The 71,349-nt window shown below is 37.6% G+C and overlaps 12 protein-coding genes across 12 annotated transcripts; 7 read left to right on the top strand and 5 right to left on the bottom strand.

The window, feature by feature from the left end:
• Positions 1 to 2,799: 2,799 nt before the first annotated feature.
• Positions 2,800 to 4,044, top strand: LOC136781819 (uncharacterized). Its single transcript, XM_066740821.1, has one exon. The coding sequence runs from the start codon at positions 2,800 to 2,802 to the stop codon at positions 4,042 to 4,044; it is 1,245 nt and encodes a 414-aa protein (XP_066596918.1).
• On the top strand, positions 4,041 to 5,817 carry LOC136781818 (uncharacterized). The gene is made up of 2 exons (XM_066740820.1): positions 4,041 to 4,052; positions 4,876 to 5,817. Exons 1-2 carry the CDS (start codon positions 4,041 to 4,043, stop codon positions 5,815 to 5,817), a joined length of 954 nt encoding a protein of 317 aa, XP_066596917.1.
• Positions 5,818 to 21,397: 15,580 nt separating this feature from the next.
• LOC136781817 (uncharacterized) lies at positions 21,398 to 22,684 on the bottom strand. The gene has a single exon (XM_066740817.1). The coding sequence runs from the start codon at positions 22,682 to 22,684 to the stop codon at positions 21,398 to 21,400; it is 1,287 nt and encodes a 428-aa protein (XP_066596914.1).
• Positions 22,685 to 23,020: 336 nt separating this feature from the next.
• LOC136781816 (uncharacterized) lies at positions 23,021 to 25,066 on the bottom strand. The gene has a single exon (XM_066740816.1). It carries the CDS (start codon positions 25,064 to 25,066, stop codon positions 23,021 to 23,023), a length of 2,046 nt encoding a protein of 681 aa, XP_066596913.1.
• A 186-nt stretch (positions 25,067 to 25,252) lies between these two features.
• Positions 25,253 to 26,506, bottom strand: LOC136781815 (uncharacterized). Its single transcript, XM_066740815.1, has one exon. It carries the CDS (start codon positions 26,504 to 26,506, stop codon positions 25,253 to 25,255), a length of 1,254 nt encoding a protein of 417 aa, XP_066596912.1.
• A 3,432-nt stretch (positions 26,507 to 29,938) lies between these two features.
• Positions 29,939 to 30,751, top strand: LOC136781814 (uncharacterized). The gene has a single exon (XM_066740814.1). The coding sequence runs from the start codon at positions 29,939 to 29,941 to the stop codon at positions 30,749 to 30,751; it is 813 nt and encodes a 270-aa protein (XP_066596911.1).
• A 36-nt stretch (positions 30,752 to 30,787) lies between these two features.
• On the top strand, positions 30,788 to 35,248 carry LOC136781813 (uncharacterized). The gene has a single exon (XM_066740813.1). The coding sequence runs from the start codon at positions 30,788 to 30,790 to the stop codon at positions 35,246 to 35,248; it is 4,461 nt and encodes a 1,486-aa protein (XP_066596910.1).
• A 1,168-nt stretch (positions 35,249 to 36,416) lies between these two features.
• On the top strand, positions 36,417 to 38,260 carry LOC136781812 (uncharacterized). Its single transcript, XM_066740812.1, has 3 exons — positions 36,417 to 36,488; positions 36,560 to 36,725; positions 36,921 to 38,260. The coding sequence occupies exons 1-3, from the start codon at positions 36,417 to 36,419 to the stop codon at positions 38,258 to 38,260; spliced, it is 1,578 nt and encodes a 525-aa protein (XP_066596909.1).
• Positions 38,261 to 39,718: 1,458 nt separating this feature from the next.
• LOC136781811 (myosin heavy chain, clone 203-like) lies at positions 39,719 to 41,823 on the bottom strand. The gene is made up of 3 exons (XM_066740810.1): positions 41,554 to 41,823; positions 40,939 to 41,469; positions 39,719 to 40,849 (listed from the first exon to the last, which is right to left on the bottom strand). Exons 1-3 carry the CDS (start codon positions 41,821 to 41,823, stop codon positions 39,719 to 39,721), a joined length of 1,932 nt encoding a protein of 643 aa, XP_066596907.1.
• A 31-nt stretch (positions 41,824 to 41,854) lies between these two features.
• On the bottom strand, positions 41,855 to 43,012 carry LOC136781810 (uncharacterized). The gene is made up of 2 exons (XM_066740809.1): positions 42,959 to 43,012; positions 41,855 to 42,823 (listed from the first exon to the last, which is right to left on the bottom strand). Exons 1-2 carry the CDS (start codon positions 43,010 to 43,012, stop codon positions 41,855 to 41,857), a joined length of 1,023 nt encoding a protein of 340 aa, XP_066596906.1.
• A 3,015-nt stretch (positions 43,013 to 46,027) lies between these two features.
• LOC136781808 (uncharacterized) lies at positions 46,028 to 47,248 on the top strand. Its single transcript, XM_066740808.1, has one exon. It carries the CDS (start codon positions 46,028 to 46,030, stop codon positions 47,246 to 47,248), a length of 1,221 nt encoding a protein of 406 aa, XP_066596905.1.
• Positions 47,249 to 55,725: 8,477 nt separating this feature from the next.
• Positions 55,726 to 56,400, top strand: LOC136781807 (uncharacterized). The gene has a single exon (XM_066740807.1). The coding sequence runs from the start codon at positions 55,726 to 55,728 to the stop codon at positions 56,398 to 56,400; it is 675 nt and encodes a 224-aa protein (XP_066596904.1).
• Positions 56,401 to 71,349: the final 14,949 nt, after the last annotated feature.

Here is a 71,349-nt window from a genome sequence, read left to right as displayed (position 1 = left end):
TGCATCAAGAGATACGGTAGTGTCTTGACGGCAAGGCTACATTTGGGGTAAAGCGGGTTCAGCGGGGTCAGTAACATGTTGCAGAGATTCAAGGTTATGCGAGCGAAAAAATAACCCCAAAGAGAATCTGTTTTACCATCTAGGAAACTGCTTTTACCGACTGGGACCTGATGTCAGACGAGCGGGGGTGTGACGTCAAAAGGCTGCAAGTATCCTCCCGCACCCCCGCAACCCTCTCGCCTCTACCTGCTGCGAGCTCACGTGGAGCCTCCGATTTCCCCCACCACCACCGCTTAGCACTTCTTGGCTCCCCCCACTACCTCGCAACCAGGCTCATCCGAGTGGACAGGAGTGGGGGGGGGGGCTAGAATCGGCATAGTATGTCTACTGGTGTACATCTGGATACAAATCCAATTCTGAAAGAGTTCACTTTTTTGTTGTGCCTAAGGATCGGGATATAGTGAATTTATGGCAAAAAGCTATACGAAGAAAAGATTTCATCATACGGTCAGGACAGTTTCTTTGTGAAAAACATTTTTCAAATAATGATATATTGTGGAAACGTGAACTTTTAGATGCTAATGGACAACTGCTTGGAGTTGTAAGTATTGAATTGAAAAGTTTGATTTTCATTCCAACTTTTCAGAAGATATTAAATTTTATTTTAATTACATAAATTATATAAATTTTCAGTCACAATACAAACAACCAAGGTTGCGTAAAGGAGCAATACCCTCGCAGTTCCCATAGACAGAAGCTTCAGAAGTACGATTAATTGACCAAACATCTGAAGATATATCTTTCGCAGCAGGACCTCATGTTGAAGCTGTTCCAGTATCAAAGTTTTGTTTTTCGGATTTAATAATTTGCAAAACATTAAAATTACCACCCAATTGGACTAGAAATAGTGTTATTTTTGACAATGTGAAGATTGAGACCTTCGTTAGACTAAAATGTATAAAAACTGAAAGCAATTATATAACAATCAATTTAAAGGAGCTTATTGTGCAAGAGAACTTAAAAGTAAAAGTTAATGTGTTGTGCAAACCTTTGAATGAAAGTGTTTTAGATAATTATAATAGCTCTGTAAATAGCATTGAGGAAATAGAAGTTAAGTTGAATAATTTGGACTCAACAAAAGTTTGTTCTGGATTATCTGTTGTTAATTCTACACGTGATGTAAATAATTCCACCATCAGCTATATAGATATTGCTGGCACAACATGTCACATAAACTGTTTCTTGCTCCTTGTGAAAACTACTAGTGCCTGTTTCTTCCGTAGAAGATTATAAAGTACTTTGAGGAAGAGGAATTGTAGATTAATGAAGGGAATAAAAATTGAAAGGATGCGCTTAATGCTATCCCCAGAAAAAATGCTGAAAGTGAAAGAGCTAAAAAGAAAAAGGGATTTAGCTCTTAAAGCCCAAAAATATAGTAAAGCTCGTATTCCTAAATTAAAAAATAATTTGAAAGAAAATCAGAAACACGTGGCTAAAATGAATAGCCAAACATTGGAAGATCTACTAAAAAAATCAAATATTGTAAAAAATGAATTCATCGTTATCAAAGAAATTCTAGCACATGCGAAAGTAAAAAGTAAGAATGGTCAAAAATATTCAGAAGAATGGATGCTCTTGCGCATGCTAATGCATATGCGCTCTCCAATGACATATGACTTCATTAGAAGTACTAAAATATTACCTTTACCATGTGTTCGCACCATTCAAAGGTAAAAACATGATTGAATAAAATATTTAATTTTTAGTATAAAGTATAAATGGTAATAATAAATATTTTTTCAGATATTTGTCAATAATTAATACTAAATGTGGTTTTGATTTAAACTTTTTTGAGTTATTTAAAAAACATTTTCAACAAAAAAATGATATGGAACGCGTTGGAGTTATTTTATTTGATGAAATTGCAACAAGAGAGAGTATTTCAGTAGGCTCAGTCAATTTAACTTATAAAGGCCTGATTGATTTTGGTGATGATGGATGGAAATCAAAAAATATAATGGATAAAGCCAATCATGGACTAGTTTTAATGTTCCAATCACTTTACTTAAAGTTCACGCAGCCTTTCGCAGTTTTTGCTTCAAGAGGCCCAGTTACAGGGACAAATTTAGCTATCATAATCATGAAAGCAATAACATTGTTGGAAAAAGCTGACGCTCGTGTACATGGAATCATAAGTGATGCTGGCTCATCAAACAGAAAGCTTTGGAAGGAGCTAGGTGTTTCTAGACAAATCGGCAATCTAAAAAACTATTTCGAACACCCTACAGAACTGTCAAGTAGCATAAGTTTCCCAGCAGCCAAGGTCTACTATAAACGCCTAATTGATTCGAAATCTCATTCAAAATTGTATCCATTTGCCGCCACGACTGGTGTACAACAGTCAGACCCCACGGTCACACCCGAAAGGGTTTGGCAATCCCCGGACGCGGGGAGGGGCGATAACCAATAGAAAAAAGGGGGACCAATGCTGCTGGACGACCAACTGATCGTAGTCAGTACATCGATATCAGTCGAGCACATCACAATAAAGTCTTAATTGAAATTACCAAAAAAGATTTCGTTTTTTCTTTATTTTGGAATAACCCAATCCAACAGGAATTGGTGCCTCCTGTGAGGTCAAAGTGAACCAAAATTAAGAAAAATTTAACAAGAAAGGACCATTCATTCTGGGAGAAGCATAATCATCAGAGTCCTTCAGGAGGAGAGGAAGCCAGAAAAGAGGGTAACTACAAGTCAGCAAGGCAGTAAGTCCATATACGGATTATTAAACTATATAAAATGGCTGCAAGAATTCAGCTAATCAAACAAAAAAGGGAAACACTAAAATCCCAAATAGAACATCTAGAAAGGATACTCAATGAGGGGAAAACGGATCGTTCTTCGCTTAGACTGCGAATGAGACGTTTAGAAGAATTGTTTCACATATTCGAGGACGCGAACGATGAGCTATTAGTCTTAAATCCATCAGAATCACACCATGCCGAGTATGCGATCATACAAGATAAGTATTACAAATTAGCAGCTAGGGTTGACAATCTGCTGATTTCAGCGAATGTTCTCAATTTTACGGAGACTTCAAGCGACCCTAGTATAAGTAGTCGGCAATCGAATACTGAGAATAACGGTAGAGGTAGACATATTAAACTACCGGAAGTAAAACTTCCAACGTTCGATGGGAAATATGAAAGCTGGTTGTCGTTTAAAAACTTATTTCATAGCATGATTGATACACGAGATGATTTAACAGATACGGATAAACTTCATTATTTGAAGGCCGCGTTGATTGGGGACGCTGCGAAAAAAGTCGGTATATTCACAATATCAGACATAAATTACGCGAAAGCATGGGAACTGTTAGAACGTTCTTATGAGGTAAAACGATTATTAGTATCGCGTCATATCTCTTTGATGTTTGAGCTACCGCAAATCGAAGAAGAATCCACAAGCGGGTTCTCGAAATTAGCTGACGAGATGCAGCAACATGTGGCATCATTGAGCGCATTGGGTGTTAGCGTGACAGCTGAAACAGCGATACACATATTAGAATCTAGATTACCGACGACCACTCTGAAAGAGTGGGAAAATTCATTAGAGAGGGAAGAATTACCTACATTAGACAAGATGTATGAATTCCTTTACAGACTAGCAGTTTGTGCATCGCGCCGTGATAGAATTAGATCAGCGGAACTAGACACGACAAGCGGTAATATTCCAACAAAAAAGAAGCGTTTGCAATATCCCAATAAATCCTTCATGACTAATACAACGCGTAATTGTACAGTATGCAGCAAAGAGGTTCATCCTTTGTACAAGTGCGGTATATTCAGGGAAATTACGATTCCGGATCGCATCGAAGCGGTAAAAAAGGCCCATTTGTGCTTTAATTGTTTACGATCCCACAGGGGAAAGCCATGCCGTTCGTCAGGTTGTACAATATGCCAAAAACGACACAATACACTAATTCACCGCAGTGAAATCGAAACAGTTAAGACTAAACCTGACGAGACAAAGAATCAAGCATGACTAGTCAGGTCAGATTTCAAATCCCATTTCGGCCATAGTGTAGTGAATGCAATACAGTCACCTCTGTTGCCTACTGCGTTAATCCATGTAAACACAGGCCAGGCGAAAACACGTTGCCGCGCGTTACTTGATACAGGCGCGACCGTCAATTTCCTTTCCGAATCTTTAGCTAAGAATCTGAATGTACCTATAGAACCGTATTCAATATATATCAATGCAATTGATGATATGTATACAGCTGCTAAGGGAATAACACAAGTAAAAATTCAGTCCATGCATAACAATTATACGAAAACGATCACGTGTCTAATTGTTCCTACAATTTCAAACTTAATACGCAGCGAACCTATTCCTCGTAATTTAATCAAAATTCCGAAAAACATAAATTTGGCCGATCCTGAATTTCATATACCGCGGAAAATTGATATCCTAATAGGCTCGGGCATCACCTTATCCTTATTAATGATAGGACAAATAAATTTAACGTCAAACAGCAATGACTTGTATTTACAAAAGACAAGACTAGGATGGGTAATAGCGGGATGTCCGCCACTTATCAATCAAGCGGTACAATATAATTATTTAACGAGTCTAGAAAACGTGTTGACGCAATTTTGGAACGTGGAAGAAGTTTCACCAAAAAATAGCAATTCTTAAGAAGAAGCAGATTGTGAGGCACATTTCCTAAAAACGGTGTCGCGAGACTATGAAGGTAGATACATTGTTCGCCTACCTTTTCGAGAAAAGGGCAATTTAGGAGAGTCACGGTTGAATGCGGTCAGGCGATTACTGACCTTAAAAAGGAAATTGAGTACTAATACGGAATTAAAGGAACAGTATGACAAAATATTAACTGAATATATAGAACTAGGGCACCTGTCCCCCGCGAGAGAAACAACGGAGGAAACATATTATTTACCGCATCATGCCGTATTCAAAGAAGAAAGCAATACTACGAAAATCCGAATCGTATTTGATGCGTCAGCAAAGAAAGATAAAGGAATCGCGCTAAATGATACTCTTATGGTAGGGCCTACTATTCAAGATCGGTTGGTATCACACTTAATAAGGTTCAGGACTTATCGATATGTACTGACAGCCGACATAGCAAAAATGTACCGACAGGTCTGGATGCATGAGGACGATAAACGATACCAACGCATTTTATGGCGTCAAGGCGGTCAAATAAGGGACTTCAATTTAAATACTCTCGTTTTTGGAATCTCGTCTTCACCGTTTCTAGCCACTAGGACGCTACAAAAATCGGCAGACGACGAGTCACAGAATTATGCTAGAGCCGCAAAAATTCTAAAAACACGTTTCTATATGGATGATTTAATAACGGGCGCAGATTCCATAAATGACGCTAAAACCATAAGAGATGAGATAATAGTGCTTCTCGCAAAGGGCGGTTTTATTATAAGGCTATGGGCGTCGAATAATTATGAAATAATTAAGGAGCTTGACCGATCATCAATTCACACAAACTTTACGATAGAAATTAATCGAACGCTAAAGACGTTAGGCATAAAATGGTGCGCGAAAGAAGATAAGATTATTTATGAACCTGCGCAAATTCGTGTTGTCGAAAGATTAACTAAGAGAAATGTTTTGTCTGAAATCGCTAAAGTATATGACCCTTTAGGACTGTTAGGACCGGTAATATTTTACATCAAAAGATTGATGCAAGATGTATGGTGCTCGGGAATACATTGGGATGAGTCCGTGACCCAAGAAGTGTATTCTAAATGGATAGAGTTTGCTAGACAGTAGTAAGGCTAGACAGGACCTGGATGAAGTGTAGGTGAGGGGAGGTGAAGAGTGGTGAGGGGGTTATTCCAAATAAGGATCGAGCCATATATGGGCATGTCCAAAAAAAAAGTTCCGAACCAAATATGGTTATGTCCAAATATGGTTCGTGTCCGTTTTTGGGTGGGTGGGTGGTGGGGTCCCCTGGCCCTGCCCCTAAGGCCCCGCCCCCCCCACCGCCACCCTTTGTTTCAAAATCCCGTGCGTTTTTCCCGCCGCCGCCGCCGAGGGGTGGGGGTAAAGGGTGTAAGAGGATGCGTACCTGGATGCGCGCCACCGACAAGGCCCCGACCCCGTCGGCAAGGCAGTGAGTATCTTTATCAGCATGAAAAAAGTATTAATATTTTAAACTTGTGTGTGTGTGTCGAGATAGAGAGACGAGGAGGTATTCGCTACCATAAGCGCGCGTTAATAGCTCCTGCCTGTCTCATACAAATGTTTTTCGTAACCTTAAAACCCCTCTCTCCAGTGAGATGGAGGAGGAGGAGGAGGAGGAGGAAATTGAGGGTACCTCAATTATTCTTCAATTGGTTAAAAGAAATCTAATTTCAATACTTCAATTGTTCTCTATATGTATATAAAACAATTAATGTGTAAATTAATTCTCTACTAAACATATTAAAATATTTTCTTAATTAGCATTTTGTAACAGTATGGTATATAAAAGAGAGTGAGTCATATTTAAGAATATTACTGTGATTCAAGTGTGTCTATCGTCAACGGTAACGAAGTTGGTTGATTGTTTGAGAAAACTTCATTTCCCTCTCTCTCTCTCTCTCTCTTTATAGAATATTTTTTGTATTATCAATAACATATACATATACACAATGGTTGATTGCTTAAAAATGTTGACTTCCTACGAGAGAGAGATTCGTGAAAAATATTACTCTTTAATGGAAAATACATCATCATCGATTGAAGATTACATAAATTTTATTAAAAAGTGTAATAAAGCGATAAAAAGTATAAAATCATATATGAATATGAAAATTGGTGTGGGAAGAAAAATAAGTGCAGAGGCAAAACTTAATAGAATAATTGGTTTAATGAGAATTATTGAAAGAAAAAAAAAGAGTTGTTTAATGACAAAAAATGAGAAAATTGGTGGTGGTGGTGGTGGTGGTGAAAAGAAAATAAATAAAACGAATGAAAGAAGATATATATGGCAAGAAGTACAATCAAATTTCAAAAATAGACTTCAAACTGGTGTTATAATAAATGTGTCACATATTGAACCAATTAACTTTATGTTGGATGTAAAAGATAGTGTTCTCCAGTTTATACAAAAAGCAATTTTTAAATTTAAATTTATCAAGGTGATGTTGATTTTTAGTGGATTATTTGTGTCAAAAAATAATGAGGAAGTAAAATATTTCAATACAAATTATAAGATATTATGCGAATCTGAAAATATCATGAATTAGTATGAAATTGAAATGTCTAACATAAAAATTCAATTAGAAGAATTTCAGGAAAGAGATTCTGGTTGGGCTCTTTCGAAAATAATAAATATTGTTATTCAAATTATTAAATATCATCCACTGACAGCATCATCGTATATCAAATTACCTCAATGGATTCAAAATAAACATGCTGTTATTAATGTTAAAAATCGAGGCAAAGATTGTTTTGCATGAGCAATAATGACAGGATTATTTCCAGCAAAAAAAAATTGTAATTTATTATCATCTTATCCTCATTATAAAAATTATTTGAATTTTGAAGGTTTAGAATTTCCAATATCCATTTGTTTGCGTATTATTACTATTTAGGCGTACATTTGAAGTTCAGATCAAGCCCGCGTTCACGGCCTATAATTTGTACGATACATGTATATTACTCGAAAGTAGGGCCCAGGGACAGGAATTACTCCGCGGGAGGAAAGAGAGCGCCGGGCGACCTGATCAGCATTCATTCGCCAAATCGAGACCGAGTAGTACGATAGTCCTGGGACGTTTTGGGTGATTCTCCTCACTGACCGGAGGACGGTACTATTTTCGAAGGTTTTACTGGTATAGCAGGAGGACTGTCGGATTGACGGTCTGTGTGAGAGTTCGTGGGCGAATTGTCCGGGAGTGCCTAGCGCTGGCCAGCGATTTATGGATCATAGATAATATTCTATACTGCGTAAGTCTTGTACTCTTAATATTATCCATCGAGAGCTTTTTCCCCTCCATAAGACGAGGGTTTTTTTATGCCGGATAATTTATGTGAGATCCAAATAAATTAGTGTGCATGTACGGATCAAATCAAGTGTTACTTTCTTTACCCACCTTCCCACAGGATTAAACAGTATCAGCAGAGTATCATACAACCAACCACGATTAATTAACCCATTAACGTTGTGACCATGTACTATATTAAGATAGTACATGTTCACTAAAAAGATATATATATATATATCTATCTATAGAACATTGAGACATATTATGGTCATATTATCAAGGGCATAATATCATGTCCTATACGCTTGGCCTACCTATCATCCGAAATATAGTATAAAGTTCGATGATTGATAGGTCATAAAGTAGAGTAACGATCGTGGCCCATAAGTCGTATGTTAAATGGGTCTAACGAACTACGGCCTTCCGCGGCTCCCGAATATTCAAGTTGAATTTTCGGAAGAAGTTAGACCTTGGATCTGATTGGTAGTACCAATAGCTTAATCGTCTCCGCCAATTAGATTTAGAGTTACGAAGAGTTGGGGATAAGGGACCAACAGCTCGTTGCTGGTGTCTCCCGATTTTTGCGACACTCGTTATTTAGTTCTGAAAAGGATCAGACGTATTTTCGGCAACTCGTTATCTAGTCCTGAAGGAGATCAGTCGCGATCTTAGCAACTCGGAAATTGAAGACTCGCATCGTAGCAAGTGAAAAGTGTGGAAGCTACTCGACTCCGCTCTGCTCAGCTCTGCCCTGCCCTGCTCTGCTCTGCTTCGACCTGCTCTGCTCACCTCTGCTCTACGCTGCTCGACGCTGCTCTGTCCTGCTCTGCTCTGCTCTGCTCCGATCTGCTCTGCCCTGCTCTGCTCTGCTCGACGCTGCTCTGCGCTGCCCTGCTCTGCTCTGCTCTGCTCCGATCTGCTCTGCTCAGATCTGCTCTGCCCTGCTCTGCTCTGCTCTGCTCCGATCTGCTCTGCTCCGATCTGCTCTGCTCAGCTCTGCTCGACGCCGCTCTGCTCTGCTCTGCTCTGCTTTATCCTGCTCAGCCGTCGTTCTCCAGCTCCAACGGAAAAGGTTAGCGGGAGTCCCAGCTCCTAGAAATCCTTATATCACGAGTAAACTTCGGAAAACGCGCTTAATAGCCGTGAAATCGTCAAAAACCACGAATTACGAGTTAAACATACTCCCAAAGTGCGTGGATTGGGAATTAGGGACATAAATGAGAAATTGGAACAATAGTCTAATATCGAGAAACTTTGAGATTCGCTAGTAATTCAAGGACACCGTCGTCTTTGGGTTTTCGGATATGAAATGTACATAATTTTTATCTATAACTTACGTTAAGTCCTTTTATCGATTACCGTGTATATAATGTCGTATTAAAGTATTGTATTTTCCGAGAAATTGGTTATGCGCTTACAGTATAGTTGATGGGTCGAATTCGGGTATAAAGAGTGACCGGGATATTCGTTCAGTTTCGAATTTCAGTTACGTTTCGTACAGTTCGTCGCGTTTAACCAGGGGTGCATCCCGAGGTCAAATTCTCCCCGAAAGGAGCTACCTCGTTCGATCACCTCGTGGTAATACAGTTCGTTTTCTCGTCAGAAGGAACCCCGGAGGTGAATTCTCCCAGAAAGAGCTACTCCGTTCGGTTCTCTTCGCGAGAGCATAGTTTCGTTTAGTTAAAAGGTCGCAGGAGAAACACCTGCCTTGGGTAGGCCTTTATTTGAATAGTTAGTTATTTAGTGAAGAAATTCGTTGGATTGATCCCGAGCACTCCGGAAAACCGTTTTCTACGCCATTTCTAGTTATAGTTTTGTAGAATACGAATAACGATCTATGCGCTATGAAGTCTGACAAATACAGCAATGTCTTTTTGGAAATATAGACACTTTATTATCGAATATAGTATGTAGTGATTTGACCCGAACTGCCAAATCCTTTTGCATTTTACGTTTCAGGAACTCACCCACTCTCCGCTTCCGCAATCCTACTCTTATATTCACTGAGCTAGTTGGCATTTTAGTTTGACGAATACAGTATTTTGCAGTCACTACAGTACAGTGGTTCTTTCGGGAACCTGGCGCCCAACTTACGTTACAGATTTTGATTTAGTTACAGCTTACGAATATCTTAGGGTATGCCAAAATTTTTGTAGTGTAGCAAATTTTGGCGCCCAACGTGGGGCCCACAGAAGCAGAATTTGTTGAAATAGCCTTTCACAAATTCCACTTCGAATTATCGGGAGTAAAGTCTTATTTGCCGCGAATAATAGCACCCGCATAGGGCAAATATAAGCTAGAATTTGGTGAAATAGCCTTTCGCAAATTCGGCTTAAAATTATTTTAATTCGGGTCATATTATTTTTCATATCCGTTTCCTTTCGAACTCCTATTGCCTCCAATCCAAATCCTTTGTTTGGCAATTCGGAGTTATACAGTAGTTAGGCTTTCGAATCTCACGATTAATATTCAAATAATCGAAGTTAATCGAAATTAACGTCTTCTCATATAGGATTATCGTAACGAGCATTAATGATTTATGCTCATATTATTTCATGTGTCTATAGCCTTTCCGTATCTGTTATAAGATACGGATAATTCTAGTCGAATATTCCGGTCTTATTTCGAGCCGAAATAATCATCTTTAATTTCTAATACGGAAGATTTCGACATAGGAAATCTACGTGTAGAAAAACTATTGAGGGGGAAACTAGGGGGACACCGCGAGTGCCCAGTCGCGCGGAACTAAGCCGATTAGCTCACGCTTCACTGACATCCCATTGTCTCGACATAGGACTTACAATATTCGACTATTATATGTATATATATATATTCGCCAAGCGAATTTAATTTTATTTCGATATCTTTACGAAATTACTTTAGCATTTTTCCCTTTGTTTTTCGCGACTTTCAGGGGAGCTTGGATAACGGACACTTACGGAATATTGCGCCTGCTAACTAATAAATTAATTATTAATTATTAGTTATTAATTATTGATTATTGAATTATTTAATCGCGAATTACAATTAGTAATTTCATATTCAAGTTTATTTTGTTTTGGTTTGGGAAGGTTTGACTTCCGTACATTAGTCAGAGCTGCACTTCCGTAATCCTCCGAATATAAATAAAATCGCGAACATTGTCGTTTCGATTCCCAATTAGGATCTTATTTATTTCCGTATACCTTGCCTTTTCTTTTCAGGAATTACTAATGGTTTAAACTGTATTTTTCCCATTTATATGTATATTCCTTTTCGGTAACGCGTAATCGGGTATCCTTTTGTTGCTTTTCCTTCGGTCTTATTCGGGAAATAGACATTTTCTATTAATTCTTTTCCGGTTTTCGCGCTCATTTTAGTGATGGCTACCGCGACTTACGGTAATTTAGATTGGATCGAGGGATTGACAGAGGATGAGGCTCGAAAGATCCTCAATCAATATCGCTTGGACGATAAGGGCATATTACCCACCCTTCGTCAAAGGCTTCGGAAACATTTTTCGCGGGAAAAGAGTTCGGCATTACCGCGTACCCCTCCGGGTACCCAGTCACACCAGACTACACGTGCAGTCATGGATACTTCACAGCTTTTGGGGAAAGCTGCTAGTATCATACAACCCTTAGAATTAATTGACGATATGCCGCATCCAACCCGGGTTACGCGACCAGCTACTCCTACGCCAATTTCACAGGAGATTTATACCTCCATTCGTGCCGGGACACGTAGGAAAGAATATCAGGCACCTATCGAGTCTAGGGATGTCCGAGATCGGTCGCTCTCACCCCCACGAGGTTCGTCGACTCCCACTCGTGCAGATTTCGACGAGTTTAAACGGGACGTGCACGACATGATCGGTCAGCTGCGAGATGTGGTTTTGCAGATGCGTACTACATCCGCAGTCCCGACTGCTCCTGCTCCAAGGGAAGAGTACTTCCCAGAAGAGGAAGAGCCGAGGGAAACATACCGTCGCCCTAATAGAGGTCACTTTCAGACACCGCGTTTTCCTCGATCTCTCGCAAATCGGGACTATGCCGCGCAATTCAACCAACTACATTCTACCTTAAAGAGAATGAACGTTTCGTTTAGCGGCAAATCCGGTGAAGATGTAGAGGCTTTCTTAGCGCGTATTGCGGAAACTCGCATTATTTTCGATCTTCCAGATGCGGAACTATTAAAGTACCTCCCTTTGCTTTTATCGGACATGGCTCTCCACTGGTTTCGTAGTCACCAGCGAGATTGGGAGAATTGGGTACATTTTGAGCGTGCCTTTCGTTCGCGTTTCGGAGCTCGCTCATTCCAAGTATCTCTGCGCGTAGAAATAGCCCAACGTACGCAGGCAGAAGATGAACCCGTGGATCATTATCTCACGTGCATCCGCGTACTATTAGAAAGAGTCTCGCCGCCCATGTCGGAAGAAGAGTGGATCATTTGGGCTCACACTAATATGCTTCCGCGAATCCAAGCGCTTATCGATATTAATAACGTAGTATCTTTCGATGCGTTAGAATCCCGCGCTATACAGATTGAGAGTAGTTTAGCCCGGCAAAATAGGTATCGAGCTCCCCCATTACCAGAACACTCTCTTTTTCCGGATTTAGCCTTCGGACGACCTACTCGTCGTACACGTACCGCAATGACAGCCGAAGAACAACCTGTCCTGGCTATCCAGGAGAAGACTAAGAAAGAGAAACCTTCGCGAGACCCTCCACCAGTTCCGACCATCATACCGCCGGCTCCAGCCACTACGACTAACCCTTTCGTCATGGAACCTTCGGAAGCCCAAACTTCTTTCACCGTAGATTCCCTCTGTTGGAATTGTCAGGAGAAAGGTCATCGTTATTCGGCCTGTCCGAAAACTCGGACTCGTTATTTCTGTCATAAGTGTGGTCGGGATGGATTTACCGTGCGTAATTGTCCGAAGTGTACGGGAAACGGCCAAGGGACACGTTAAATACCGGATCGTGTCCGAAGATAGATATATCAAACGTACAGCTTCCAGCGGTGCAATTAAATTCATGTCGACTTTCGCGAGAATTCTCGTCCGGTATTGAGAAAATATATTCGCTTTCTACCGCCCTTTTGTATATAGAAATTCAGGTTCAGGGCCACACCATTTTAGCTCTAGTTGATAGTGGCGCATCTCGTTCTTTTATTGGGAAGTCGGGCCTCTTGAAAATTACGACGGCCAATGTATCCGTATCTACCGTTTCGCCCATTTCGATAGTGACCGCGGATGGCCATCGGGAAAACTTATCGCAGTGTTATAGTCTCTCATATCAAATAGAAGGTCGAAGTCAAGTTATTCCTACCTTCTTCTTTCCGTCCCTCGCCGTACCCTTCATTTTCCAGATCGATGCCTTACAAATTTTTGGTATTATTATTAATTATGGAAACCGCACATGGAGTTATCGTGACGAACCGAATCGACAGTATAACTTCGTGGATGCTCGGGACAACGTGCCCTATTGCAACGCACTTCGAGTCCTTAATGATTGCGAATCGGTGCGTTTAAAAACGTTCTTGGATGAACAAATTCCGATATTAAAACAGGCCCCGGGATTAACGAGTCTGACCGAACATCGTATCATCGTAGAAACTCCGACAGCGATCAAACAACGATATTATCCCGTTTCGCCGGTTACTCAGCAGGCTATAAACCAGGAAGTAGATCGACTGTTGCAGGAAGATATCATTTAACCTTCGAATAGCGATTGGTCATCGCCCATAGTTATGGTACGAAAATCGAATGGTTCCTATAGGTTTTGTCTAGATTTTCGTAAAGTCAACGAGGTGTCGCGAAAAGATGCTTATCCCTTACCGTTCATGAACGCTATTTTGGATAAATTACGATCAGCCAATTATATTTCCGCCCTCGATCTTAGTCAAGCATACTTTCAAGTGCCAATGGAAGAGTCCAGTAAACCCATCACCGCGTTTACGGTACCAGGTCGGGGACTGTTCCAATTCAAACGGATGCCATTCGGGCTAACAGGCGCTCCAGCGACTTTCCAGCGGTTATTAGATAAAATCATTACACCGGATATGGAACCTCACGCTTTCGCTTACTTAGATGACATTATTATCGTCACGAAGACTTTTTCGGAACATCTCGAATGGTTAGATAGAATCTTTAAGCGAATTACTGCTGCCGGACTCTTGATCAACCCGGATAAGAGCGAATTCTGTAAAACTAGCGTCACCTATCTAGGTTTTATTGTCGATCATCGTGGTCTTAGTACCGACCCTGAGAAAATTCGGCCGATTATAGACTACCCCGCACCGCGTAATATTAGAGAACTACGTCGTTTTCTCGGTATGGCCTCGTGGTACCGCCGCTTCGTTCCCGATTTCGCAACGATTGTCGCTCCGTTAAACCAGTTGCTCAAGAAGAGTCAGGTTTGGGTTTGGGCTACCCCACAATCCAACGCGTTTGATACCCTAAAACGCAAACTAACTTCGACACCCACGTTAGCTTGTCCTGACTTCAATCGAACCTTTTGCCTTCAAACCGATGCGAGTAACGTCGGACTCGGAGCCTTGCTCACGCAAACTCATGAGCAAGGAGAATGCGTTATCGCGTACGCAAGTCGTACTCTCACCCCAGCCGAAGGGAAGTATACCACCACCGAATTAGAGTGTCTTGCTGTTCTATGGTCAATTAAAAAATTTCGCGGTTATTTAGAGGGATACAAATTCATGGTTATGACCGATCACAATAGTTTACGTTGGCTTAACAACTTAAAAGATCCATCCGGTCGTTTAGGCAGATGGGCTTTAGAATTAATGCAATACGACTTCGAGATCGTATATCGGAAAGGCTCCCAAAATTTCGTACCGGATGCCCTTTCACGCATACCCAGCTCCGGTGAGCACGAGCTTTGTTCTCTCGCCGTTTCTATGAACTACCCCACAACGGGATGGGCCGATACTACCGACTCGTGGTATACAACTCGTCGTGACACTCTTAAAGCCACTCCCTTTAAATTCCCGGACTGGAAGATTGAGAAGGATCTCTTGTATTATCGACGTAGTTCCAGTCGATACCATGAGGAACTGGAAGACCTCGAACCGTGGAAGCTAGTCGTACCGAGTGAGTTTCGCGAAGATCTTTTGCATGAATTTCATGAAACCCCCATGTCAGGTCATCTAGGTGTCGATAACACCTACCACCGAATTAATCGATGTTTTTATTGGGTTGGGATGTATCGAACCGTCCTGGATTTCGTCCGTAAATGCGATATCTGCCAGCGTACCAAAGTGTCCCAACAACCACCAGTGGGATTAATGGGACGTAGATTCGTGGAACAGCCTTGGGAAATAGTCGCGGTCGATGTCATGGGCCCACTACCGAAAAGCTTACATCAGAATGTCTATATCGTTGCTTTCCAAGACCTTTTTACGAAATGGATTGAATGTCGGGCCGTACGTACCGTAAATGGTGCGAAAGTTAAAGAACTCCTTCTTGATCTGGTGATCACCCGTTGGGGAACCCCTCGAGTGCTCCTGTCAGACAATGGAACCGAGTTCGTAAACAAACTACTCGAGCACGCGTGTCGGGAATACAAAATTCACCATTCGACCACTCCCGTGTATCATCCCCAGGCCAACCCTGTCGAACGTATTAACCGGGTCGTCAAAACCATGATCACAGCGTTCGTCGGTAAAAACCAACGTGAATGGGACGCACACTTATCAGAGTTCAACTTCGCCTACAATACCGCCCACCACTCCGTTATCGAGTGTAGTCCGGCTTTCCTAAATTTCGGTCGGGATTTCAAGCCTCTTCCTCGAGAACTCGAGAGGGTCAACGATACGCCTCTCGCCGCTGACTCCTCTACTGTAAATCCGTGGAGAGAACGTATGAAACGGATGAGAGATCTTCACGAGTGGGTCACTTCCAAATTAGAGTCCGCATATCAACAACAGGCCGAAAAATACAATTTACGACGACGAGAACGGCCTCTGAAAATTAACGACTTAGTCCTCTTTCGGCACCGACCTCTTTCGTCCTCCGCTAATTTCTTCTCAGCCAAACTCGCTCACCGTTATCAAGGACCGTATCGCGTAATTCACTTCCGTTCTCCTACAGTTATCGAAATCGAACATGTAGAAGCTAAAACGCGTATCAAAACGCACGTCAACGATGTAAAATTATATGTCCAGTAATGTCGTCCGCAGTTCCCGTTGTGCTCGTCTCTTCCCATCCTCTGTAGATCGGGACTCACCGCTATTATTTTTTTTTTTAGCCACTGTAGGGTGTCTCGTCCCGACTTTCGACTCCCCCGCCGCGATGTGGTCGCCGAGACCAAGGGAGAGGTTCTCTCCTATATTAAGGAGATGCTGGACGTCTGGCCAGAGCTGGAGGCGGAGGTCCTCTCCTTCATTTATCGTGACCCCCCGCCCCCCGTGCAACGGGGATGCTTCAATTGTGGCTCTCCTAGCCACAATTTCTCCCGCTGCCCTCGGCCTAGGACAAAGGCCTTCTGTTTCCGGTGTGGACGGCGGGGATACTCCACGCGGACCTGCCCGCGATGCAGTCCTCGATACCAGCGCCCAGCCCCATTGGAGGTCGACCTTTCGGGTGAACCAGGGCCTTTCCAGCGCCGATAAGGCCTCCCCTCTCTCTACCTATACGCCCCTGTATATATTATGCCCTGAGGGCCTTCGATAAATATATCTGTGTTTTATATATCTTTGGCATTCCATTTTATTTTTGACGCTGACAGACACACCGACCTCTCGGAACATCACCAACCTCGGACTCATGCATCGGGAACTAATATCATTTTCTTCCCTACCGTAGCTACCGTTTACAGGTTTACCAGGGTCACGGGAATCCTAACTTGGGAATACGGTGATTTCGAGACATTAGTTCTTCTTTTGGAGCTTCCTCCTTTCCTTTTTCGCGAGTATTCGAGATTCGATAGCGTAATTGCGTGAAATAGTATTTGCGACCAGTATATTGTGTTGGTTACGTGTAGATTCTCGTATAGTTCCTTGTACATACTTTCTCTTCTTTAGGTTACGTCTTCTTACGATTCTGAGTTTCGGTGAACTCTGTATCGTATTACTTTAGTTTGCTTTTGTACAGATTTCGATTCGTATCGTGTATATCGCTACAGTTAGTATAGATTAAGATTACGTTTTGTATGAAGTATATTCTTTATCGTGTATACCTTTTCGATTCCGTACAGTACCGTGTAGATAATTTCGTCTAGTATAGAACCTTACAGTGCGTATCACGCTTATTTTGTACAGATATTTTGCAGTACCGTGTATACCGTTTAGTATTAAGCTACCGTTATATTATCGTGTAAATAGCCCATCTCTAATATAGCGTTTCTTTTCGTTTTTGAAAATGCCGACTTACGACTACTACAGATTCACGTAGCACTTGGGACGAGGAGCTACCGATTCCGTATGACGTTTACGTCGAATCCAGTTACGTCCTCGCGTATCGTCGTTTAGTGAGGTGAGGGGTGTTCGACCTCGATTCGGTCTCTTTTTCGTGGGAGGATAGAGTTGTGACCATGTACTATTTTAAGATAGTACATGTTCACTAAAAAGATATATATATATATCTATCTATAGAACATTGAGACATATTATGGTCATATTATCAAGGCCATAATATCATGTCCTATACGCTTGGCCTACCTATCATCCGAAATATAGTATAAAGTTCGATGATTGATAGGTCATAAAGTAGAGTAACGATCGTGGCCCATAAGTCGTATGTTAAATGGGTCTAACCAACTACGGCCTTCCGCGGCTCCCGAATATTCAAGTTGAATTTTCGGAAGAAGTTAGACCTTGGATCTGATTGGTAGTACCAATAGCTTAATCGGCTCCGCCAATTAGATTTAGAGTTACGAAGAGTTGGGGATAAGGGACCAACAGCTCGTTGCTGGTGTCTCCCGATTTTTGCGACACTCGTTATTTAGTTCTGAAAAGGATCAGACGTATTTTCGGCAACTCGTTATCTAGTCCTGAAGGAGATCAGTCGCGATCTTAGCAACTCGGAAATTGAAGACTCGCATCGTAGCAAGTGAAAAGTGTGGAAGCTACTCGACTCCGCTCTGCTCAGCTCTGCCCTGCCCTGCTCTGCTCTGCTTCGACCTGCTCTGCTCATCTCGGCTCTACGCTGCTCGACGCTGCTCTGTCCTGCTCTGCTCTGCTCTGCTCCGATCTGCTCTGCCCTGCTCTGCTCTGCTCGACGCTGCTCTGCGCTGCCCTGCTCTGCTCTGCTCTGCTCCGATCTGCTCTGCCCTGCTCTGCTCTGCTCGACGCTGCTCTGCGCTGTCCTGCTCTGCTCTGCCCTGCTCTGCTCTACGCTGCTCGACGCTGCTCTGTCCTGCTCTGCTCTGCTCTGCTCCGATCTGCTCTGCCCTGCTCTGCTCTGCTCGACGCTGCTCTGCGCTGCCCTGCTCTGCTCTGCTCGACGCTGCTCTGCGCTGTCCTGCTCTGCTCTGCCCTGCTCTGCTCTGCTCTGCTCCGATCTGCTCTGCTCCGATCTGCTCTGCCCTGCTCTGCTCTGCTCGACGCTGCTCTGCGCTGCCCTGCTCTGCTCTGCTCGACGCTGCTCTGCGCTGTCCTGCTCTGCTCTGCCCTGCTCTGCTCTGCTCTGCTCCGATCTGCTCTGCTCCGATCTGCTCTGCTCAGCTCTGCTCGACGCCGCTCCGCTCTGCTCTGCTCTGCTTTATCCTGCCTAGCCGTCGTTCTCCAGCTCCAACGGAAAAGGTTAGCGGGAGTCCCAGCTCCTAGAAATCCTTATTTCACGAGTAAACTTCGGAAAACGCGCTTAATAGCCGTGAAATCGTCAAAAACCACGAATTACGAGTTAAACATACTCCCAAAGTGCGTGGATTGGGAATTAGGGACATAAATGAGAAATTGGAACAATAGTCTAATATCGAGAAACTTTGAGATTCGCTAGTAATTCAAGGACACCGTCGTCTTTGGGTTTTCGGATATGAAATGTACATAATTTTTATCTATAACTTACGTTAAGTCCTTTTATCGATTACCGTGTATATAATGTCGTATTAAAGTATTGTATTTTCCGAGAAATTGGTTATGCGCTTACAGTATAGTTGATGGGTCGTATTCGGGTATAAAGAGTGACCGGGATATTCGTTCAGTTTCGAATTTCAGTTACGTTTCGTACAGTTCGTCGCGTTTAACCAGGGGTGCATCCCGAGGTCGAATTCTCCCCGAAAGGAGCTACCTCGTTCGATCACCTCGTGGTAATACAGTTCGTTTTCTCGTCAGAAGGAACCCCGGAGGTGAATTCTCCCAGAAAGAGCTACTCCGTTCGGTTCTCTTCGCGAGAGTATAGTTTCGTTTAGTTAAAAGGTCGCAGGAGAAATACCTGCCTTGGGTAGGCCTTTATTTGATTAGTTAGTTGTTTAGTGAAGAAATTCGTTGGATTGATCCCGAGCACTCCGGAAAACCGTTTTCTACGCCATTTCGAGTTATAGTTTTGTAGAATACGAATAACGATCTATGCGCTATGAAGTCTGACAAATACAGCAATGTCTTTTTGGAAATATAGACACTTTATTATCGAATATAGTATGTAGTGATTTGACCCGAACTGCCAAATCCTTTTGCATTTTACGTTTCAGGAACTCACCCACTCTCCGCTTCCGCAATCCTACTCTTATATTCACTGAGCTAGTTGGCATTTTAGTTTGACGAATACAGTATTTTGCAGTCACTACAGTACAGTGGTTCTTTCGGGAACCTGGCGCCCAACTTACGTTACAGATTTGGATTTAGTTACAGCTTACGAATATCTTAGGGTATGCCAAAATTTTTGTAGTGTAGCAACGTCCAAAATGTCAAAATTTCTTGCACGTTTTCAAAGTGATTTTTTCCTATGTAATTGGCGTTGAAAAAATTCTTGAACCACATATTCTGATGTAAAATTGCATGCTCTTTCAGAATCCGTTGCCAGAATCATGATAAAACTCACAGGAAAAGAGATATGCTCGATTGAAACATAAAAAACACCTAAATTTTCGAAAAAAAAAAATTTTAGGATTTTTTTTCGAAGTGTTACGGTGAAGATATCACCTTGCGACCGTGATCAAAGGTGATCATGGGAGTTGAAGTTTAACAGGGAATTTTTTTGTTGACCTTGAACCATCGCTTCTTTACAAAATGGCGGAAAAAACGAATTTTTTTTTTCAATCTTCATCAACTTTTTTCTCGAAATCTATGGTCTTTAGAAAAAAATTCATAAGAACAAAAATGCCTTAGAATCGCTCGAGGAACATTCTCAGATTTTTTCAGAATTTTTTGAGACAATTTTTGATTTTCCGGGAAACTTGTGAAATGGAATTTTCAAAAATGTCTCCAAAAATTCTGAAAAAATTTTAGGATGTTTCTCGAGTGCTTCTAAGACATTTTTGTTCTTATGAATTTTTTTCTAAAGTCCATAGATTTCGAGAAAAAAATTGATAAAGTTGAAAAAATAAAAATTCGTTTCGGCCGATGTTTTGAAAACCTATTGGTAAAAAAACGTTCTGTCTACGAAAACTCGGAAAAAATTTTACAATATTGCTCGAATGATTCTAACTTATTTTCATTCTTTTTTCAAAGACTTATAGATTCCGACAAAAATTTCATCCTTTATTTCCATTTCATTTCGGCAGATAAGCGTAATTTTTGGTCTCATGTATTCATGAATATTTGTCTTGTTTCATCAAATAATATTCCCTTAAGATCTTATTTGTAATTCCATTTATTTATTCTTCGGTATTGGGATGATAGATTGTTCGTACGGTGCAACCTATTCGATGGATTCGTAATGCTGAACTGAACTATTGTAGGGTGTAGCGAAAGGGTATCCCCTCCACTCTTTTCTTCGACCTCACCACGTTGTCACGTGAACAAAGATCTTATTTATTATTGGCGGACTCAATTGAGCGCGCTATTTGTGATTTCCTTTAGGTATATAATCGTGCACGATTGATATTTGATAATATGATTGGGTTTTATATATTAAAAATTATAGTGGACATGTATGTATGTATCCATATGTATGTACGTATGCATCCATATGTATGTACGTATGCATATGCCATATGCTTATGAATGAATATGCAAGACTTGTGTGATATTTGTACGAAACATACTCCCCCCTGTTGGAGGGTACCGAACAATGGTTGCTTAAGTTGTGCGTACGAACAATTCTTAACAAATGCGTTCCCATAATTTAAAAATACATAGACGAATATTAAAATTTAAATACATAATTATTTTTATCCAAGAATAACTTATCGATACAATTATAACATGAAAATATATCTTAATAATAAATAAAGTAATCTTATTAACTATCTTTAAATAGATAATTGTAAGCAATAATGTAGTTATAAAGGTTCAGTTGGTAATGGGCAAATATATTTAACCCCTCTTTTTAGTTCACCGTTAGTAGTTTTGAGAGTTACGGTTCGTACTATGCCGTCTTCACCAGGGTGCGTGCTCACTACTCTTCCCATGGCCCATTGAGAACATGGAAGCGTCTTATCCTTTATAAGCACGATGGTTCCAATTTTGAGGTTATAGTCTTCCTTTAACCATTTACTTCGTTTCTGCAATTCATTAAGATACTCCGTGCTCCATCGTGTCCAAAAGTTTTGGCGAACCTTGCAGATGTGTTTCCAAGTGGACAATCGGTTGGTGTGAATGTCCGCATAATTGGTTTCCGGTAGCATAGTGATAGGTTTACCTATCATATAGTCAGCAGGTGTTAGTGCTCTCGGAACATTTGGGTCTACAGAAAGGTACGTTATTGGTCTAGAATTTAGGATTCCTTCGACTTCGATTACGAATGTATTTATCTCTTCGAAAGTGAAGAGTGAATCGCCTATAACGCGCTTGAAATGATGCTTAAATAGCTTTACTGAGGATTCCCAGAGTCCTCCGAAGTGAGGAGCTCCGGGTGGAATAAAATGCCATTTTATTCCATGTTGAGTTGCGAAAATTTCAGTGTTTTCCCGATGTTTCTTGGAATTAAATAACGCATACAACTCCTTCAGTTGATTATTCGCACCAACGAAATTTGTCCCATTGTCAGAGTAAACCTGCTCTGGGATACCGCGTCGACTGATAAAACGACGAAAAGCTGCAAGGAATCCTTCTGTAGTAAGATCGCTTACTAATTCTAGATGCATGGCCTTAATGGTCATACATATGAAGATACAAACGTACACCTTGATTTTGTTCCGATTGCGAAATTTTTTTTCTTTAATGTGAAATGGTCCGCAAAAATCCATTCCCGTATGCGAAAACGGAATTGCCGGTCGAACTCTAGAGGATGGCAAATCCCCCATTTTGTACTCGATATTATTTGGCGAAATTCGACTACATTTTACGTATGCCCTTACGATTTTTCGCACTTGATTGCGACCATCACATATCCAATATTTCTGTCGTATTTGGCCCAATGTCATTGAAATACCAGTATGATAATACAGGTTATGCGTGTCTCTAATAATGCTATCTGTTATAGGATGTCGATTGGGTAGTAATATTGGATGTTTTTGTGCAAACGTTAGATGCGAGTTCTGAATGCGCCCGCCTACACGAATTAGCCCATCTTGGCCCACAAACGGACTTAAATTTGCTAGTTTACCTTTATAAGGTGTCTTTTTCATAAATTTTAATTCTTCTGTAAACTCGTGCTCCTGAACTAATTTTAACAAACGTGTTTCGGCCTCTTTTAACTCCTCTTTATTTAACGATCCAGAATAATGATTATTTCGTCGCAAACGCAAACAATACGAAATAACTCGCAGGAGCTTATTAAAGGAAGAATACCTATTAAGGAAATCAGGTGGAGAACTTACCGATTGAAAACAATTAACGGTTCGGAGTTCCGGAATTTCATTTATTTGCGTAAATTCTTGTGGCCAAATAATTTCCGGTTTCGCTAACCACCACGGACCGTCCTTCCATTCTATATTTTGCAAATATTCATCGGGAAGCTGACCTCACGATAGCGCGTCTGCTGGATTATCCTCGGATTTAATATGCCGCCAACTTTGTTGATAAGTCAATTCTTGTATAATAGCGATTCTATTAGAGACAAACATTTTCAAGAGATGCGGATCAGTGTTGATCCAATGGAGTACTATCATTGAATCGCACCATAAAACGGTTTTACTTATTTTCGGCAGATCGAGAATGACGTTTACTTCAGAGAACAATTTTGCTAATAAAAGAGCTCCACATAACTCTAATCGTGGAGTTGTCAATGACTTCAAAGGTGCAACCTTTGACTTTGCGCAATATAACCTGATTTTTACTGTGCCATTACTTGTGCGGGATCGTATGTATATGCAAGCTCCGTAGCCTTGTTTGCTGGCATCACAGAATCCATGAACTTGAATTTCTTCGAATTCATCTGCCAATAAATAACGTTCAAAAGAAATTAAACCTAACGAATTCCACTGATCTATAAACCTTACCCATTTCGTGTAAACTACTTGAGACACAGATTCGTCCCAATGAATATTAGAACGCCAGATCTCTTGCATAAGTACCTTGACGTAAAATATTATCGGCCCTAGTAACCCTAACGGATCGTACAGTTTAGCAATCTCGGATAGCACCTTGCGCTTTGTTAGGTTTTCTAATCTTTCGATTGGTTGAGGATAATAGACAATACAATCATTGCCAGTGTTCCACGAAAGCCCTAAAGTTTTTAATGTTTGTTCATTATCCTTGATTAAGTTCTTGTGAACTGCACTTGAAGGTAAATCTTTAATTATTTTGGGATCGTTGGATGCCCACTGTTGTATATTAAAATCCCCTTTGGCCAATAACCGAATGATTTCATCACGTAACGAACATGCTTCTTGAACTGTTTCTACGCCGGTCAGTAAATCATCAACGTAAAGGTCCGTTTTAAGAACTTTAGACGCCTTGGTGTAATATACCATTTCATCATCGGCTAGCTTGTGTATGGTACGTATCGCTAAGAATGGAGATGATGCTACGCCAAAAGTTAATGTTTTAAGCTCAAATGTTTGAATCTTATTGTTTTGTCTCCATAATATCCTTTGATAACATCTGTCCGATTCGCTAACCCATACTTGGCGGTACATTTTTTCAATATCCGCATTTAAGACATATTTATGTTTACGAAAACGCAATAGATGTAAAAATAATTTGTCCTGAATAGTTGGACCAGTCATCAATATCCCATTGAGCGAGAAACCTCGATCAGTTTTCGCAGAGGCATCAAAAACCACTCGTACTCTAGTAGTGTTACTATTTTCTTTAATAACGGCGTGGTGTGGCATATAATACTTTGTATCGTCTGGTTTTTTTACTAATGACATGTGCCCTAAATCGATATATTCTTCAAGAACCCTAGTGTACTCTGCCTTTAGATTGCTATCTCTGTTTAGTTTACGTTCTACTGATAATAATCTATTATACGCGTTTGTATATGATTCACCAATTTCATCCAATTTTATTCGAAACGGTAAATTCACTGTATACCGACCGTTGTCACCTCTCCGAACGGTTTCTAAAAAGTAGTTTTCGCAATCCATTTCGCAAATTGTAACCGTTTTATCCGCAGAGACTTCTTCGTTTTCCCAAAATCTAGTTAAGGCCCTTTCAAGACTTATCGAATAACATTTATTTTTAGCCTGTTCCCTTGTTAAAACCTCACCGGCTATCACCCATCCCAACCTCGTTTTTTGTAAGTACAAATCTCCTCCGCTTTCACCCAACTGGATTTGACCAATAGCTAATAGTCCAAGAGTAACTCCTGATCCTAATATTAAATCAACTGGCTTAGGTAAATGAAATTCTGGATCGGCCAGATGTAGATTCCGCGGAATCTTAATTAGATCTCGAGGTATAATTTCAGTTAGAAGAAGATCAGTTATCGTTGGGATGACGATACAATTCAATACTTTATTGAAATTATTGTACATAGACTGAATAGTTATATTCGTTTGCCCTAATGCGTATGTATTTATGTTATTAATTGCACCGACAGGGATTTTTTGCGCATTTATCATACAACCTAATTTCCTTACGACTGTTTCCGTAATGAAGTTATTAGTGGCCCCTGTATCTAATAACACTCTAATCCTCTCAGAATGTCCGTTGTTGTTTATATTTACTATGGCGGTCGTGATCAATTGAGGTGTAAGCGGATACGCAACCGAGAAACTCTTCTCTTTCTTGAGAACTGGCTTTACTAGTCAACTGACATGAGATACGTCAATTTTTGGTTTTGAAGATTCGCTGCTTGACCCTTTATCATCCATATGTATTAATGTATTATGCTTTTTATGGCATATTGTGCATCCGGATGATAAACACGGTTTACCTCTGTGTGACCGCAGACAGTTATAGCAAACCCTTGCCCTTCTTACTGCTTCAATGCGTTTGTCTACCTTTAATGCCCTAAAACCGTCGCATCTAAATAACGGGTGATTCGGTGCATTGCATACCGTACAATTATCTGTTGTTTTTAGCGAAAAAGATTTATTGGGTGCACAATACCTCCCTTTCTTTTCAGGTACGACCGCCTTTGCCTTATCCGATTCGGCACATCGTATTTTCTCTCTACGTGAAGCGCAAACCGCGGCCTTATACAAAAACTCGTACATTTTTTCCACCGTTGGAAATTCTTCTCTCTCTAACGTTGCCTCCCATTCTTTCAACGCCCCTTTTGTAAGTTTTGTTTCTAATATGTGTACAGCCAATTCTGGCGTGAACTTAACACCTAACGCATCTAATGCTGCAATGTGCTGCTGCATGTCGTCAGCTAATTTTGAATAACCACACGTAGTGTCTTTAGTCATAGCCGGTAATTCTAATATCATGGTTAAATGCTGTGATATCAAGACTCGCTTTACTTCATAAGATTTTTCTAATAGATTCCATGCCTTATTGAAATCTGTACCCGCTATTGATAAAATATTCAACTTTTGAGATGCATCTTCGATTATTGCGGATTTCAGATAATGTAACTTGTCTGTCTCTGTTAAGTCATTTTGTGAAATGATCAAATTTTTAAATGCGTTTTTGAATGCTAACCAGTTTTCGTATTTACCGTCGAACTTGGGTAAGGCTATCTCCGGTAATTTGATACGACGACCTATGTTTACATTCTCGCGTTGATCTGCTAATAGCCCTTCGCCGCTGTAACTACCACTATCCGTATGGCTACTAACGTCTGATGCTAATAAAATACTATCTACTCTGCTAGCTAGCGCGTAATATTTATCCTGAATGTCGATAAATTCATTCTCTTGGCGTTGATCGGGTTCTAATATTGCCAATTCATTGTTATCTTCTTCAAACGAATAAAATTGTTCTTCTAATCTACTCATTCGTAACCGCAATGAAATTCGATCGATTTTGCCTTTGTCGAGAATCCTTTCTAGATTTACTATTTGTGACCTTAATGCTGATCTCTTTTGTAATAGTAATTGTACCCGTGTAGCCATTTTATGTTGATCCGAGAATACACTATATTGACTTACTTGTTATTTTAATGTGTTGATTAATTCGTCTATTGTCCTACCTCACAGGAGGCACCATATGTCTTGTTTCATCAAATAAAATTCCCTTAAGATCTTATTTGTAATTCCATTTATTTATTCTTCGGTATTGGGATGATAGATTGTTCGTACGGTGCAACCTATTCGATGGATTCGTAATGCTGAAATGAACTATTGTAGGGTGTAGCGAAAGGGTATCCCCTCCACTCTTTTCTTCGACCTCACCACGTTGTCACGTGAACAAAGATCTTATTTATTATTGGCGGACTCAATTGAGCGCGCTATTTGTGATTTCCTTTAGGTATATAATCGTGCACGATTGATATTTGATAATATGATTGGGTTTTATATATTAAAAATTATAGTGGACATGTATGTATGTATCCATATGTATGTACGTATGCATATGCCATATGCTTATGAATGAATATGCAAGACTTGTGTGATATTTGTACGAAACAATATTCGTCTTTTTTTGTTCTCTTCTTTCGTATTTTTGTACATACGGATGAGTGATAAATAAACGAAATCATTAATTTCATACATTATGTCGCGGAAACGTGTAAGATCTTCTGAATATGAATCAGATTCTTCAGATAGTGATTCAGAACGCAACGTATTGATTCCGGATCCTGACTATTCAGGTTCCGATGATTCTGGCTCCGATTTTGATTCAGATTGCGAACATGAAATACCCAATATCACTTACAATAAAGCTCGTGCAAATTATTCTGAAAGACAAGATAAACTTGAAAAAGGTCATGAATTCACTTGGATTGAGGGTGAAAAGTTACACCCTGATTCTTGTGAAGATAAAGTATTATTGTCCGAATCGCAAAAAAAGAAAATACGTAGGAGCGAACCTTTTCAATTGTTTGAAACCTTTTTTTCTATTGAAATGAAAAAATATATTATTGATGCGTGTAAAGACAATGGTTATGATCTGAAATTGAAAGATCTTGATACTTTTATTGGAATAGTTATTTTTTCTACATTCAATCCCAGAAAATCACAGAGAGATTACTGGTCATCTGATCCGTATTTATCTAATGAAGTAGTTTCTTCTGCAATGTCTCGCCAACAATTTGAAATCACAAAATCTAAATTGAAGTTTTCAAAAAACAAAGACAAAGATTCAAATGATCGAGGATGGCGCGTTCGTTCTCTACTGAAACTTTTTCAAAATAACATCATGAAATTCGGAATATGGAGAACTGCTCTATCCGTTGATGAGATGATGGCCAAATCCTATGCAAAAACTGTTTTGAAACAATTTATTCGAGGAAAACCGATAAGATTTGGTTTGAAATTTTGGGGCTTGTGTACTTCGGACGGCTATCTACTGAATTTGGATCTTTATTGCGGCAAGAATTCTCAAATTGGAGATAAGTTATCTAAATGTGCTTTAGGTTCACGAGTAGTATTATATTTATTACAACCATTTTTTCAAATAATAAGTTATAACAAAATTTCTCAATTTCATCTGTACTTTGACAACTTCTTCACGAACATGGATTTGGTATTACATTTGAAGAAATTGCGTTTGAAATGCACTGGTACTATCAGAGATAATCGAGTCAAAGAAAAAAATGTGCTTGATAAGAAAGCTCCAAGAGGGACATATGTGGTGAAGCACGACGTAAACAGTGGCATAAATTTCATTACTATCATGGATTCGAAGCCCGTCTCAATAGCTTCAACTGCAGCAGGTGTCAATCCTCTATCTATTTCAAAAAGATACAGCGCAGAGGCTAAATCTAAAATTGAAATACCTTTTCCGCAAGCTTTTCACCTATATAACAAATTCATGGGAGGTGTTGACCTGCATGACGGACATTGCAATGACATACTCCCAAGTATACGATCAAAAAAATGGACATGGGTAGTTTTTATGAGACTTATACAGGCGTCTATTACTAATTCTCTTGTAATTTTCAATGCTGCTAACGATGGAAAGAAAAAAGTTGGAATAAAAGAGTTCACTATTTCGATTGCCAAATACTACTTACAAAAAAGTAGTCGCAAAAGTAAAGCACATGGACGATGTAATAGTGACAAATTGAGGATTTGTTCGAATGGAAACTGTCCAATAAGAACAAGAATTTTCTGCAAAACATGTAATTTAAATATTTGCAATAAATGTTGGCTAAAAAAGCACACCTAAAAGTATGAATAAGTGAGAGGCAAGGGGACTCACGGAAAACAAGCACCCCGAGACGTGAGAGGCAAGGGGACTCACGGGAAAAAAGCACCCCAAAGGAGACAGAATTTTACCACGTCCACGCCGTAGTCTCTGGGTAACGCTAAGAGTAAAAGAATCTTCCTAAAATTTGCACAAAAATCGTTTTTTACCAATAGGTTTTTAGAACATAGCGGCCGAAACGAATTTTTATTTTTTCAACTTTATCAATTTTTTCTCGAAATCTATGGACTTTAGAAAAAAATTCATAAGAACAAAAATGTCTTAGAAGCACTCGGGAAACATCCTAAAATTTTTTCAGAATTTTTGGAGACATTTTTGAAAATTCCATTTCACAAGTTTCCCGGAAAATCAAAAATTGTCTCAAAAAATTCTGAAAAAATTTGAGAATGTTCCTCGAGCGATTCTAAGGCATTTTTGTTTTTATGAATTTTTTTCTAAAGACCATAGATTTCGAGAAAAAAGTTGATGAAGATTGAAAAAAAAAAATTCGTTTTTTCCTCCATTTTGTAAAGAAGCGATGGTTCAAGGTCAACAAAAAAATTCCCTGTTAAACTTCAACTCCCATGATCACCTTTGATCACGGTCGCAAGGTGATATCTTCACCGTAACACTTCGAAAAAAAATCCTAAAAATTTTTTTTTTCGAAAATTTAGGTGTTTTTTATGTTTCAATCGAGCATATCTCTTTTCCTGTGAGTTTTATCATGATTCTGGCAACGGATTCTGAAAGAGCATGCAATTTTACATCAGAATATGTGGTTCAAGAATTTTTTCAACGCCAATTACATAGGAAAAAATCACTTTGAAAACCTGCAAGAAATTTTGACATTTTGGACGTTAATGGGTTAAACGCAAAAACATTGGTCCTTCGAGCCGGATCCTGTGGTTCGGTGGGGAGAAATTGCATGGTAACTTGATTTCGTTTGATGATTACATTATTCTTTGAATAATTAACAATTATAATACTATTATTATTGTTCTTTTTATATTATTGTGTATGAACATTTTATTTGCGATATTGAAAAACGCTGCTAGGTTAAGTCAGTCGTAGGTGAGTTCGGGCAAGTCCGGGCGAGATTATACTTGTTTACATATCGACAAAAACATTGCGCGCTCGATATTCGTTGGTAGTTATTATTCTTACCGCGCTCAGCTACTAAGAAACAGATAGTAAACATGGTGGTTCCGACCAAAAGAATGATAAATCTCCAACGATCACGCGAGGCGGAAATAACTAATACTATTAATATGACTAGAGAAAGGGATCAAAGGTCTTTTAGTCGTCCAATGATACAATTACGACTAGATGATATAAAGGCAACGTGGGATGAAATTCGGCAAACAAATGCGGAAATTATTGGTCGAGATGACACGGATGCGTTGCGTTACGAAGAAGAAAATACACTTCCTCGTTTACAAAGAATATATGAGAACGCTCGGGATGAGTTAGTAGTTTTGATGAACAGTCTACCAGACGTTTCGAGCTCTGTAGCATCCTCGCAAATAACCGGTAATGAAATAGGACAGTTAGATAATAAAAGTGCAAAATTGCCGAAACTTGATTTGCCGTCATTCTCCGGCAAATATGAAGATTGGGAAAGCTTTAGCGACCTCTTTGTCTCACTAGTGCACACTCGGTCAAAACTGTCAGACGCCACTAAATTACAATATTTAAAGTCATGCCTAACCGGGAGCGCCGCAGAGTTTATTAAGGGGGTTACAATTACTGATGCAAATTATCAGGTCACATGGCAGGCCTTAAAGGCAAGATATTGCAACCCTAGGCTTATAGTCCGAAATTATTTGTTTGAATTGTCGTCTCTGCCTAGCGTTAAGAAAGAATCTGCCGAGGGACTACGGTCATTATTGGACAATGCTCAACGCATAATTAGAGGTTTAGGGAGTGTAGGTATGCCTATCACACAGTGGGACGTGTGGCTGGTACACGTAGTGTCTAACTTAATGGATTCGGAATCCCAAAAGTTATAGGAGGCTGAGATAAGTCTAAAGGATCGCGGTACAGTCATGCGTGCTATGGAATGCAACCAGGAGCCGGTCATTTTAGAACGTTTCCCAAGTTTTCAGGATTTCATCGACTTTCTAGAAAGGCGTACGCAGTCATCGGGAATGATTGGAGGGTTAGACGTAAAAGGAACAACGGGCTCTGAGCAGGATAATCGGTCAAGTGTGGCTACTGGTTCTCATCGTATGAATACGCGATCGAAAAGGGCTCTGCACGCGACTGGAGAAGACTCAGGCGGTCCTCAAGGTGATAAGAAATGTTTTTCTTGTCTAGGCACGCACACAATTTATCGATGTCAAAGATATATTAAAAAATCGGTTAAGGACCGACGGCAGGAGGTAAGGAAGAATAGATTGTGTTTCAATTGCTTGGGCAAGCACGCCTATTCTCTGTGCAATAGTGAGCGTCGTTGTGCTGTGTATAATAGCAAACACCATACCTTGCTTCACCAGGGACCAAATAATTCGGAAGTTAAAGTGAAGGACCCAGTTTCCACTCACGCACAGGAACCTTCAGGTTCTTCTAATCCAGTCAAAACATTAACCGTCAGCATCGAAAATAGAACTGGAACAATAATTTTAGCCACCGCAATAGTCGCGATGAGTAATTCTCGAGGACTGACATGTAAATTTCGCGCTTTGCTAGATCAGGGCGCGGAATGTTCGTTTGTGTCGGAAAAGGTTGTGCAGACTTTGCAATTGAAGAAGCGAAAGACCCAAGTTCCTCTATCAGGTGTAGGTGATTCACGTGGAGTAGTTGCTAAGGCTAGTGTTTCTTTCAAATTAGGTTCGATTCATTTCCCCTACAATATCTTTGTGGTAGATGCATTAGTGTTACCTCAACTTACTGCGCAGTTACCGACTAGGCAAGCAGCGTTGCAAGATTTTCAGTTATCAATTGTTCAACCGTTAGCCGACCCTTACTTTTACAGACCAGGAACAGTAGACATCATTTTGGGTGCGGATGTTTACGGGCAATTATTGAGAGATGGTTTGCATAGGCTCTCCTCTTCGGGGTTGGTAGCTCAGAATACAAGCCTTGGATGGATTATCTCGGGAAGATCAGAAGTTCAAGGGTCAAGGCGGGCGGTAGATGATTGGCTAGGCACTCAACAAGCAAAAACGCATCATTGTACGATGGATGAAGATTTGTCTGAGAGTTTGCAAAGGTTTTGGGAATTAGAAGAGGTGAGAGGGGAAAAATCTCTGTTATCACCGAGCGAAGTAGAATGTGAGAATCTGTTTACTAATACCTCTTATCGCATGACCGATGGCCGATTCGTGGTAAGGTTACCCGTTAAAACTACATTACCCCTAGCCATGACTGAGACGCGAAACATAGCCATGAAATCGTTAAATCAGTTACACCGTCGATTTGTTCGAGATCAGAAACTAGCCGATTCATATAAAGAATTTATGAAATTTTACGAAGAATTGGGCCATATGGAAAGGGTTCTGGACGTTGACACCAGAAATAGTCATGCGTGGTATATTCCGCATCATGCTGTCGTGCAAAAGAGCCCTTGGAAATTGAGGGTGGTCTTCGACGCTTCGCGAAAACTGGCGGATGGAAGTTGTCTCAATAGATATCTTCATACTGGCCCAGCATTACAAACGGAATTGTCGTTAATTCTAACCAAGTGGCGCAAATATAGATATGCATTCACTGGGGATATAATTAAAATGTTCAGGCAAATTTTAATTGATCCAGCAGACAGAGATTATCAAAGAATATTATGGGCTCCTTGTCCTGACGAGAGGGTTGTCGAATATCGTTTAAACACAGTCACGTATGGCATGAATTGTGCTCCCTATTTAGCCATCAGGGTACTTATGCAATTAGCCCGTTCAGATCATGATTTTCCATTAGGTGCAAGATGTCTTTGTTACAATTCTTACGTGGATGATGTGTTTGCCGGTTCCGATGATTTGAGCAGAGCATTAAAAAAGAGGGATGAATTAGTATCCTTATTGCATTCAGCTGGTATGGAATTGGATAAGTGGGCAGCCAATAATACATCGTTATTACCAGTATCGAGTAGCAGTTCATTGGGAGAGGTCAGGCAGATAGATCAGGAACCCTCGATCAAGACTTTGGGCCTTGTGTGGTCACCGTCAAAGGACACTTTGGGTTTTAAGTTTGATAATCTTACTGCTTCTTCCCAAGCTTGCACCAAAAGGCTGGTTTTATCCAATATCGCTAAACTATTTGACCCGCTTGGACTGTTGGCACCAGTCATAATAGTGGCAAAGATTTTGTTACAGGACATTTGGTTGAGCAAATGCGATTGGGATTCTCCGTTACCAGTTGAATTAAACGATCGATGGGTTAGTTATTCTAATTCTTTATCCGAGGTGTCGTCTATTAAAGTAGATAGATCATTGAAATATTCTCCGAAGGCCCGATGTGAGTTACACGGGTTTTCTGACGCCTCCGTTAGAGCCTATGCTGCTGTCGTCTATCTGAGGGTACAATTAGAAGACAGTAGTCCCTTCGTTACTCTCCTTATGGCAAAGAGTAAAGTTAGCCCCGTAAAGGCGGTGAGCATCCCTAAGTTAGAACTATTAGGTGCGACCCTTTTGACGAATTTGGTCTCTTATCTGCAGCGTTTTGAATTTTTAAAGGTTTTGCCCGTGTTTATGTGGTCAGATAGCCAAATTGTGCTGTCATGGTTGAAAAGGCATCCAGCCACATGGAAGACTTTTGTAGCAAACCGCGTGTCGCATATTCAGACTGAATTGCCAGCCGCTACTTGGAGTTTTGTGCCTGGTTCAGAGAATCCTGCTGATTTGGCTACCAGGGGGGTTTTACCAGGAGAATTAAAAACCTCAGCCGTTTGGTGGTTGGGTCCGCAGTGGTTATCATCCAATAAGGAAGGATGGCCTGATCAACCTCAGGGCAAACGAGTTTTGGTAACGCAAAGTATAGAAAGGAAGGTCGATTGCTTGCTTAATCGTTTTTCGGAGTTGAGCAGATTAATTCGAGTAGTTGCATACTGTTTGCGCCCATTAAAGAAGTTGCGATTGCATAAACAAGGCTTTGCCTTACCTATGGAATTCTTATCAGCTGCAGAGCTCGCGGATGCTAGACTGGTCGTAATACGATTATCACAGGAAGATCATTTCGGACTCGAATTAGAGTTATTACGTGATAACCATCCGTTGCCTAAATTGTCTCCATTGTTGAAATTAAACCCATTCTGGGATGAGAAGGATAGAGTCATGCGCGTAGGTGGTCGATTGATACACTCGTCGCTAAGTCGAGAAACGAAACATCCACCTATTCTACATAAGCAGTCCCCTTTAAGTATGTTATATGTTCGACACGCTCATCGAATGGCGCTGCACGGAAGACCCACTTTAACCTTAAGTATGGTGTATAAAAATGTATGGATCCTAGGCGCATTGGGGTTAGTTAAGCGTGAATTGCGAATTTGCTTAAAATGTCAGCGAATAAGACCGAAGTTATCCTCCCAATTAATGGGTAACCTACCCAGCTGTAGAGTTACTCCGTCACGGCCATTTTCGACCTGCGGATTGGACTATGCCGGTCCTTTTCAAGTACGAGTTAGTCGAGGAAGAGGAGTGCGAAGTTCCAAAGGTTACGTTGCGCTGTTCATTTGCTTCGCCACCAAAGCTATCCATTTGGAATTAGTGGGAGACCTCACCACAGCATCATTTTTGGCAGCCCTTCGCCGATTTACTGGACGACGTGGACAATGTACAAGGATCTATAGTGATAATGGCACTACATTTCAAGGAGCAGCCAGGGAACTGAAGGAGATGTTTAATTCTGCATCTCGGTTCTACAAGGAAGTGGCGGTTGTCTTAGAAAATGATATGACGTCCTGGAGTTTTATTCCGCCTAACACCCCTCATTGCGGCGGACTCTGGGAAGCTGGGGTCAAGTCTACGAAGCATCATCTAAAGAGGATTATGGGTGATCAAGTTCTGTCATATGAAGAATTCACCACGCTCCTGATTGAAATTGAAGCTTGTCTAAACTCCAGGCCTTTGTGCCCTCTAACAGGAGACTCGGATGATTTACACGCTTTGACTCCTGCACATTTTTTAATCGGGCAAGAGTCAGGAGTACTTCCTGAAGCCGACGTACCAGCAGTTGCAGAAAACCGATTAAGTCGTTTTCAATTAATCCATCGTATGAGGAACTCCTTTTGGAAAAGATGGTCGGAGGAGTATCTCCACCATCTCCAGTCTAGAAGCAAATGGCGTTCTCGTGAGGTCAATTTTGGTGTAGGCCAACTAGTCACTCTGCGCGATGATCGCTACCCGCCTGCTAAATGGCCTCTAGGACGAGTGATCGAATTGCATCCCGCCGCAGACGGGACAGTGAGGGTAGTCACTATCAAGACGGCGACATCCAATTTTCGAAGACACATATCTCGTTTATGCCCCTTGTATACCGATGGAGATAATTCTAAGAAGATATCGAATCAAGACTAAATTTAACGACTGTCATCAGTTCGTCATGCTGATGAAGGCGGGCGGAAATGTTTGCGTATTATTACTATTTAGGCGTACATTTGAAGTTCAGATCAAGCCCGCGTTCACGGCCTATAGTTTGTACGATACATGTATATTACTCGAAAGTAGGGCCCAGGGACAGGAATTACTCCGCGGGAGGACAAAGAGCGCCGGGCGACCTGATCAGCATTCATTCGCCAAATCGAGACCGAGTAGTACGATAGTCCTGGGACGTTTTGGGTGATTCTCCTCACTGACCGGAGGACGGTACTATTTTCGAAGGTTTTACTGGTATAGCAGGAGGACTGTCGGATTGATGGTCTGTGTGAGAGTTCGTGGGCGAATTGTCCGGGAGTGCGTAGCGCTGGCCAGCGATTTATGGATCATAGATAATATTCTATACTGCGTAAGTCTTGTAATCTTAATATTATCCATCGAGAGCTTTTTCCCCTTCCATAAGACGAGGGTTTTTTTATGCCGGATAATTTATGTGAGATCCAAATAAATTAGTGTGCATGTACGGATCAAATCAAGTGTTACTTTCTTTACCCACCTTCCCACAGGATCAAACAGTATCAGCAGAGTATCATACAACCAACCACGATTAATTAAACGCAAAAACACCATTAAAGATATTCCTAAATTTGAAAAATTAAATAAAATTTCAATATATGTATTTGTAACTGAGAAGAAAAAAATTTTACCTACACATCTTACGAAAGAAGAGCAAATTAAACATTTTAATTTGTTATATATTTCAAATGATTATAATTATCATTATTGTTTAATTAAAAATTTATCATATTTACTATCTAACCAATGTAGTAGAGATAAGCATACAAAATATTTTTGTAATCGTTGTATGCATTATTTTAGTAGTAATGATAAATTAATACAACATCGTGTTGATTGTAATCTGGTAAATGATTGTGCAGTAGTACTTCCTGCTAAAAATAATAATATTTTACAATTTAAAAATTATTATAAAAAATTGCAAGTACCGTTTGTTATATATGCAGATTTCGAATGTCTACTTGAAAAAATAGATTCATTATCTGTTCCTGCTAAAGCATTTCAACAACATAAACCGTATAGCATTGGATATTATGTTTCGTGTAATTATAATAATAATTTATCACGATTTAAAATGCAACGTAGTATTGATTGTGCAAAATGGTTTACCAACGAACTTCAAAAAATTGCTGTTGAAATATCAGAAGTAAGTACACAAATAAACAAAATTTTTATTTATTATTATTATTTATATTGATATATATATATTTTTTTTAGATAATAAATGATATTAAACCAATGGAAATGTCAAAACAAGATATTCAAAAATTTGTAAAGGCAAGTTTTTGTTATATTTGTGAAAAACCATTTAGTGTAAATGATGTAAAGGTTCGAGATCATGATCATATCACAGGATTATTTAGAGGTGCTGCTCATAATTCATGTAATATAAACTATAAATTAAAACTAAATATTCCAGTCATATTTCATAATTTAAGTAATTATGATGCTCATTTTTTAATTCGCGACATTACAAATAGTTTTGAAGGCGATGTAAAAGTAATACCGTTAAATATGGAAAAATATATGACTATAATTAAATTTATAAAAAATAGTAATATTAAATTTATATTTTTAGATTCATTTCGTTTTTTGAATTCTAGTCTGGAAAAATTAGCCAATTACGTAGATCAGAAAAATTTTACGTGTTTGAAATCAGAATTTCAAGATATTAGTTTGAATGCTTTTAATTTATTAACACGTAAAGGTGTGTTTCCATATGATTATGTTAAAGATTTAAATGTTTTAAATGAATCAAAACTTCCATCTCGTGAATTATTTTACAATCATTTAAATGAATGTGAAATTTCAGAGAATGATTATACACATGCTCTTAAAGTATGGAATACTTTTAATATTCAAAATATCGGTGAATATTCTGATTTGTATCTAAAAACAGATGTTCTGTTGTTGGCAGATATTTTTGAAAATTTTAGAAAATCATGTATAAATAATTATAGACTTGATCCAGTTCATTATTTTAGTTTACCAAGTTATACATGGGATGTAATGTTATTTTATACTGATATTAAGTTGGAATTAGTAACTGATATAGATATGTTAACATTTATTGAACGAGGTATAAGATGTGGTCTCAGTCAATGTTCTAATAGGTATGCCAAGGCAAACAATAAATTTTTATCAAATTATAATTCAAGTGAATCATCTCGTTATTTAATGTATTTTGATGTAAACAATTTATATGGTTGGGCAATGTCTCAGGCTTTATCTTTTGGACAATTTGAAAGGGTTGAGAATTGTGAAAATTTCAATGTAAATGACTATGCTGATGATTCAGATACAGGATACATCATAGAAGTTGATCTTTTTTATCCTGAAAAAATTCACGATTTACAAAGAGATTTACCCATGTGTCCGGAAAATAAAAAACCACCAAAATCAAAAATTTCAAAACTATTAGCAACATTAAACAATAAGTATCGTTATGTAATGCATTATAGAAATTTGAAACAAGCTTTAAATCATGGTGTGGTTTTGGAAAAAATACATAGAATTTTAAAATTTAAACAATCATTTTGGTTGAAGAGTTATATTGATTTGAATACTAAATTACGAACTGAAAGTAATAGTGATTTTGAGAAAAATTTATACAAATTAATGAATAATGCTGTTTTTGGTAAAACTATAGAAAATGTACGTAAGAGATGTAATGTTCATATAAAAAATAATTGGGGAGGTAGATACGGTGTAAGATCATTAGTATCAAAACCAAATTTTTATCGAATTTCAATTTTTGACGAAGATTTAGTTGCAATACAAATGAAAAAATTAAATATTATTATTGATAAACCAATATTTATTGGAATGTGCGTTTTAGATTTATCTAAAGTATGTTTATATAGCTTTCACTATGATATAATTCTACCAAAATTCAAATTAGACGTAAAACTTTTGTAAAATGATACCGATAGTTTAATTTATGAGTTTAAGTGTGAAAATATTTACGATTTCATTCGAGAAAAAATAGATTATTTTGATACAAGTGATTATCCTATTAATAATAAATATAATATACCTTTGGTTAATAAAAAAGTAATTGGTTTAATGAAGGATGAATGTAACGGTAATTTAATGTCAGAATTTGTGGGACTTCGATCAAAAATGTATGCATATCGAATCAACGGTGTTAATAAGAATAAAAAATGTATTAAAGGTATTAAAAGCTATGTTGTAAAAAATATAGAATTTGATGATTATATAGATTCTTTAAAAAATTTCAATACATTAATATGTAAGCAAAATATAATAAGATCAAATTTACATAATGTCTTTACAATTTGTGAGGAGAAAATAGCGCTAAGTCCATACGATGATAAAAGATATTTAATAGCAAATTCAACTGATACATTACCATGGGGTCATAAAAATGTAATACAAGTAAATTATGAGAATTAATAAAACTTTTTATTTAAAAAAGACATTTTGATTACAATAATAATTACAATACGTTATTTTTATTAATCCACGAATTATGTTTTGAATTTAATCCTAACCATTTTACAAAAACTTTATTTCCTTTTTTCCGTAATACTTTTTCTACTAAGTATACATCAGGATTTGCAACACTATGTAGTTCATACTCGTAAAATCCACCTGCTGTTGATTGACCAGTAGAATCCTTTAATAAATATGTTATTGGATTTGTTCTTTGAACTTTTTCTATTCTAAATACTTCTGTTGTCCAATTCGGTGTATAACCCTTATTAAATAAATGTTTATATTTACTTATACGAACAGCATCGCCAACTTTATACTTTGCCTGTGCAGCTATTTTTATGAAATTATACACATTTTTCAATAAATCTTTTTCTCGTTCAATTGTTACACTTTGTGGAGACATACCAATAGTTCTATGCTTACGATTGTTGTAATCTTTAACTAGATTTGACAGTATGTTCAGCCATTGATAATTTCCATTAAGCGTAAACATTTTCCACATACTGCTCTTCAATGTTCTATTGAAACGTTCAACTACTGATGCTTTAAGTATACTATACGTTGAATAATGATTAATTCCATGATGTTTCATTAGTTGTTGAAAATTTGTATTGTAAAATTCTGTTCCATCGTCAGTTTGCAAATTTTTTGGTTTTCTCTCTTCTAAAACTTTGGAAAATGCATGAGTAACATTTTTCCCACTTTTAGTTTTAATTGGTATAGCCCAAGCATATTTTGAAAATACATCGATAATTGTCAATATATATTGATGATTTTTATTAATTTTTGAATACAATCGCATATCCACTAAATCAGCTTGCCACAAATCGTCATATCCACGAACAATAACTCGTCTTCTAATAAAATTTTTTCGTGCTGGAGCATGTAATTCATCAACAAGTTGTTTTTTTTCTTTACTCATTTCTGTTTTCCCTTATCCAACAGTTCGTGTAATTTTTTCAATAATTCTTCAAAATTACCAGGTTCATTCTCTGGAGTAACTGAAGGTACTGTAGGAATTGGTGGGAAGTTAGGTTTTATAGTAAGGTTTTTTTGGTCTTTCATTCGTTTAATTTCCTCGGCTAATATATTTATCATACTTACACCAAAATCCATTTGTTTCTTAATTTCACCTTTGATATCATCATTTAGAGCTTTAACGTCAGTTTTTAATTTATTAATATCTTTCAAACTTTTATTTGTATCCTTATTAAAAGTATCATGTAATAAGTCTATTTTTTTTATTTCATTATTAACATAATCGTTTATAGTTTTCATTTTATTTTCCAAATTTTCAAAATTATTTTTTTTCTGTTCAAAATATTTGTTAAATTCATTAATTTGATTGCTTAAATCCACTTTTTTAATTTCATCCTTAACATTTTGACTCAAATATTTAACATTATTCTCAAATTTTTCAATTTCACTCTTCTTTCTGTCAAAGTCTTCCTCGAATTTTTTCATTCTATCATTCAAATTCAACTTCTTAATTTCAGTCTTCACACTCTCGCTCAACGATTTCACACTACTTTCCAACTTCTCAATTTCATTTTTCTTCCTACCAATATCTTCCTCGAATTTTTTCCTCTTATCATCCCAATTCATATTTTTAATATCACCTTGAAGCTTTTCGCTCAATAATTTCACACTTTTCTCCAACTTTTCAATTTCACTCTTCTTCTTGCTAAAATCTTCCTCAAATTTGTTCCTCTTATCGTCTAAATTCAAATTTTTAATGTCACCTTGAAGCTTTTCGCTCAATGACTTTACACTATTTTCCAATTTTTCAATTTCATTTTTCTTCCCGTTAAAGTCTTCTTCGAATTTCTTCCTTTTATCGTCCAAATTCAAATTTTTAATTTCACTCTTCACACTCTCACTTAACAATTTTACATTATTCTCCAATTTTTCAATTTTGCTTCTCTTCTTACCAAAGTCTTCCTCAAACCTCTTTATTCTATCATCCAAATTCAATTTTTTAATTTCACTCTTGACACTGTCACTCAAAGATTTCACACCAATCTCCAACTTTTCAATTTCACTCTTCTCCTGTTAAAATCCTCCTCAAATTTCTTCCTTTTATCGTTCAAGTTTAAATTTTTAATGTCACTCTTAACACTCTCGCTCAGTGATTTTACATTACTTTCCAATTTTTCAATTTCGCTCTTCCTATTGTTAAAATCTTCCTCGAATCTTTTTCCTCTATACTCTAAATTTAGGTATTTAATTTCATCTTGAAGCTTCTCGCTCAACGATTTTACACTACTCTTCAATTTTTCAATTTCACTCTTTTTCCTATTAAAATCCTCCTCAAACTTCTTCACTCTATCATCCAAATTTAATTTCTTAATTTCACTCTTGATATTATCGCCTAACGTTTTCACATTAATTTCCAACCTTTCAATTTCACTTTTCTTCCTGTCGAAATCCTCCTCGAATTTTTTCTTCTTCTTCTCATCCAAATTTAATTTCTTAATTTCATTTTTAACACTATCACTCAACAATTTCACATTACTCTCAATCTTTTCAATTTCACTCTTCTTCCTGTAAAAGTCTTCCTCAAATTGTTTTGCTTTATTTTTCAAATCAAGTTCTTCTATTTCATTTTTTACCTTATCATTCTGTAATTGTACATTAGTAGTTATTTTATTAAAATCATCTAATTTTTTCTGCAAATTTTCATTGAAATCCTTTATTTTTGTATCCAAATCAATTTTTTGAATATTATTTGAAATTTCCTTCTGTAAAAATACTTTATCAATTTTTGTTGAATCTTCATTATTTTCTTTTTTTTTAACTTCTGTATCAACATATGATTTTGTCACTGCATCTGTATGGTTTAATGGTTCACCTAAATTTATAATTCGTCTTTTGTGTGCATCATATTCACCTCCATTAATGTTTAAAGATTCATTTTGATTTACTGTTCCTACAATAGGATTATCTATTCTAGGTCTTTTTCTTGACACTGAACGATAACGGTATCGTTCATTTAGAGATTTACCAAACACATCGATGGTCATCGTGATACTGATTGAAAATATGAAAATTATTTTAATTTATTATAAATCCAGCCTCTTTAAGCTCCTCAATAATAGATATTATTTCATTTTGATGTGAATTGTTTCCTGCAGTTTGTGATGCAAAGAGTAATCGTAGTCGATCAACAAGTTCATTAGGATCATCCCAATGAACATAATCAATGTTATTGTTTCTATTGAGCAGCATACTGGGAGAAGTAACCCATAAACCTTGACCTTTTATTTTAGAAAAGAGTGGTTTTATAATAAACATATATTTATCTCCTCTACTACTTTTAATGTGTTCACCGGGTATATGACCTCGTGTATGTGCACTTGTATACTGTAATATATCTTTATATTGTTTTAAATCTTCATCGTTATAGAGTGTCTCATTAGGTTTTTTTATTAACAAAAGTTCAAATAATCCTTTAGTACCTTGATACTTTTTTTCACCTACTGTTATAACATCATTGGAATCAATATGAAAGATTTTATTTCCCAAATATAATTTATTATCACGAGGATCGGTGTATATACCAAAAACATCATCAATTGTTTCATGTTGTCCTAGAAGCAGTTCTCTTGCATAAGCTGATTGTATTGTAGCATATTGTTTTGAAACAGGTAATTCATCCATTGATATATATTCCATGGGCAATGATGTTTCTTCTTCAATCGTTTGATTGTTAAAATTTTCATTTAAATTAATTATATTATCATTTGTAGGAGATGTATCATGTAAATTTCGATTTAATTCAATTGCGTTATTTGCTGAAGTATGACGATTTGTATTTATTTCTTCTGAATTAAAATTAATTTCACGTATTTTTTTCAACGAAACTTCCTTTATTGGAGTAGATGACTCTGGATGAATCCTCTTCAACGGACCTTCTTTTATTGGAGTAGATGTTTCCGAATGGATTCTCTTTAATAAACGTATTTTTTTTCTCGGTTCCATTTTCATTAATATTTTATCTTCATCTGTTGTATTAACTATTTTCTGTAGTGGTTGAATAATAGGTTCTAAACTTTTAATAACTTACATCCTATCTTCTTGTTGACCCATCTTCAGTGCTCGATGTTTTTTTCGTATTGATTTACTAGCATTAACAATTGCTTTATTCACTTTCTCTACCTGTTTTAAACTTCTCATATTTTCACTACCACTTTTGTTGGTTTGTTTTTCCATGATGTGTTGTCTTTGCCACATACAATATAACTAACTTCTATTAACTACATCATGTACGTTTTAATATTTTTGTCATGTGACACTCTCTATTCTCTCTCTCTCTCTCTCTCCATTTTTATTTGATAATTATAAATTCATCAAAACCTTTACGATATCTTCCACTATTGAATTGACTATCCTTGTCAATTACCAAAAATCCACATTTTGGTTTCCAACTTATTGAGCATAAATCACAAAAATTTTCAAACGACATATCATTATTTACATGTTCATTATAAATATGACGTAAATTTGTATTATCCTGATTGAATATTAGTATAAAATTTGCATTGTCACGAATTAAATGTTTAGGAATTTTAGCATAAGTCTGACAAAGATAAAAACAATCAATTTGAGAATGTCTACCCATCGAAAAATATTCCCGAATTATTGATTGGTTATCACAGGCTACATCGTCAAAGATAAAAATAGAATTTTGCATACTATCATTAACAGGAATAACATCTATATTGTTGGTAAAAGTATAATAATTAATTATATCTTTTAGATTATTAAAAACATTTTGTATGAAACAATATTTTGGTTGATTTAATGATTTAGAATAAACATATACATGCTCAAAGCGTAATCCGTGAGGACTGAGAAGAAGTGCAAGAACTGCATTAGTTTTACCACAATTTGATGGGCCACATGCTATTGCTCTGATAGTATTAGGTAATAATATTCCATGTCTTCGTTGTTCTTCTGCACTTGTTGAATATTTATTATCTAAATTATAAACTGGTATTCGTAGATTTTGCTTTATAAAATTCATTTTTACTTTATACTACAATTCAAGGTTAGTTGAGGGGTATATATAGAGAATGCACTCAAGAGAGTGAGTCAGTCAGTTTAAATCATGATCATAATAGTGATTGATTCTCGTATTGGTGATTTGACAGAAGAGGAATTAAAGTATATACCAAAGGTGATTCTTACAAAATATTATTCACATGAAATAAAATATTTGTGGAATCGATTACCTGACCATATAAAATATGATAATGAAATTATAGAATATCGTTCGTGTACAAAACATTATAATCAACCGTGGTCACGAAGTCATATTGATGGTCCTACACCAGCTGTAAAAGATTGTCGTGAATGTCAAATTTTAAAACAAAAGGAAAAAGAGGTAGAGGACTAGTTAATAGTGTTATTAATGCTCTTCCATTTGAATTACATATATCTGGGTATCAATTTTGTGGATCAGGTACACATTTAAACAAAAGATTGACAAGAGGAGACAGTGGTGTTAATCAACTTGATGTTGCTTGTAAAGAGCATGACATTGCATATTCAAAAAACAGTGATCTGAAAGAGCGACACGAAGCTGATCGAATTCTTGCTGAAAGTGCAAAAAAACTTATAACTGCTAAAACGCTAAATTTTCAGAACGTGCAGCTGCTTTAGCTGTCTATGGAGCAATGAAAACAAAAAGAAAATTTGGTATGGGTGTTGTAAAGAGGAAGAGAAAGAAGAGAATTATTCCAAGTGCAAAACGAGGAGGATTTTTACCATTTTTAGCACCTATTTTAGCAGGTCTTTCAGCCGTTGGATCATTAGCTGGTGGTGCTGCTAGTATTAGTAAAGCAGTGAATGATGCTAATGCAGCACGAAAACGATTGGAAGAATTAAAACGTCATAATAAATCAATTGAAGGACAAGGACTTTATTTGGCTCCCTATAAGAGAGGTCGTGGATTAAGAAAACAAATAAAAAGACAGAGGAAGAAGAAAAAAAAATAAATGACGTAACAACCAATATATATCTGGAGAAAATGTTAAAAAATTTACCAGGATTTCGAGGTGTTTATATGCGTACAAATCTACCTAAAAAAATTCGTAAGAAAGAATGTGCAATTGTAAATTTGGATAATAAAGAAGGATCTGGTACTCATTGGGTTGCATATATAAAAAATGGAGATAATATTAAATATTTTGATTCGTTTGGAAATTTAAAACCACCGAAAGAATTAATAGATTATTTTGGTGAAAATACAAAAATCGTATATAATTATAAGCAATATCAGCATTATTCTGAAAAAAATTGTGGTCATCTTTGTATTAAGTTTCTTCGTGAAAATATATAGAACTATCATAATATATTTCTTCAGTCTCCTTAAAATGTCCATAACGTTAACATTAAACGATACAAACTCACAGCTAGAATCTTATTATTTTCCATCTATTGAATTGGAAAATAATGAAGATTATGAACTTGGTTTAATTAGTTTTGAAGCTTTTAATTCTATACCAAATATTGACGCAACTAACGATAAATTTTAGTTCGATAATTTGAATATAGATATTCCTCATGGTTCGTACGAAATACAAGCATTGAATGATTTTTTACGTGAGTCACTGTCAGCAAATGAGGTAAATCCAGACAATATTGAGAATTATCCAATTACAATATGTGGAATAATACAACTTTAAAAAGTAAAATCTTCTGCATTTATGATATACATTTTGAAAAATCCAACAGTATCGGATCTTTACTTGGATTTACTAAACGTACAATTTTGGCAAACAAATGGCATAAATCAGACTTTCCTACTAACGTTAATAAAGTAAACATTTTGTGAATAAGCTGTAGTATTACAACAGGAGCCTATAGCAACGGAACGTTAGTGCACACAATTCATGAATTTACACCAATTGTACCACCTGGGTATAAAATTGTTGAGGTACCACCAAATGTAATATATCTCCCGGTAACTCAAAAAATTATAAATCATTTAATTATACGTATTTTGGATCAAAATGATAATTTAGTTAATTTTCGTGGTGAAGAAATTATTGTTCGATTACATATTAAAAAGAAGCATAAGTAAAATGCTTATATATAATCAAAAACATCATCTTTCAACTCTCATTCCTGGAGCAACTCGTGAATCGGAAGTACAACTTAGTAGAAGAGGTTTAAATCTATCAAATATTAAATTTCTACAATCATTAGGTTACATTGTGAAAAATGATCGACATACTAGACATTCAAGAATCACCCGTGTTGGACAATCGAATAACAAAAATTGAAATTCATGGATATAATCCTTATGCCAATACAAATTTGAGAAACAATGATGAAATTAGAATTCCAATCCAACATCAAGATCTATATATATTACCAAGTCAAAGTTTTCTCTACATAGAAGGAAAAGTAACAAGAACTGACGAAGGTAAAGATGAAGTATATCTTGATAATAATTGTATGGCATTTCTATTCGATGAGATTAGATATGAATTGGATGGTGTTGAAATAGATCAATGTAGAAATGTTGGGATTACAACATCTATTAAAAATTATCTATCAGTTGGCAGTATTAATAAAAATTATGTAGAAAATGCAGGTTGGTGTCATGATGCTTTAAAATATACAACGAGTGATAAAAAATTATTTTTTAATTTTTGTGTACCATTACGAATGTTATTGGGATTTTGCGAAGATTACAATCACATTGTAATAAATGCCCGACACGAATTAATACTAATTCGATCTCGAAACGATTTGAATTCTCTCTTTTCTGGGTATGATAAACCCAAAGTTAACGCATCGATTGAATTAATTAAAATTCAATGGAAAATACCGCATATTACATTGGAGGAAATGAATAAATTAGCAATTCTACGTTTTGTTGAAAATGGAAATGTTGTTACTATAAACTATCGAACTTGGGATTTATATGAATATCCTCTTTTACAATCATCAACCAAACATACTTGGGCTGTGAAAGCATCTACTCAACTGGAAAAACCACGTTTTATAATATTAGCATTACAAACAAATCGAAAAGATCAAATATCAAATCAATCTCATATTTTTGATCATTGTAATATATCAAACGTTCGTCTCTATCTTAACTCTGAATCATATCCTTACGACAACTTAAACATAGATTTTGATAAAAATAACTATAGTTTGTTATATTTAATGTATTCAAAATTTAAATCTGTTTATTATGGATTACAAGAGGATAATTTATTAACTCTTAATAAATTTAAGAATATAGCGCCTTTAATTGTCATTGATTGTTCACGTCAAGTTGAATCCATTAAAAATGGTACTGTTGACATTAGAATAGATTTTGAATGTAAAAAAGATATACCTTTGAATACTAGCGCTTATTGTTTAATTTTACACGATCGTATAGTTGAATACAGCCCACTAACTAATATTGTTAGAAAAATTACATAATAAATTATAATTTTACACAATAAAATTAATGAAAAATAAAAAATTACTAGCAATAAGATTAAGGATAAGGAACACATCTTCGTAGAATGTGTATTGTCTAGTACCTGAGAGATTTTAAATAAAAATTATAAAAAAATAATTGTAAAAAAATGTAATTTTTGAATATATTTTGTATATTATCAAAAAATGAATAAATAAATTAAGATTTTTTTTTTAATTATAAAATAATAGTTTTTATTACAAATTACCCCATAGTTTATAACGTATACTATTTTATAATACTACAATATTTATATAAAACAATTGTTATTAAATACACTAAAATCATTTTTCACTCAAAAATTGTTTACATATAATTTGTTCTGGAATATAATACAATTGATTTTAAATAAAAATATAAAATTTCGTTTTGTACAAGAGAATATTTGTTAAAAATTGTATGCTTTTCAATCAATTCAAGAATACAATTTTTAAACTTAGCAGAACGAGCAATTTTTACAAAATCCTGAAATGTTTGTAAAACTGTATCCAAATTAAATTGTAACCATTGAGTTGTAATATTAATACAACGATAAAGAGATAACATATTTTTACAAATTTTACTTGATACATAAATAACACTATTTACTTGATTAAATTTAACTTTTTTTCCAATTCCATCAAATTTATCCAACTATTCTATTGATGTATCATCACTAAGTAGATGAAGAGTGGGTGTAGGTATATTATCAAAAAATTTATAAATATATTCACGATAATTATAGACCTCATTCCATGTTTCTTCGGAAAATTCAATGAAGTCATTTGTTGCAATATGACTAAGGATGATTGATATAGTAGCTTTTTGAATATTTGAAATTTTAATACCAATTTCCAAATATTCATAATCATTTGAAGTTAATGGATATCGCCTTCCCAGAATAAGAACCGGTTTCCTTTAAACAAATATATCTGTAATTAATAATAAAAAAGACAATTTTTTAAATTTTTTTTACTTACTCTCGAGGAACAGCGTTCATGCTTGACGATTAAACGATTACTGACTAGTTTTTAATGAAATTTTTGTTGTCTTATAATTCATTTTTCTTAATCTGATCAATTTTATACTTTTGCACTTCGGCAAATGAATTAAATCTCTTAACACGTCCAGAATCGAAGGATACTCCTTTCATACTTTGATATGATTCATTATTAAAATCATTATTATATTCATCATCATCATTATTATCATTATTATTAGCATCATCGTTTAAATAATTTCCTTTAAGATTATGATAATGGTTGGTATCATCTCCATAAAATGTTAACATCCTCACCATAAGAGTTTTTAATTTTTCACCTAAAGTGATACTTGAACATTCAATATTAAATAATGATAAATCAAATTTATCTGACTTTACAATTATACCCATGAATTCATCATAGGCTTTATACATATCATTTTGTATTATATATATTTTTCCATTTGTATATTTGAATAATGTAAAGTTCTGATAAAAATTTATTTCAGTTTGAAAAACTGATTCAACTGTGGTGAATTTGTTGGGTTTTAATACTTCACAACTGGACAATTCCATTACATAATTAGGAGTATAAAAAATATAAACTTTTCCAGAATTTGTTAAAACAGCTGCTTTAACACCATCATAATTAACATAATTACCTAATAATTGTTGATATGTTCTTGGATATCCTGAGTCTAATTCTCTAGTAAGAGCATCAAATATATACAGGGTGTAACGAAACGACCGCCTTTTCTCGTAACTGGAGGTTCGGGGTGACAAACTGAGTGCACGTGTAAAATTTCGTTCGAATCGTTCAAGGGGTTTAAAAGTTATTTCCATTTAAAACTCACCCTTTTTCGGTCCTTTTCGAACGACTTTAACTGTGCATAATAAAATGGAGAAAGTGAAAAAACAATTGACGAACACCCCACTAGAATGTAAAAATTATCGATCGCGTGCGGTAATACTTTTTTGCTATTTATTTCTTTAATCTGACTATTAGATTAATTTTAAAAATAACAAAATCCTTTACATTACAATTCCAATTCAATTCAGTACAAGCATCATTGACTGATTTGATGGAAAGAGCGAGTTGACGCAATGTAAAGGAAAGTATCAAAAGCTAAGATATCGCGCGAGCGCAATGATAACTTAATAGATAATGCATGAGAGCATTCTCTTTCTACTAACGAAGCTAAAGGGAATGATTCAAAATCAATACATTGATGAAGGAGAAAACTAAACTCACCCATTAAATGTTCTGCAAGTTCCTTTAAATCGAAGTTTTTGAAAAAGCTTCAAACTGGCTCCTCGATGATTTCCAGAAAGCACACTATCACTGATTTTGCATTTAAACACTTGTGAATTTAAACAAATTAGGTATTAACCTACGTTTCTTCAAAACACTGGAGAATTTGACACTTTTGAACTGTTTGAAGTAGGGTGATTAAGAGTGGTCGAAACGAATTATTGATTATTCTATCTCTCTGTGTCTCTCTTTTCAGCCTACTTCAAACAGTTCAAAAAGTGTCAAATTAACCGGTGTTTTGAAGAAACGTAGGTTAACACCTAATTTGCTTAAATTCGCGAGTTCTTAAATGCAAAATCAATGAAAGTGTGCATTCTGGAAATCATCGAGGAGCCAGTTTGAAGCTTTTTCAAAAACTTCGGTGTAAAGGAACTTGGAGAACAATAATGGGTAAGTTTAATTTTTTCTATCATCAATGAATTGATTTTAAATAATTCTTTTTACCTTCGTTTGTAGAAAGAAAATGCCTTGATGTGTTTCCTATTAAATTATCAGTGCAGTCGCGTGACATCTTAGCTTTTGATACTTTCCTTTTCATTCTATCTTCTCCCTCTTTCCATCAATTCAGTCAATGATACTTGTATTGAATTGATTTGGAATTGTAATGAAAAGGATTTTGCTATTTTTAAAATTAATCTAATAGCCAAATTAATGAAATAAATAGCAAATGTATTATCGCGCGTGATCGATAATTTTTACATTCTAGTGGGGTGTTCGTCAATTGTTTTTTCACTTTCTCCATTTTAATATGCACAGTTAAAGTCGTTCGAAAAGGACCGAAAAAGGGTGAGTTTTAAATGGAAATAACTTTTAAACCCCTTGAACGATTCGAACAAAATTTTACACGTGCATTTGGATGGTCACCCCGAACCTCCAGTTACGAGAAAAGGCGGTCGTTTCGTTACACCCTGTATATATTATTATCTGAGTATAATACTATTTTACCAACACCTATTTCATGTATTGCTGTTATTCTAGTAAAATTACTCGGTAAAAATGTTAAAAAATCTCTAATTAATTTTCCATTTCTATAATATCTTTTTTTTTATTTCTATGAACTTCAAAGTGCCAAAACCATTTTCCGTACATAATGAATAGTGTACCATCAGTAATTAAATAAACAAAATCTTTAGACGATGTTTCACATACATCATCAAATTTTGGTGGTATTTCATTTTTAGGACGATAATAAGATTTTTTAATTACTCTAGTTGTTGGTTTAGTTGTTATAGCAGGAGGGGCAATAGTAGTTGGTTTAGTAGTGCTAACAGAAGGAGTAATAGTAGTAGTAGAAATTTTATTTCTATCAACCTCTTGATTGTAATTATCATTATTTTCAATATTATATAATCTTTGTATATCTAATATGTCAATATTATTAAATAAGTTATCATTAGTATTTTTAAAAAATAAATAAGTAGGTTGCATTAATCTACCCTCATGATTATGAGAAAGCCCTAATGTATGACCAACTTCATGCATTAAAACATAAAAAAGACTAGATTTTTCTTCTGGTATTTCTCCCAAACCATAAAACCAGTTTATACGTCTTCGTATATGAATCTCTCTCGGGCTATTTTCTTTATCAGGAAGAAAAGCATGTCCTAAAACATTTTCTGCTAAATGACCAGTACATTTGATGTTTGGTTCTAATTTATAATAGTGATTATCATATTCAAACGATATAACTATATCAGCGTATTGCTTTTCATTAGTGTGATTAAATTCTAAACCTGTCATATTACTCCATATTTTAAATACTTCAACAGTAGTAGCAATTTGTTCTGGTAATGCCAAAATAAAATGCCAATATAATTTCTTTTTATTCCATTTCAATTGTTCTTGATTAAGATTGAAAACATCTTCTTTTACACCACATCTGTCTTCTTTCATAGATTTAATTATTTCATTAAATGAACTCTCATGCACTAAATTATAGTATTGTTTAAATAACGTCATACCAGTTTCTATTTCTTCATTGGTATATTTCAACCAATTTAATTCATCTGCATTAGAACTATTATTAATTTTACTAACATATCCAAATTTTATCAAAAAATCTATCATAAATTTATCATATTGACTACTTTCGTTTATTATAATTGAAATAAATCCAGCAAGTAAGAACATAATGTATCCGCACTGCATTTTCGTTGAAAAATGTACTATCACTTGTTAAATGTAAACTGTTTGCGTGAAGCAAAACTAAAAACTATCGAATCTACCAAACATCTTGTTTTATACAGTGAGTCCCCTCCACAAAAATCTGTAGAGATACAAACATGTTGAAAGAAAAAAGGAAAATGTTAATTAACAAACTAGTATCTTCTATACACGTGCCAGAAAAAAATGAAAATTTGAATTGATTAAATCATTGACTTCAAGAAACAAAACAAAAAAACTGGAGAGACACGTGTTGATGGGAAAAAAGAAAAAAATTGTTAATTGACAAACTATTATCTTCTATACACGTGCCAGAAAAAAAATTAAATTCAGTAATTCATTGACTCCAAGTAAGTCTATTACATCTTATTAAATTACTGTCTAAACAAGCATGAATAAGAAAGTTGAAGGTTGTTAACTGATAGAAAAAAGTAAAAAAACTCGTGATTTCAGTTAAGTCTACTACATCTTGTATATTTATATCTATGAGTAAAAATGTAAATGAGAAAGAACAATATCCTCTATACACGTGGTAAAGGAAAAATTATTATTATTATTTTAACACGTGAGTTATTTAGTATTTATTATGATAATTATAACATACATATATATAAATACAAAATTTTAATTATGTTTTTGTTTAAACAAATATACATTTCTTAAAGCACAAATACGAGAATGAGTTATATATTGTGGAAGATTTTCTTTGACATAATCTTTCACTCGATAATCCTTATAATTATCTAGATCATAAACGTTTACATTACCTACAATGTGTTTCAAATATGTAACTTTTTCAGATCCTTTCACATAAACATCAACTCCACTGTTTTCTTTGATATACTTGGTTATTATATTTTTATGGTATTTGTAATCAATGTAACCGTCAGACCAATTAAAACCAAGATGGTTTTTTGTTAATCATCTAGCTGTTTTTCTTTCTTCATCACTTAAATTATTAAATGGAAAAGGAGGTGAAAATACATAACACCCCACTTTATTTTTATCTAAAATAGCAAACTCCTTAATAATAAATGATTTATCTGCTAATCTGAATCCTTGAAAGTCAACGTACATTTTTAATATTCTTCGAATTTTTTCAGCACAACAACAATAACAACACTTTACTGATACTGTTATTAAAATTCTTTTTTGTTTTCTGGTCTCTTTTTCTTTTCTTATTCAAACAAAATCTGTATATTGTAAACCAGATAGTACGTTACGCTTTAAGCTTAAAACGAATGAGACTGGTCTGTAGCTTTTATACAACCCACATCTACGAGAATTAGCAATTAATACATAGAAAGTGTATAGGTTTTTTCTATAAAATGAATAATCAATGCACTATTCCGATGAATCTTTCAATTCAATCACCTCCTCCTCCTCCTCCTCCTCTTCGGCCAGCAAATTTTCTCCTTCTACCTCTTCTTCGTCTTCTTTACAGTTTCCTTCTATAATAAAATACTGTATAATTAGAAAAAAAAGACAATACATAAATTCTTGATAATCAAAGAAAATTGTTAACTTACTTTTTGCCTTTATTGATGATTGATTTTTTTTCACATTCATCTACAATTCTTCTTTCAAAAACAAATTTATCTGCATCATACATTTTTATATAAAGATTCGAATTTTTCGCCAAATTCTTAAGATAAAAAAATCTGTCAGATATATCAATAATTTTAGAACTAATAGATCCAGTTAAAAACATACTCCACTTTGAATCTATTTCTATAACTATTCTCAATCCATAAGTTGTGTTAACTTTTTTAATTTTTGAAACTTTATACAATTTTTTCAATTTTAATTGTTTTATATTAATTATAGGTAAATACTTAACAGGACCAATTATGTCTTGATTTATTATTTGTAGCTTATCCATTTTTTTGTTTTTACACACTCAGACACTAAATTTTATGATTAAATAAAAACTTTTTTTCGCTGAAGACCAAACTGTCGTGATGGTTGACAGAACAATAACTTCATTACTCTCGTAGAAAGCTTCACTATATATATACACACCCCTTTTTTTTGAAGTTCTTTAACATTAAAATATAATAATCACGACTTTGTAGGAAGAGACGTTTAAAAATTTTCAAAACCCCAACACAATGGGCATATAACTTATTGATATTGATAAAGTAGACTTTGTTAGACCTCCTTCAGTTAAATATAGTTCTTTTTCTACACGTGCCGACGATAAAATTGCATCAATGTCCAACCAATTAGACTTTATTAGCGGATGGAAGTTCATACGCTGACGACTAAATGAATACATTATTCCTTATAAGAAGTCTTTGAAGTTCGTGTATCGATGCATCAGCAAATGCATTTTAATGCATAATCGATTACATTATTCATGCATGCATGCATGCATGTGCACTTACACATACACACACACACACACAGCTCATCGAAATTTACTCGTGCAGACAATTATGTTCTCTTAAAGTGGAGGGAGAGAGATAGAGAGAGCAAAAAACTTACCTTTTTCATGCTGATAAAGATACTCACTGCCTTGCCGACGGGGTCGGGGCCTTGTCGGCGGCGCGCATCCAGGTACGCATCCTCTTACACCCTTTACCCACACCCCTCGGCGGCGGCGGCGGGAAAAACGCACGGGATTTTGAATAAAAGGGTGGCGGTGGGGGGCGGGGCCTTAGGGGCGGGGCCTTAGAGGCGGGGCCAGAGGACCCCACCACCCACCCACCCAAAAACGGACACGAACCATATTTGGACATAACCATATTTGGTTCGAAACTTTTTTTTGGACATGCCCATATATGGCTCGATCCTTATTTGGAATAACCCCCTCACCTCTCTTCACCTCCCCTCACCTACACTTCATCCAGGTCCTGTCTAGCCCTACTACTCTAGACAATGGTCAACTATGGACCCGATAACTTTCGAACGTAAATTAATAATAGATGATTGTACGGATACACAGCTACACGGATTTTGTGACGCTAGTAACAGCGGCTATGGTGCATGTGTATACATATGGTCGTGCAATAAGAAGGGCGATGTATCAGTTCGATTATTATTGTGCAAAATCAAGGGTAGCACCAATTAAAACAATGACTATTCCTTGACTAGAACTATGCGGGGCTCTGTTATTAACGAACCTCTATAACGAAATATTAGCGAATTTTGAGTCTTACAAGTTTAGTAAAGTACAATATTGGTGTGATTCTACAATCGTACTACATTGGTTACGCACTCCATCGAATTTATTGAAATCTTTCGTAGCAAACCGTGTCGCGATCATTCAAGATGCTACTCATGTAAAACAATGGCGTCATGTCAAATCAGGGGACAACCTAGCAGACGCGATATCTAGGGGACAAACCCCAAATGAGTTTACAAAAAATAATATATGGCAATTCGGACCGACATGGCTGATGGGTACGGAAACCCAGTGGCCAGATGAATTTATGAGAACGGAAAAGGTTCCCGAGTTAAGGAAGAATGTATGTTTGAAGGTAGCAATCAATGATTCGTTTATATTAAAAAGATTCTCGTCCTATACAAAATTAATTAGGATTACGGCCTATTGCTTAAGATTCAAAAAAGGTAACCTATATAAAGGTCAACTTGGCACACAAGAAACAAAAAATGCTGAGTAGCATATTTTGAAATTATTACAACAATCTCAGTTGGCAACAGAACTAAATGCGTTAAGGAAATCAGAATACATCGGTAGGTTCGCTAATTTAGATCCATTTATCGATCAAGAGGGTATAATACGGGTAGGAGGACGAATACACAAGTCCAACCTGCACTTTTCACGTAAGCATCCAATTCTGTTGCCAAGACAGCATCATATCACGGACTGTCTAATACGCGAAATACATGAAAAACATTGCCATACCGGTATAGCAACTACGCTTTATAACCTCCAGTTGCGATTTTGGATACCTGACGGTCGTAATCAGGTACGCAAAATAATAAGGACCTGCACACGGTGTTGTAGATTTACCACAAATCCAGTTAATTATAAAATGGGAGAACTTCCGTCTTCCAGAGTGCGTCCTGCTCTACCATTCGCGCATACAGGAGTAGATTCCTGCGGCCCTTTTTTTATAAAGGAAAGGAAATATCGTAATAGAAATCGGATAAAGGTATACGTCTGCGTATTCATCTGTATGGTCGTAAAGGCTGTTCATTTCGAGGTGGTTAGCGATATGACAACAGAGGGGTTCCTGGCGGCGTTACGTCGTTTTGTTTCAAGACGTGGGACGCCAGATCATGTCTATTCGGATAACGGTACAAACTTCGTTGGTGCAAAAAATCAATTAAGAGAATTGAATGCGTTGTTCAATTCTGAACAATATAAAGAAGGGGTAGGCAAATACGCTTCCGAGCATCGAATTACGTGGCACTTCATACCGCCAGTCAGTCCCCATTTCGGGGGACTGTGGGAGTCCACGGTAAAATTATTTAAGAATCACTTTAAACGAGTAGTAGGAGATGCCTTATTAACATTTGAGCAATTAAATACATTCGCAGTCGAGGTGGAGGGGATCCTAAACTCACGACCAATAACAAGCATTTCAACAGATCCGAATGACTTACTCGCCCTCACTCCAGCTGATTATATAGTAGGAAAACCTATCACCTCTTTGCCTGAAGACGACATGACTGCAACACCAAGTAATCGTCTGTCCACTTGGTAGCACATTACTCAGCTACGTCAGAATTTTTGGTCCAAATGGAGCCTGGAATATTTGAGCGAGCTTCAAGTCCGCAGCAAATGGACAAAAGGCGATCCAAACATAAAAATTGTGGCAATCGTACTAATAAAGGAGAAAAACCTTCCATGCTCCCAATGATTAATAGGAAGAGTGTCTCAAGTACATCCTGGTCAAGACAACATCGTAAGAACCGTCACCATCAAAACAAAAAACGGAGAAATGAAGAGGGCAGTAAAATGTCTTTGTCCACTACCAGTTGAACCATCATGATTAGTCTTAGTTATTTTTCCTTGTATCATTAAATTTTATATTCAGTAATTTTATGATTTGGAATGATTTTTGTATACAATGTAAAATCATATGTAAATGTTAAAGGACATGATGATTGCTCGGCATCCTCGCAACGGGGGAGTATGTCAAGTAGCATAAGTTTCCCAGCAGCCAAGGTCTACCATAAACGCCTAATTAATTCTAAATCTCATTCAAAATTGTACCCATTTGCCGCCACGACTGGTGTACTACATACTACATTATTATGGACAAAATTGGAAATGATTGTAATTTGATTTTTCTTCATAATTAACATTTAACAAACGTAACTTATGTTTTCAGAAACTACAGACGATCCTAAATCGATGTGATTACATTATTTAAGGAAAAATTTAGTTAATGTCCAGTCAACTTATTCACACTGATGCGATTTTTATTTTCTGCATTTTCTCAAAAATTAGCAACTAACAAACGCTTTTATTGATATAACAAACATCTACAAACGCTTAACAAACAACTCCTGTAGTTTTTTTTCCATTATTCAATTATTTCCGGCCAACTTCACGGACACCCTTTCTGTTGGGTTTGCCTGAGGGTGGTAGGGAGGTGTTGTTGTTTGCCTCATACCCGTTAGTTGTAACAAATCGTTTATATCTTTGTTAACGAACTCCGTACCGTTGTCGGTCACTAAGACTTTCGGTGTACTCCATCTGTGTATCACCAAGTTTTCGATAGCTTCTGCAATTTTCTTGCCGGTAGCTTTACGAAGTGGAGCGATCTCGATCCATTTCGTGTAAAGGTCTTGAATGACCAATACATACGAGAACCCTTGTTTACTTGGCGTCAGTGCACCCATAATATCTGCCGATATTACAGTCCACGGCTGTTCAACAATTCGGTGACCCATGAAGCCGACGGGAGCTTGTTGTTCTACTTTACAGCGTTGGCATTCGTTGCAATGGCTGACGTATGACGTCACGTCTTTGAACATACCTGGCCAAAAATAATTTATCGCAAGGCGTCGATAAGTACGATCGATACCTTGGTGGCCGGCTTGCGGTAATTTATGGTACTCTTCGAACACCTTTTGCTTGTATTCTCTTGGTATTACCAATTTCCAAGCATTGAGATCCTCTAATTCAGCGTTAGCTAGATTAGAGCGTCGTTGATGATACATCAACTCACCGTCTAGTTTCCAATCTGGGAACTTTTCTGGTGACTTTTCGATATCTTTTACGCGCTTCAGATACCAAGCATCTTTGGTATCGGCGTAAGTTGTCGGTATTAGTGCATTCAAACTTTCCGGTGCTCGTGACAGAGCATCTGGAACATGATTTAATACTCCTTTTCGGTGTACGATTGTAAAATCGTATTCCATTAAGGCGAGAGCCCATCGAGCGAGTCGTCCGGATGGATCTTTTAAATTGTGTAACCATCGGAGACTGCTGTGGTCGGTAATAACAGTGAAACGGTAGCCTTCAAGATAGCATCTAAACTTCTTGATGGACCATACCACTGCCAAGCATTCTTGCTCGGTTACGGTATATTTTCTTTCAGGTTCGGTAAGCGCTCTACTTGCGTAGGCAATTACCCTTTCCTGACCTTCGATAACTTGTGTCAAAACAGCTCCTAAGCCAACGTTGCTGGCATCGGTTTGTAATGAAAACGGTATAGAAAAATCTGGGCATGCGAGCGTTGGTGCGCTCGTTAAACATCCTTTCAGTGCGTCAACTGCTGACTGCTGATTGGTTGTCCATTCCCACGCTTGATTTTTCTTTGTTAGCTTTGTTAATGGCTCAGCAATAGTCGCAAATTCGTGTATGAATCTCCTGTACCAGGAAGACATACCCAAGAATCTACGAATTTGCTTGAGATTTTTCGGTATCGGGAAGGCAATCACAGCTTTAGTTTTAGCTGGATCTACCCGAAGTCCTTGGCTGTCGACAATAAACCCGAGATAGTTCACTTCTGTTCTACAGAAATGGCTTTTCTCTTTGTTTATTGTTAAGTTTACTTGCCTTAACTTCTCGATAACTCTCTCTAACCACAATAAGTGCTCATCGAATGTTTTGGTGACAATTATAATGTCATCCAGATAAACGAACACATGAGGATAGAATTCGGGACCAAGTAATTTGTCCAGAGCACGCTGGAAAATCGCGGGAGCGTTAGTTAATCCATACGGCATACGTTTGAATTGAAACAAACCTCTGCCTGGAACGATGAAAGCCGTGATACCACGAGATTTCTCCGCTAACGGTACTTGCCAATACGTTTGACTTAAATCGAGCGTCGTTAGATAATTGGCTTGTCGTAACTCGTCAAGAATACCCGCCATATTTGGTAATGGGTAGGCATCTTTTTTCGTTACTGCGTTAACACGCCGTAGGTCTACGCAAAACCGAAGTTTGCCATTGGCTTTCTTTGCCATGACCACCGGGCTTGCCCAATCGCTTTGCGATGGTTCGATGATGCCATTGGTTAGCATTTCATCCACCTCTTGCCACATAGCTTGGCGGATTTTCTCTGTGCATCTATGTGCTCGCTGACGATTAGGCTCGTGATCTTGCACGTCGATTTCGACTGCCGGTAATTTTGAGATTCCCGGTTTTCCAGAAATGGGGGGTAGCTTGATTTCTAGAAAATCGTGTAACCTCTGAGCGTTATCTGTATCGGGAACTGATAAGCCGTTATATATGACTACACAATTTAGTCTTTCGGCATTCGAGAACATAAATTTATTCTGTGGTTTTTCCTTATACGCCCACTCTCCCGCTGAGAAGTCGACAATCACGCAAGCGTGACTAAGGAAATCCAGTCCCAGAATAAAATTGCTGGACAAGGATGGCATCCATAGTGTGTCCACTATAGTTGTCTTCCCCTCCAACAGGATCGGTATCTTAGCGGATTCATTAACTTTGCAGACGCAATTGTTTCCGACGGTAACTTTCAAGGTTTCTATTTTTCCGGACTTTATACCAATTGATTTAAATAAATCTATGGCTTTTTGTCCTGCGAACGTGCGTGATGCACCAGAATCTACTAATGCACGCAGTTCGTTCCCTTGAATGGTGACTATCGTATAAAATGCTAATTTCTCAGCATTATTACCACATGTGGTAATTATTACATCGGCTAAATCACCAGTCGATAACTTGTCCTCGATCGATAAATCTTCGAAGATTTCGGTATTGACAACCAGAGCGTCTGGACGCTCCGCATTGTTTTTATTTACATTCTCTAATCTGGGCATTTCCGATGGGTTTGAGAACGTGCGATAACTGTAATCATGCTCGATATTAGAACATCCTTGTTCCGAAATTGGATTTTCGTGATTACTCGGTATCTTTTCGTCTCGCTTCACTAGCGAGATTTGCGATATCTTTTCATCCGACGCCTGGAGTTGCGTAGAATTCTGGGTAGAAATTACGAGCTCCTTTTGCCGTTTTTTGACGAGCATTTAGGACATTCCGCAAGGGAAACGTCTTTTTGCCCGCATCGATAGCAGAACATCTTTCTGGCCTCTTTACACATACTCCAACCGTGTCCCGATTTACCGCAATTAAAGCAGGTCATGTTCGAGCCAGGTTGTTTCTGTTTAGAGCCGCGCTGACCTTGATGTTTATTATTAGCTTTCTCCTTCGGTTTCGATTTGGAATTATTATTCCTTCCTCGATTACCGGATGATTTGAAAGCTTGTAGATGCTCTTCGGTATCTTTTGAATCTTCTGATGTAGATTCATCGGTATCTGAGTCGGAACTTTCGTCCACTTCAAGAGCACGGACTGCGTGTCTTCTAGACTCCCGTATCTTTCCACGATTGCCTTTATATACCAGTTCGGGAACTAAAGTTTCCTCTGGCATAGCAGGTGGGCTATATCCTAATGACGGCCGGTATGCGGCTTCGAAATTGAGCGCTAAACGCTCAAATTCTCGATACGTCATCGCAGTATGTATAGCGATACCTCGTCTATACGCCGGTAGCATGTTCTTGTGCGCGATAGCAATTCGGCTCCAATCCGATCTATCTCTGCCTATTTTGCGAATATACGATTATATAATTTGCAAATAGGCTCGCACAGGCTCGTTAACTCCCTGAGTTCTTGTAAGAAGCTCAGTTTCCAACTCCTCCTCCCAGGTTTGTGATCTGAAATACGACCGTAAACCGGACTTAATTTCAGACCAGGTTGAGAATTTGTTATCCTCAAACCACATCCTCGCCACACCAGTTAAGATGTGGGGAAAGACGTCAACCAGGTCGGAATCTCTAATCCTAAGCAGATTCAAAACGGCGTCGGTCCTGGCAATGAAGCTCTCAACCGTTTCCGTTGAACCGCCCGCAAAGGTTAGATTCGATTTCTGGAGTGACTCGAGAACTCGCCAACGGGGCATGGTGTCTTCCCCTCGGCCGATATCTTTTCTGGGTGTCTTGCGAGTGACCTTCGTTGCGTAGGTTCCTCGATACACCGCAGCGGTACTTAATCCCGAAGCTTCATCAGAAGCTAGTTGGGATTCGATTTCTTCGCCTGGCCTAGTCAGTGTCAGCAGAGGCTGGCCCTGATTGGCCGGTCCCGGTTGGTTCGTCGCGTTTTTAGGCGGACGGCCTCTGGGACGCTTAGCGGGAACAGGCTGTGCTGTTCCTCCGATAACTTTTCCTTGAGCTAATTGCTCGAAGGATCTCGATATTTGCGAGATGAGATCTTGGAAAGAATTTTCCAATTTCTCCATTCTCGCATCGAGATTCGATACCTTGCTTGCCAGGTCAACCTGGACAGCATCGTTATCTGTCGGGTCATCGAAATCCTCCGATGTATTTCCCGACCCGGTACTCCCTCTCCTCTCCGCATTCTCTGCCATCGCACTTACTCAAGGCTCATCCGGTGTTAAGGCGTCTATGAATGTCGGAGGTTGTCGCTGGAGTGAGCCAGGTTTGTTCCGCTGGCTCCGATAACCCGCTCACGGTAGGTTGCCCCACCAGTGGCTTGGGTGCGCGCGCAATAGTCGAGGGCGGTGGCGCCTTCACTCGAACTATTCGCTTGTCACCCGTGCTGCCCTCTTTGATTGATCTATCCATCGATAATCCATCACCAACGATCCAGTTCCAACAGTCACCACCAGATGGCAGTGCTTGCATAGATCTAGTCGCCGATAATCAATGATCAATGGCCTAGTTCCTTCAATCACCGCTAGATGGCAACACTCGTATCGATTATCGATCGGTGGCTCTATCGGTGACTGTTAGGTGGCAGCACCGTTAACATTTTTGGCAGAGAGTCTGTTTACAGCCTCAATCTGCCCATCCATTTCCTCGAGAAAATTGTTTTTGTTTATTTTGGGAAGGAAGGAAGATAAGGAAAGGAAATTTGGATAGGTGGGAAAACTGAGGATTTGCGGTATCCTAAACGATATCATAAACGGTAACATGTGCGGGTATCTTAAACGATAGCTTAAGGAGGAGCTTCTTTAAGGTTCCACGAGCTGTGAAACCCTATCGAGGCTTACCTCCTTTTTCGCCGCCTTCTTCTTTGAAGACTTGGATGGCCCCGCTTTCGGCTGTGAAGCCTTCCGCGATGCCACCTTCGCCTTCTCCGAAGGCCGTGGTTTAGGCCTGGACGCCTTCCGCATTTGCTTCAGGACGTCCCACGGTACGTTCGTACCGGCCTTCGCCACGTACGGTCCGCGTGTCTGCCACGTCGGACTGCAGGCGATGCAGGTCCGCAAGGTTTTACCCTTGCGACCACACCCTTTGCAGAAATCTTCCACAACGGGTGTGGGACACTGGCTAAACCTGTGTCCCCTGCCTTTGCAGTTCCAGCAATACCAATTGCTGGGACCGCCGATACCGCTGGCCGCCGGTTTGGGCCTCACACTGGAATCCAGCTTTGGCCTCTTCGCCGGCGAGACCTCTGCCTCCTTCGGCGGCAGGGGTTTCTTGGCCTTTGCGGCCTTGCCTGACACCACACTTGCGTATGATGCAGGTTTCGGCTGCGGCCTTGAAACCACTGTCTCCGGACGAGGTCGCTTCCCCTTGCCACGTCCCTTGCGGGGCGGAGCTTGGGGGGGCTTCCCCGTCGCAGGACGCGAGGCCCCCTCGACCGCTTTCACCACACGGTGAAAAAGGTCAAGGTCCCGGAGGAAAAACGCCACCAGGTCCTTCTCCGTGTAAGACACGGAAGGCTCTGGCAGCGGCTTTTCCTCGGAGGAACGAGACGCTGTGCTCATTCCTCGAAACTGCTGGGAGAGCTCAGTCACCTTTGCAGGTGTCCTGGGGCTCTCCCTATGCAATTTCGGGGAAGAGTTCAGCAACTCTTCCTCGAGTTCAAGATCGAGCGAGCCGAGTCTCGCTCCGGTAATCTCTGATGGTGAACCGAAGTCCACCACCAGGAGGTCGAGGGGATCGAGATCCCCTTTGACAAATGAGATCGGTGACCCACAAGGTGACACCGATCCCACGGTGAGTGGCCTTACCACTGAAAGTGGTAAGGTCACCGGGACCCGCGGAGCAGGAGAGAGCGGCTCGGCCGCAGGATGCAGCAAAGCTGCAGGAAGCAGCGAAGCTGCGGGGGGCAGCTGGGCTGCAGGAGGCGGCTGGGCCGCGGAGGCGACGGCTTCGCCGTCGGCGACGGTTAGAGGGGCTTGTGAGGCCATGGAGTTGAGGAGGTCTGGTCTGGTCTAAGGAAGGATTAGATATGAGCTCCTGCCGGCTCGCTCACCGCTCGCTAGGCGATATCCGATGTTGCCGAATTTCTAATTAACTGGGTTAATCCGGTTAATTGAGTTGACAACATCGCGGTACTAGTCTGATAGTTCAGCCGCGGCGCGAGGACCGACGATTATTGTCAGCCGGCTCGGCCTTGGCTAGCGCTTGCCTGTGTTTACAAACACGCGCTAGGCAGAATCCTGCCTGTACTAAGAGCCTTTACGATAGCATTGCTATTTAACACGGAGAGTATAATATTATATTATATTCTCGACCGTGATTCTCATTTACCATGATTTTCGTTATCTTGCACTGATTGCTCGAGTTCCATGGGGCTGCATGAACCCGATTGAGCAATTTACTACCTATGAGTAAATTCTCTTGACAATCACGTGCACTATGTTTTTCAGTATTTTACTGACGATATTTATGCTCGGACACATGGCTTATTTAGATTATTAAAATCCACAATAATTTAATTTACATAAACCCACGTTGGGCGCCATTTGTAATGGATTCTTCTACCACGATGGGCTGATCGTGATAGCTATCTTTCTATTACCTTCGGCCGTCCTTACATTCGGTACTTTCAGGGCGCCAGTTGGTCATGTGGGTGACCAACAACCCAGCGTTAACATAGGGGTCTTACCCCGCCATTCCAATCGTATGCATTTTCCATTGGGCTGATTGGTAGTGCATAGAGGACGGTACGGAAGCCTGGTTTGCTCAGTGTGCTAGGTCGTAGAGAGAGGGGAGGGTCCCTTACGGGTAGCCCGAGCCTCTCGACAATAGACACACTCTCCCACCCACCCACTCACACATGTGAGGGGAGGTGAGGAGACGAGAACATTATCGAGATCTTTTCTCATAGGGGACTGTCAGGGTGGTGCATCCCCGCAATGCCCAAGTCCGCGGTGCCATGCGCGTTGCCATGGACTTAGCGGCGGCACCCGGCATGCGGCAGAAACCTACCATACCTGCACAGGTTCCTTATGCATCGATAGCATACAGTGTGTTCGTTGCGTAGGGAGCAAGCTCATCTCACACACACGGACACACTCATCGGTGAGCCGGTGTGGTGTACGTCCGCCTCGCGCGACGCCCCATGCCCGACTCACTCTCTTATTTCCCCCTCCTCAGGGGACTAGAGAATTCGCCTTTCGCAGGAGTCCCTGTGCCCACTTCTCCTCGTCTCAAACCACCAAGTTACTTGGCACAGCCCTGCCTTGCTCGCTTGGTCGGCTTGGACTTTTAATTGGAGCGCCGGTCTTTTCATCCGGTTTTCTGACGCCCCGCAGGGATGTTCCTAGACGGTACTTCCTGTCCACTCGGAAACCTATGCACCGAGTCGGTAATGTAGGGTTTGGAATAACCACTACTAATCGTTACCTTTTCTTTAATTTCTTTATTAAATCCGGTATCTTGATACGTAACGAGAGAACCTCGTAACAATACAAATTAAGATTAAACACTACCTTGTGTAACGGAGTTTACTTGAGTTAACTACTACGGGAGGTAGTACTAAAATTAATATTAATAATCAAGATGATATCTCCAGGCGCTGTTAGCTTTCTCCGTCAGATAAGTTATAATATTATTCTAAATTAATTTTGACATCCCTTATAGAAAATATGGAATATATTTCTTTGTAAAAATTTGAATTTCTTTTACAGGTTATAGTTCTTTCAGTTGAAGCAGTTTTAATAATTATTATGCCCATGGAGCTATAAATGAATATATTATTATTCATAATGAATGAGATGAATAAAGAATAGAATATATGAAAAAATTTCTAGAGCATTTATAAATATTCATCTGCTTTGTGACCAAAATGTCAGCATTTGATTCAGCTGTGAGACAAAACTCATGGAATGATGTGAAAGAGGTAACAAGTTAATATAGGATTTTTAAAACGAATAGCTGACATCTATGTTGAGGTGGAGAGTAGATATTTGTTCAGCCACAAATTTCTGCACATGAAAAATTATTTCATATTATGTTTTAGGTATAACGGTTACAACAAGTATAGCTTTCGCAGGATTAAAACACTGGTCATATATTCATCATAAATAGTTACGGAAACTGACATGGGTAACCTGATCTACATTTCACTCGCACTGATAACATTTTGGCTATGATTTAATGCAAAGCATGTGCAGCATGGAAGAAGGTGACACTTATACTACAAATTATGATTATACACCTTATAAAAGTACAGCGCTTCTAACTCCACATCAAATATTATCTTAAATGCTAACTACTATTTGACATCTAACTTATACATTATATCATTATACAATTTAAAACAATGGATATTTTGTCTTATTTATTACATTTTTCTTTATTTGGTAATTAATAATGCATGACATTTCTATACATATACATACACACACAGTAGGCTATTTGTATAAAAATAATTTACCATAGTTTTCTTAGTCACTATTTTTGTATAATTCGATAGTGTCTTTATTAAATTACATTTGTAATGAAAAAATGTTAATTTACTTGTTATTCATTACGAGGGTAACGAGTAAGTGTGTGATAATATTAGTAGTAATATATTAAATTAAAAATGCATTACATTTTTCTATGACTATTCCCGCAACCTTTTTTTCTTCATAAATCAAATAATCCGTCTCAACACCAGATTTTCAGAGCGAGTCAATTTTGATATCAATTACCAAATTGTAAGGTAGAAAAAAGTGAGGCAAAATTATTAATGTTAGGAAAAATTAATCGCAGTGACGATTTTACTGATTATTAAATAACAAACATTTTAGGTAAAAAATATGTATATTATTTCATATTTTTCCGCGTGGTCGCTAAATTTTAATAGCTAAAGATGCCTTATAGTAATCAATTTAAAGTAAACCGTACGAAAGAATCATATTACCATATGGGTGAGGATAAAATAATCCCATGACAGTTTATGTAGATTATAATCTTATAGCTATACATTCGATATAGATAGAAGCTTTATTATTTTAAATAAAAGAACACAAAATATTTTGCAGATAACATTCTGTTTTTCATTGAAAAAACAAGTGCTATGCAAATATAAACCTTAAATCGTGAAAATATTATACAAAAATAAATTAGATCTGGTATTATCCATAAATCTTATTCTTAAAATGTTTGTCGCATATATTATAAATTCCAACAGAATATCTACATGCCTCTTTTCGGTTAAGACGAATTAATCTCAAACACTGTACATATGCAATAGTACATAGTAGATCGCTAAGTCGGCGGATTGGCGAGAGGGGCTTTGTTTACATCGTACTCTTAACCAGGGAGAAACACTCTCTCCGCTGTATTTCCATTGCTATAAAAGCACTTCGATTGGGATATTTCAATTTATAAGTGAAGTACAATTTTGGTGAATTAGGAAAGAGAATTTGCATGTGAAATAGGCAAAACAAAAGTTTATTGAAAATGCCAAAAGTTTCTAAACCCTATAAAAGCATGCAAACTATTTATCCAGATGGGTATAAATATTATGTACGTCAAAGACGAATGAAAAGAAATAGAAATGAAGTAATGTAAGTTTTTGTATATATATATATATATATATATATATATATATATAGTTGAAGGAAATAAGTACATACTTCAAAATTATTGTTTCATTGATTAAAATCTCATTTTTTATAAAGATACTTAAAATGTAGTGATAAAAGGTGCCCGGGTACTGCAAAAACTTTAAACGGCAAAGAAGATTTTCAAAAATTAACCGACCATAATCATAATGTTAATACTAATATAATTAATAAAGCAAAATTCAAAGAGGAAATTTTTAATTACATGCATAATTATCCATGTACTTCAAAACAAGCGTTTGATGCATGCTCTTTAAGGTATTACTTTTTTACTACTATTAATAATGTAATTTTAAACTTCAATCATACAACAAAACTAATCTTAAGTTGATTTCCATATTAAAGAAATGAAGTTGCGCCTTTGAGCTTTGCAGAAATTCAAAAAACTTTGAAAAGCTGGAATACTGAAAATCGTCCGAAGCTTCCAGATACAATGGAGGAAGTAGAAATAATTTTAAATTCTACAAATTGGCAAAACATTTTAAAATTTACTATAAGGGGAAAAGAACATAAGTTAGATATACTTCAATATGAAGATGGAATAGATATTTTAATTATATTGTACGATAAACAATTATGTAAATTGATAGAAAAAACCAAATTATACCACATAGATGGTACATTCGTAACAGTTCCAAAATTAATAAATGCATACCAACTATTAATTGTCATGGCAGAATACAACAACCAAGTCAGTAACTTCTTAAATATTTTTAGTGTATTTAAGATGAAACGTGGGGGCTTTTCAATTAGCCCGAAAATCGACACAATCGGTTACAAATGTACTGTTTATATGGCACACAATGTGCCATTTGTGTCCGATTGTGTGTTGATATTTAGGGTAATTGGAAAGTTCCTTTTAGTATGTAATATATTTGATTAGCCAGAAAGTAATATTTCGGATTTGATGTCTCTCTATTTACATAAATCAAAATTACTTTCCTAATAACTCAATAATACATTCACTGATTTCTTTTTGAAATTTGTATTTTGTAAGATAGTCTAATTTTCAAAAACCTTTTTTCCTTAAATTTATATTTATATTTTAAGATAAAGACAGGTCAGCTGATTTAAAGCAATAAAGTTAGAAATAATCCCTCGTCAACATTAATATATATGCAGAAAATTTTTGAAAAAAAAATTCTTTGAACTTGAAGGGGAGGCATAAGATAAGATACAATGCGATTGTTTTTGCCTTTAAATTTCATTTACAAGTAACAAAAAGGCTAAATTCATTTTTCTCAATTGAACCTTTTTTTTTATTTTTATTATCGTAATTTATCTGAAAGCATTCCAAATTACTATACTGCATTATCTTTACACTTTACGTAGCACAAAAAATACTTTTGGATTTAGTCATTTCATAGCTTCACTGTATACTCTTTATTTAAAAAAATATGCAAAAATAATATGGTGAATCAATTAGAAAAAAATGAATATAGAATACATAATTTTCTAATTTATGTATGTTTAAGTTTTGAGGTCTTATAAAGTTATGATTTTTTTTTAATCAGAAGCAATAAATAAACTTGGATATAAATTTTATAAAAAGGAATGAATGAAGCATTTTGTACAAAGTCAGATTAAATTCAATTGTATATTATAGAACAGTGATCGGAAAAATGTTCACTTCTTTAGCTGTTAATATTGTCGCTACTAGGGATTTCCTATTATTAAAAATAGTAATATAAATTAAAAATGCAAAAATTGTTAAGCACTGTTTTAAAAGATTCAGAAGCTCATGCAGATGCAAACAATCTCCAGATTTCATAAATAATTGAAAATCATTATTTTCTATAAATTTGTAACCACCAAATCCTATTAAAGTATACAACCAAATTTAATGCGATTGTTTCGAAAATACCCAATTACATTGTTCTCTTTATACTTTTGTGGCGACAACGCCAACGATTAAGGGTGCCAACTGTCAAGTATTGCCAACCCACTCACTGACTAGGCGGCGCCACCGTGGGTCAAAGGGTTCGGCCTTGAACTTGGGTATAAAAGGACTCTCCCTGGCCGGCAACTCTCTCTTCGAAATTAACATTTCGGCTTACGCGATTATCTGACTAACAATGAGCAGAACAATTTGTGCAATCATCATTATAAGCATTGTGATATTCAATTAATAAAACTGAGTTCTTCTGAATACACTTTATTGAATTCTTTACATTGTGGAACACACCCGTGATACCACAAATTGGTGACCCCGACGTGATCGGAAGAATTCTGGAAGGAAAAACCGCTGAAGAGGATCTTCGCTGACCTCGTGGAGCTGGGATGCCGAACGTGCCACGAACTCCGCCATCTACGGATTCAACGGACTCGCTCATCATTTTACCTCAAGCCGGACCGGCAAATCAAAACGAATCTCAACCTGCAAGAATGGAACAAGGATTGAGCGACTGCCTCCTGGACACGGCCGCACCAGCATTCAACCCAATGGAACAGCTTTACTCCGTGGGCAAGCACGTGCTCACACCATTTATGAACGATGCGCCTGATTTATGGTTCATCATGGTGGAAGCGGAATTTGATGCGGCGAGAATCACCGCGGACGGTACAAAATACTCGGCCGTTCTTAGGGCTCTGGACAGGGACACCTTGAAGCTGCTAACCGATGTCCTTAGGAAACCGTCTCCAAAAGACAAGTATTTGAATCTGAAAGAGGCAATCATAAATAGGGTTGCAGAATCGCGCACCAAGCAGGTGGACAAGTTACTGACGAACCTTGTGCTTGGTGACAGAAAACCCTCGCAACTATTGCGCGAAATGCGTGACCTGGCGAAGTCAGAAGTGAGCGACGACATACTCCATCAGCTCTGGTTAGAGCGTTTACCGGCTCACATGCGTCCTCATCTGCTCACTTCAAGCAAATTGAATCTTGAAGCAGTAGCTGAAATTGCTGACCGTATCATCGACACGTTTCAATCGTCGTATGTTCTGGCAGCATCAAAGTCGACACCGGGAGTTTCAAATTGTAACCTGGAAAGAAAAATAGATGATCTGCAAGCCCTCATTTTAACGTGCATGCAGGAAATAAAAGACCTAAAGGCCGGGCATAAAGTGCTCTTAGAGACGCAGCTAATTCAAGGACAAGATGTGTATCGAGAGCAAACCGCGCAAAGAAACAGTAGGCATAGGTCCAAAACACCAACAATGTCACGGCTTTGTTATTACCACCAAAGGTTTGGCGAGAAGTCGAACAAATGTGTCGAACCATGTCTACTTCATGCGACCTTCAAGAAACCTACGGGAAACTAGTTCAGCCATCGTTGACTGGAGTTCGCAACAGTGGCGAGGTCAATCAGATCTCCAAGGAACTCCGATTATTCGTCCATGACAAGCAAACAAATGCTAAGTATTTGATCGACTCAGGATCTGCTGTGTCCATTATTCCGGCAAATAGGATTCGGATTGTCGATAAAAAGGATGATCTAGTTCTTTATGCAGCCAACGCCTCGGAAATTCCGACTTTTGGTAGGAAAACCTTGAAGCTAGATTTGAACCTGCGAAGAGATTTCATTTGGACATTCATAATAGCAGAAGTACCAATGGCAATAATAGGGGGGGATTTCCTAACTCACTACAATGTGATAATTGACTTGAAGAATCAGAGGTTGATTGATGGAACGACTAAATTGACCTCCAGAGGGGAAATTCTCGAAACAAGTCATCACAGTGTCTCGACGATTCACTCAGGTACACAGTACTCGAATCTATTAAATAAATATATTAGTGTCACGCAACCCTCTCCTAAGGTAAAAATTGGGAAGACAAATTTTGCTCATCGCATAATTACGACTTGCCAGCCAGTCTCACAGAAGTTCAGAAGGCTGTTTGGTGAAAAGGCAATGGCAGCACGAAGAGAAATACAGCAGCTGCTTGATATGGGAGCATTACGTCCATCAAATAGTCCTTGGGCTAGTCCAATTCACCTGGTGAAGAAGAAGGATGGCAGCTATCGCATGTGTGGTGACTACAGAGGCTTAAATGCAGCAACAGTTCATGATAGTTATCCACCACCACTCATCCATGATGTTTTCCCAATGTTACAAGGGAAAACCATCTTTTCAACCATCGACCTGGAAAGAGCATATCATCAGATACCAATGCACGAAGAGGACATTGGAAAGACAGCAATCACAACTCCTTGGGGACTTTATGAGTACCTGGTGATGCCATTTGGCTTAAAAAATGCCACACAAACCTTCCAGAGATACATCAATCATATATTCAGAAACCTGGAGTTCGTATTCATATATGTTGATGATATCCTGGTGATGTCGGATACTGAGCAGCAGCATCAAGTCCATTTGGAAAAGGTTTTCGAAAGACTGCAGCAAAATAACCTCACAGTGA

Source organism: Prorops nasuta, unplaced genomic scaffold (genome assembly GCF_024137725.1).
Source record: "Prorops nasuta isolate Cenicafe-Biocafe unplaced genomic scaffold, Cenicafe_Pnas_1.2 PNAS00024, whole genome shotgun sequence".
Lineage (NCBI taxonomy): Eukaryota > Metazoa > Arthropoda > Insecta > Hymenoptera > Bethylidae > Prorops > Prorops nasuta.
The sequence above is the reverse complement of the archived record's forward strand: the minus strand, read 5'-3'. Positions and strand labels throughout refer to the sequence as shown.

What these genes read in the sequence shown, in the direction of transcription:
- LOC136781819 (XM_066740821.1), top strand. Translation starts at nt 2,800, where the DNA reads ATGGCTGCAAGAATTCAGCTAATCAAACAAAAAAGGGAAACACTAAAA.
- LOC136781817 (XM_066740817.1), bottom strand. Translation starts at nt 22,684, where the DNA reads ATGAAAAAGACACCTTATAAAGGTAAACTAGCAAATTTAAGTCCGTTT.
- LOC136781816 (XM_066740816.1), bottom strand. Translation starts at nt 25,066, where the DNA reads ATGATAAATGCGCAAAAAATCCCTGTCGGTGCAATTAATAACATAAAT.
- LOC136781815 (XM_066740815.1), bottom strand. Translation starts at nt 26,506, where the DNA reads ATGGCTACACGGGTACAATTACTATTACAAAAGAGATCAGCATTAAGG.
- LOC136781814 (XM_066740814.1), top strand. Translation starts at nt 29,939, where the DNA reads ATGGTGGTTCCGACCAAAAGAATGATAAATCTCCAACGATCACGCGAG.
- LOC136781813 (XM_066740813.1), top strand. Translation starts at nt 30,788, where the DNA reads ATGCGTGCTATGGAATGCAACCAGGAGCCGGTCATTTTAGAACGTTTC.
- LOC136781812 (XM_066740812.1), top strand. Translation starts at nt 36,417, where the DNA reads ATGCAACGTAGTATTGATTGTGCAAAATGGTTTACCAACGAACTTCAA. An exon ending in TTGCTGTTGAAATATCAGAA is followed by an intron (nt 36,489 to 36,559) that starts GTAAGTACACAA and finishes TATTTTTTTTAG; the next exon opens with ATAATAAATGATATTAAACC. An exon ending in AGGTGCTGCTCATAATTCAT is followed by an intron (nt 36,726 to 36,920) that starts GTAATATAAACT and finishes TTATATTTTTAG; the next exon opens with ATTCATTTCGTTTTTTGAAT.
- LOC136781811 (XM_066740810.1), bottom strand. Translation starts at nt 41,823, where the DNA reads ATGACCATCGATGTGTTTGGTAAATCTCTAAATGAACGATACCGTTAT. An exon ending in ATTCAACAAAAATTGATAAA is followed by an intron (nt 41,470 to 41,553) that starts GTATTTTTACAG and finishes GAAAATTTGCAG; the next exon opens with AAAAAATTAGATGATTTTAA. An exon ending in TTGAAAAATTGGAAAGTAAT is followed by an intron (nt 40,850 to 40,938) that starts GTAAAATCACTG and finishes GGATTTTAACAG; the next exon opens with GAGAAGAGTGAAATTGAAAA.
- LOC136781810 (XM_066740809.1), bottom strand. Translation starts at nt 43,012, where the DNA reads ATGGAAAAACAAACCAACAAAAGTGGTAGTGAAAATATGAGAAGTTTA. An exon ending in ATATGAGAAGTTTAAAACAG is followed by an intron (nt 42,824 to 42,958) that starts GTAGAGAAAGTG and finishes CAACCACTACAG; the next exon opens with AAAATAGTTAATACAACAGA.
- LOC136781808 (XM_066740808.1), top strand. Translation starts at nt 46,028, where the DNA reads ATGATCGACATACTAGACATTCAAGAATCACCCGTGTTGGACAATCGA.
- LOC136781807 (XM_066740807.1), top strand. Translation starts at nt 55,726, where the DNA reads ATGGGAGAACTTCCGTCTTCCAGAGTGCGTCCTGCTCTACCATTCGCG.